This window comes from Pangasianodon hypophthalmus, chromosome 9 (assembly GCF_027358585.1).
Source record: "Pangasianodon hypophthalmus isolate fPanHyp1 chromosome 9, fPanHyp1.pri, whole genome shotgun sequence".
NCBI lineage: Eukaryota > Metazoa > Chordata > Actinopteri > Siluriformes > Pangasiidae > Pangasianodon > Pangasianodon hypophthalmus.
In genome coordinates this window covers 4,076,831-4,148,919 of record NC_069718.1, presented here as the reverse complement: position 1 = coordinate 4,148,919, position 72,089 = coordinate 4,076,831, and the positions used below count along the sequence as shown (strand labels likewise).

Sequence of the window (72,089 nt, the reverse complement as noted above, 5' to 3'; positions counted from 1 at the left end):
TTTCAGCTTCTATCCAAGAAAAATCTGACAACCTTGGGAGTGTGAAATACAGACAGGTGATTTTAATAATCTGCATGGGGCAGCTGTATAACCAAACTCTGCATACTTGCAAATTTCCCCATGTAAATATTGATGTAACCTTTGGACTTAAGTGCATTAGATAAGATTTGTGGGGGAAAAAGTAGATCTCTAATGGTTGAATGGATGGAGTTGAATAAGATTCAAGGTTTTTTTATTGACCGAGCCCGCCCCCATTTCCACCCTTGTACACAAAGTTCCGCCCCCAAAACTTATGGTGGTGCAACTAGAGTTAGCATGCTAACTAGATTAGCATGCTAATTAGTCCATTAGCGTGGACTGTCATAACATCACTTTCAAGGACACTCGGACGTTCAACTACTTGAAGTTACAACTGATAACATATAAACGTGCAAAATTCTCCTCATAATGTTTTGAGAGGATGTGAAGGGGTGCTGGGGCGTTTGTCTATAAAATAATGGACAAGAGGCTAATCCAAATACAAACAAACGTTCTGGACTGGAAGGCAGGTTTCCAAACTCGGGTTTTGTTTTTCTGCTACGTAATAAACTTGTTCTGAGACAATGGTGCTTCATATGGAAATCACCAAAGTGAAAATCTCCACATGCTCTTTGAACAGAACCATGGATGCCTCGAGTTCCTGCTGGCTTGTGTGAGTTTACCACCTTAAAAGTCCAGATTACACTGGGCATGGATAGAACAGGTGTGTACCACAGGTAATTTTAACAGCAGGCGTGGTACTCTTTGTCTTAAGATGAGCACAGTAAGTACTACCACTCTTCCCTCCTTCATCCACTTGTAGTCTTTAACTGAGCACAGTCTGTACCACACGTGGTTGATGTCAGAGATGTGGTAGTTAGACTCCACCTTGTCTGTGTAGTCTCACTTATCCAGCTTATCTGCCTTTCCTTTCTTGTGATCTATCAAACTGGGGTGAACTAGAACATGCTACAAGGATAACCAAACTGATTTTTATTGGAGAAAGCTTGTGCTTTAAGACTAATAAGCTGAAGATCCAGAGTTGAAACTTTAAAAACCATGAACCATACCCTCTGATCTACCCTGGTGGTGAAAGGTGAATTATGCATTGGTGTTATGACTTGCTTTTGTACTGGCCTACACAACTATGTCCCTGTGAGCAGATGAAATTAGTTGTCTTGGATGTCCCTAATTTGTAATATGAAATATTTAAGGTGGCACAGTTGGCCTGGATATGTGAGTCTCCACCTTGTTTATTTGGGTTTAATAATCACAAACTGCTTCTGACCCGTAGATCGATTCCACAATTCCATATGTCACATGTGTGCATGCTGAAAATAATGAACAACCTTCACCCCTCAACATATTTTCTCCTGTGTGTTAGGGCTCGTTTCAGTGTGCAGATAAGGCGTGGTTGAATTTTCCTACTGTATGACTCTTGTTAGTTTAAGATAAATCACACTCGTACAATTGTGTTTAATTATAGATCAGTTATTTATCTTTCATGTCAAACACTTATTTATTCAAGACATTTAATTCTCACACTTGCTCAGAATAATTCGATTATAGAAACACTATGGAAAACTGCGAGACGGAAGCATGGCATTAATGTGTATTATTTGATACCTTGTTTGACCGAGAGGTAAAGTTATCTCTGTTGCGACAGTGATTCTGTGGAAATAACAGAGAACAGAGCTTTCACATTGTTCTGTTGTGCTCTGGTAGAAAGACCTACCATATCGGACTAATGCTGATCAGAAATACTGGATCGATATTGGATCAGAATGTAGCGTACTCACAGTTACAACTTTTACACAACTTTTGTGATTAGTCAGTATGGTGTAGTTTATCATTAGAGCATTACAAGTCAATCAAATCATTAAGATGGTTGATAAAACGAGTGGTTATGGCGATAAAAACAGGCTTTACACCTACGTAACTCCACCTTTGCATATTGCACAATTTCATGAAGCTCAGTATCTAAAACTGCAGTCATGTGATCATGTTTTGTGCAAACATCCAGGTTCAAAGGGAAAAAAAAAACCTGGGAATTTATAGCTGCTGACATGAGAAACTAATACCGCCCAAATAGGATCGATTATTTTTAGAATAAATCTTACACTTGCTACATTTATAAAATGTCCTGACTGAATGCAGTGAAGTGAGACTGCTTTACTCGAGCTCTGTTCACATTTAACAGAACAAACAGTGCAGTATAAGGAGATTAGCCCTTTGGTCTAACACTTCAAACGCAATGTTTGCCTTTTCTCTCTCATTCCGTCACACACATTAAACATACTGCTCTGTATTTGTGAAGCCTACAGCGTTTTTTTTAATAACAGTAAACCACAGAGGTGTAGGGTTTCAGCAAAGAGAACACACGCAGGTAAAGAGCAGACAGACAAGTAAAAAAAAGAACAGACAGGTGGAGAGACCATCTAAACACGTACCTGCAATAAAAATTCATATTCATTCTTTATGGTTTCCACATCAAGTGTGTGTTAATAATCCTCTAGCTTTCATCAGGAGTTTTCTGACATCACTTAGCCATCAAGACACAATATGCTGCAGAATGGAAATGAATATTGAATGTTATCTTCCTAATAATGCACTCATTATGTCTATTACATGAGGACAAACTATTCTAGTTGGGTTTTTAACATAAGGGTTCTTTAGTAAGGGCAGTGGTTATGGATGTAAAACAGTGATACCTGTGCTTTGACTTAAAGCAGGGGCATCAAACTCAAACCCTGTGAAGGGTCATAATGCAAGGCTCTTCATTTTATTATCTATTCTATATTATCTTTATTATCTATTCTTTTGATTAACACCAATAACTGGCTCTGAAAGTACACGGCATGATTCTAGGAAAAAGAACGGCAAACAAACACTATTCAAATGTTTGCACTTATCAGGTGATAGCATTTATTATACTGTTTAAAGGTTTTAAAACTATTTTAAATCCAAATATCTAAAATATCTAATGTTAAGAAAGAGATTTAAGAAGAACTCAAATGAAAGTGTATTTATTTTTCAACAAATCTAGTCGGGTTTCTGAATCTGTTTTTTCAAATGCGGGTCTGACCTCAAACACAGCAGGCAGGTAGACAGTGGCGTGTGCAGAACATGGGCAGTCATCATGTTACTGATCTGCTGTGAATTCTAGGTACACTATATGGCCGAAGGTTTGTGAACCCCTGACCATCACACCCATATGTGATTCTTCCACAAAGCTGGAAGAACACAATTATATAGAGTGTGTTTGTATGCTGTAGCATTACAGTTTCCCTTCACTGGAACTAAGAGGCATAAACCTGTTCCAGCATGACAATGCCCCTGTGCACAAAGCGAGCTCCATGAAGACATGGTGTGTGAAGGTTGGAGTGGAAGAACTCGAGTGTCCTGCACAGAGCCCTGACCTCAACCCCACTGAACACCTTTGGGATGAACTGGAACACCGACTGAACCCCAGACCTCCTCGACATCCCAACATCAGCGCCTGACCTCACTAATGCTCTTGTAGCTGAATGAACACAAATCCCCACAGCCACGCTCCAACATCTAGTGGAAAGCTTCCCAGAAGAGTGGAGCTTATTATAACAGCAAACATGGAGTGAAAGGGATGTTCAACAAGCACATATGGGTGTGATGGTCAGGTGTCCACGAACTTTTATACCATATAGTGTATCGCTGGTCTAGTGTGAAAACGTTGTGTAGTAGTGTACTACAGGCTGTTTCATCATAATATTTTGCAATTTCACATGAGATGAATGAAATGAGGCAGTGGGCCATGTTTAGCCAGTGGCTCTTGAGTTTGATATCTGTATCTTAGAGTTTTGTGGGTGTGCCGTGACTGATGTGATGTGAACGTGCTTGGTAAGTTATCAGTTACTGGGATTTATGGAAATGCAAATTTTCAAAAATGTGAGTGGAATCTTTTTTTAGTTTTTAGTGTGGCCAAAAAGAGTTCTGCTATTTTTACAAGACAAAGAACCTTTTAGCTAAGAGTGTATAGTTCCAGATTTTATCCAACTTAGCTATCTTCTGCAAAAAAAAAAAAAAAAAAAAAAAAAAAAACAGAGTACATATTTATATTTGACTTGCCATTTGAGGAATATGAAAACAGCTCTGCTCTGCAAAACTGTAAATAATTGACTATAATCACGTGGTTGACGGTGAATGAGGCAAGCAGGTTCACCTTAGCGTCGTCCTTGACAATCCCATCCAGGTCACACTGTTAATGCATCACTGTTAAAGTATCACTGTTAACGTATCACTGATAATATATATATATATATTGTGCAGTAACTCAACAGACCTGTGTATACACTGACCGTGAGCCAAGCCGAGGCTTGTTGGAAACATTGCCATTTGTAGCACTGGATCTTACTGGATCTCTTGGTGTAAAATGAAATCTCTTATTGGCTGACACATGGCCATTTCACAGTAAGTTCCATAACTCCACTGAAGTTGAAGAACAATGGATAGTGTATATCCATAAGCGTATTTTTTTCATCAGTGTGCATTGGTGCATGTCGCCCAATGTTGCATGATTCTCATTGGAATCAATGACAAGCGGTCCAAAGTGGTGTAACAGAAAAGCATTAGGAGATCAGAAGTTTGAATGCTGACGATGCCACGACCATCTGTGGCTGGGAGTCCTGGGAGTCCCACAGCGACACTAACCAATCGTGGGTGTCTGTGAGCTCATGTATGCAGAAGAGGGCAGATAGCGCTTTCCCCAGTGTGTGTTACGCTGCACTGTGATGCAGCCTCCCCACATGCTAGCTGTTGTCTGATACAGAAGAACGTATTAGTTGGTGGGAATGGGCAAAATGACCAAATTTTGGAGTAAATGGGGTAAAAAGTTATTAAATACCTTTTTAATTTAATATCTTAAAAGGTCATAGTGGTAAACTACCAAGCTACCTAGCTATTTATATATAGCTACTCCTTGTGTACCACTTGCCAGCCTGCTATATTTAATACCTTATTTTTTGAAGAGATTCCTTTTCCTTGCTATTTATGTTTAGCTAATAGACTTAACTGTGAACACCATGTTGTAAGTATACTAGCTCTCTAGCATTTTGAATTACAAGGTCTTTTAATGACTGAAATATATTTTTCAATACATTTCAGTCTGGAACGGGAATTTGTGTGACTTTTGTGTAGGCGATGTTAGTAACCCTGGGAGTAATTTCAGCTAGTCTCTTTGCTCAATGCTCACCACACCGGCTGAACCACTTTCACCTGAACCATAGATCCGCCACTGTTCTGATGCACACCGCTAACAGCCACCCCTCCCCCCCATCCTTTAATAGTTTCCAATTTCCTTATTTGGTCATTGTTTCCTGATTGGTTGCTTTCTCCTGATTGTTTCCTCCTATTAGTCATTAGCTTGTGTTTTTACTGTCCGTGTTTGCGTGTTTGTCCTGCATTAGTTCTGTTTGTCCTAGGATCTATAGATCCTGGGTTTTGTGTACTGAGATCATCCTTGCCTCTTTGCCTGTTTATTGTATTTATAGGATTATAAAACATTCCCTGTTCAGCCTTCATTTAGCATTATGTGTCTTTTGTGATCCATATTAAGACAGGCATCGTCTATGACAGATGCATATCTATAGGATCTTTCCTATGTGTCTAAAGAGACATGTTGAAACTTAACACTAGACAAAATCTAGACGTCTCATTACCATCGACAAAGACGTCTTTTTCATGCCATTGTGCCCAATGGGCAGTGTTATTGTCAGCCTGTGTTCTGACCACACCCAGCTAGTACAATGACGAGTTTTAAAGGTTTTCCCTTAAACATGTCAGTCACACGCACATGCTTCCTCCCCTTCCTTCTCACAACGTAATAATATCTTAATCGTGACTTAATTGTTGCATTGCCTGATTGTTGTTACCTTACCTTGCTGACTCACAATACATTTTAACAATTGTAAAATAATTAAATGTTATCAAATAAACAATGGTTAAATATTATTAATTAATATTATTAGCATTCACATTAGTATTACTAATTAAGACACAATGAAGACAATCTGTGACACACTAATGATTTATCCGTTTCCCTTACAGAAAAGACACACACATTTCACATGTAGTGCATGTGTTTTTATCGTTCACTTTTTTTTTTTTTTTTACACACGATTCATATATTTTTCTAGATATATATATATGATGTTAACAGATTAACATTGTCATGGCTATTTGAATATTTAGTTAGCTTTGTTTGCTTGCTATACTATATGCTAAGCATACAAGAAAAAATCCAAAAAAAGTTTAATTTTTGTACTTCATAATGTGTTACTATGAAGTATAATAAACACGCTGGGGTTCTGCCTAGGGCAATATTTATACTGTAACCATTTATGTTACCATGACAACATCATACATGGTAAAGTATTTTATTTTAAACTCACTACAGCTATAATGTTTGGTACTTTGGTAGTTTGTGTGTGTGTGTGTGTGTGTGTGTGTGTGTTTATATAAAATACCATTCAGCCATAACATTAAAACCACCTGCCTAATATTGTGTAGGTTCTCATTGCCTCGTCGAGGCATGGACTCCACAAGAACTCTGAAGGTGTGCTGCGGTATCTGCCACCAGATCCTTTAAGTCCTGTAAGTTGTGAGGTGGGGCCTCCATGGATTGGACTTGTTTGTCCAGCACGTCCCACAGATGCTCAATCGGATTGAGATCTACTGAAATTGGAGGCCAAATCAACACCTTGAACTCTTTGTCATGCTCCTCAAACCATTCCTGAACAGTTTCTGCAGTGTGGCAGGTCGCATTATCCTGCTGAAAGAGGTCACTTCCATTAGGGAATACCGTTGCCATGAAGGGGTGTACTCAGTCTGCAACAATGTTTAGGTAGGTGGTACGTGTCAAAATAACATCCACATGAATGGCAGGACCCAAAGTTTCCCAGCAGAACATTGCCCAGAGCATCACACTGCCTCCACCTTCTTCCATTGCTCCATGGTCCAGTTCTGATGCTCACCTGTCCATTGTAGGCACTTTTGGCAGTGGACAGGGTCAGCATGGGCTCTCTGACAGGTCTGTGGCTACACAGCCCCATACACAGCAATCTGTGATGCACTGTGTGTTCTGACACCTTTCTGTCAGAGCCAGCTTTAACTTTTCAGCAATTTGTGCTACAGTAGCTCTTCTGTGGGATCAGACCAGACGGGCCTTCACTCCCCACGCACATCAGTGAGCCTTGGACACCTTGAACCCTTTCGCTGGTTCACCGGTTGTCCCTCTTTAGACCACTTTTGGTAGGTACTAACCACTACATACCAGGAACACCCCACAAGGCCTGCTGTTTTGGAGATGCGCTGATCCAGTCGTCTAGCCATCACAATTTGGCGCTTGTCAAAGTCACTGAGATCCTTATGCTTTCCCGTTTTTCCTGCTTCCAACACATCAAATGATTGTTCACTTTCTTCCTAATGTATCCCACCCCTGGACAGGTGCCATTGTAATGAGATGATCAATGCTATTCACTTCACTTGTCAGTGGTTTTAATGTTACAGCTGCTATATATATATATATATATATATATATACAGTCAGGTCCATAAATATTGGGACAGTGACACAGTTTTGGTAATTTTGCCTCTGTACACCACCACAGTGGATTTCAAATGAAGCAGTCAAGATGTGACTGAAGCGTAGACTTTCAGCTTTAATTCAAGGGGTTTAACAAAAATATTGCATTAACCGTTTAGGAATTACAGCCATTTTTTACAGAGTTCCTCCATTTTCACAGGCTCAAAACTAATATAATCATAAATATTAGGATTATTTTTATTACTTGGAGGTAAATCCTTTGCAGTCAATGACTACCTGAAGTCTGGACCCCATGGACATCACCAAATGCTGAGTTTCCTCCCTTGAGATGATTTGCCAGGTCTTTACTGCAGCCATCTTCAGTTGCTGCTTGTTTGTGGGTCATTCTGACTTCAGACTTGTCTTCAGTAAGTGAAAAGCAGCTCAGTTGGGTTGAGGTCAGGTGACTGACTCGGCCATTTAAGAACATTTAATTTCCAAGCTCTTGGGCTGCTTTCACAGTATGTTTTGGGTTGTTATCCACCTGCACTGTGAAGCACTGTCCTATCAGTTTTGCAGCATTTGACTGAATCTGAGCAGAAAGTATAGCTCTGTACACTTCAGAATTCATCCTGCTACTTCTATCAACAGTCACATTATCAATAAACCCCAGTGACCCAGTTCCATTGGCAGCCAAACATGCCCATGCCATAACACTGCCTCCACATGTTTGACGGATGATGTGGTATGCTTTGGATCATGAGCCCTTCCTTTCCTTCTCCATACTTTTCTCTTCCCATCATTCTGGTACAAGTTAATCTTGCATCAGAACTGGTCAGACTTTTTTTTAGAGGTTTTTTAGCAAAGTCTAATCTGGCCTTTGTGTTCTTGAGTGTTACCAGCGGTTTGCATCTTGAGGTAAACCGTCTGTATTTACATTCATGAAGGTGGCTCTTGATTGTAGACTTTGACAATGATAGGCCTACCTCCTCCAGAGTGTTCCTGACTTGGCTAGATGTTGTGAAGGGGTTGTTCTTCAATAAGAAAAGAATTCTGCAATCATCCACTTTAGTTGTTTTCTGTGGTCTTCCAGGCCTTTTGGTGTTGCTGAGCTCGCCAGTGCATTCCTTCTTTTTAAGAATGTACCAAATTGTTGATTTGGCCCTCCTAAAGTTTCTGCTATCTCTCTGATAGGTCTGTTTTGGTTTTTCAGCCTAATGATGGCCTCCTTCACTTGCATCAACACCTCTTTGGACGGCATATTGAGAGTTCCCATGAACAGCTACCAAATGCAAATTCAACACTTGGAATCAGCTCCAGACCTTTTATATATAATGAGGAAACAGGCCACAGCTGGCCATGAAACTGCTTATCAGTCAATTGTCCCATTACTTTTGAGCCTGTGAAAATGGAGGAACTCTGTAAAAAATGGCTGTAATTCCTAAACGGTTAATGCAATATTTTTGTTAAACCCCTTGATTTAAAGCTGAAAGTCTACACTTCAGTCACATCTTGACTGCTTCATTTGAAATCCACTGTGGTGGTGTACAGAGGCAAAATTACCAAAACTGTGTCACTGTCCCAATATTTATGGACCTGACTGTATATATATTTATAATTTATAAATTTATATCCTGAATTTATATATTTCTGTAAAGCTGCTTTGTGACAATGGCCATTGTTAAAAGCGCTATACAAATAAAATTGAATGGAATTGAATATTTTTAATCCCACCGCACCCCCAACCCCTTGTTAGGGTTTACATACAGCGATTTTTCCTAACACTAGTTGCCATAGTAACATTTTTCAGTTGCACAACTAGCGTTCCACTTTTGACAACAATCCAGTTTTCTTGCCGCTAAAATGAAACATTCTGGAGGGAGAGCGTTTGTATATAAAATTCACCGGTGTATATATGCTCATATCATATGAGATGAAGGAGAAGCAGCGTGTGCTATTTGCTACTGCGGCCATCTATCTGCAGCGAAAGCGCAAACGCCAGTTAGCTTAGCTTAGCTTATGGCCTTAGCACGTTTAAAACCACAGATCATGTGCGCTTTACTGATGTGAAGACAGTAGAGCGCACGTGATCCATGGCTTTAAATGCACTAAGGCCATAAGAAAAGAAGTTTAACTTTATGCAAATTTGGAGTGACTTGGTGCAGGGACTGCTACTGGTAGTCGTTGTACCAAGTCGTTCCAAATTTGCATAAAGTTAAACTTTTCTCAGTTTTTGTCACGTCGCTGGACACGCCCACATTTAGTCGCCAACGGTCGCTGTGTCTCCTTTCGCCGGAAGTCACCAGCTCTCACTGAAAGGGAATGGTCTCTCCGGTGGCTGTTATTACGGCTGGATTCTAAAATTGTGCCATTTTAGACACAAAGTGCACTAGATAGGGCATACAGGCCTGTTATATTATACCCTAGATAGGGTGCATATCCAAGCCATTCGGGATTCAACCTAATATTAGTAGTAGGGTTTTTTTTTTGTATATATATACATATATATATATATATATATATACTTTTTAAAGTGCTTTCATACATGTTATGTTTAGGCTTATACCTGTGTGTGTGTGTGTGTGTGTGTGTGTGTGTGTGTGTGTTTAACGTTAAACTAGTACCAAACATTATATCTGTAGTGAGTTTAAAATAAAATACTTAGCAAGGCATTTTTACTGTTTAGAGCCTGTTGGAATTCATTACATTTCTTTATCCTACTTTATTAGGATAATATTACTTTACAGATAGATAGATAGCAGTGAATATATGGGGGAAAATAAATATATATATATATATATATATATATATATATATATATGTGTATATATATATATATATATATATATATATATATATATATATATATTATATTTATTACCTGCAGCTATCACACCATGGTGAATTTTTACATACAAAACAATTTTACTCTTCTTTTAAATAAAAAAAAAAAAAACAAGCTTGAGTTTAAGTATAAAGACTTAAATAAAATTATTATTATTATTATTATTATTATTATTATTTAAATATATATACATATTCATTTGATTATTTATTTCTTTTATTTATTTAATATGATATTGATAAAATAACATAAACACACACAGAACTAAGAGCATTTTTTTAATAAATTAAAATACACACCGTTTGCTCTCTGACTGATTGTACCTGCTGTGACTGAGGGTGAATCCCAAACGGAGATCTAGTGCACTAGGCAGGCTGTAGAGCTCGGCTAGTTCGTGCCCTGTGTAGTGCGCGTGTGGAGGGAGCGTGTGGAGGGAGCGTGTGGTGAGGAGGGATGGAGCCATGAGGCTTGTGAGGGAAGTTAACGGAGCTGCCTGAGACGCCCAGCATCGGGGCGGGTCACGCTATAAAAACTAGCGGATCTGGGCAAGTGCACTTAGTCTGGACTGCATTTCCATCTTATTAAACTCAAACACACGCACACACACACACACACACACATCCACCGCTGCAGATATGAGCAAAATCCTGGTAGGCATCTTCACCGTGGCGCTGTGTTTCACACTGGGTAAGTGGAGCAGAAATATTTATATATTTATAAATACACACTTTATATTTTATTCTAGAAACAGCTTCCTGTTCCTCCATATTTTATATTTATTACCTGCAGCTATCACACCGTGGTGAATTTTTACATACAAAACTATTTTACTCTTCTTTTAAAAAAAAAAAAAAAACAAGCTTGAGTATAATAAACTTATTATTATTATTATTATTATTATTATTATTTAAAGGATAAAAGTTATGAGGCATTTTCCCCTTTCTTTGGTTTGTTTGTTTGTTTTTTTGAGCTTGTTTTAATTGTCTGCATTTATTTTAAGAATATGAATATAAATAAATCATTTATTATTATTATTATTATTATTATTATTATTATTGTGTAATTTTAAAGGTTAAAGGTTATGAGGCATTTTCCCCTTTTTTTTTTTTTTTTTCAAGCTTGTTTTAATTTTTTTTTTTTTTGGTATTTATCTTAAGAATATGAAAATAAATATATAATTGATAATTTATATTATTATTATTGTTATTATTATTAAAACTTTTAATGATTATGAGGCAATACCCTTTTTTCTTTTTTTTTAGCTTGATATTTATAGATTTTATTATCTTTAGGAAAGTATTCCATGGCATTATTATTATTATTATTATTATTATTATTATTATTATTATTCTTATTCTTTTACCTGGGTTACTTCTTCTGTTATACTTCAGTGGTGTTACTTTTGTTAAATCTCTGAATGTGACAGAAAGAGGATAAATATTTTCCTTAGAAATGAATATAAAGGTCAAGCATTCTCGCATGTTTTGTTGTGTTGTGCTGAGGCTTGCTGTGTAAAGGAGTAGGTGAGCTAGACTACACCCTGCACGGAGTGGTATTAAGTAGCCTACATGAAAGCCCTTGTCCCGTTAGTCACTGTGGGTGTGTTGGATTTGTGGCTTGTATAATAGCAGAGGATAGCTCAGCTCTGAGTGCAGTTAAATCCAGCCTCTCCCTCTACTGTGTGTGTGAATATCACATCGCCTCCTAATTTCATCTTGAGTGTCGGTCCTGTTAGACCTGTTTTCTTTTAACGGATCTCAGCTCCCAGAGAAAAATAACACCGTTTATCCAAGACATGTTTACGCCAAAGCTGAGATCATGAAGGTGGCCACAGAGAACCTCTAACACAGTTTACACCAAATATGATGTCCATGAGACCAAACCAGTTAAATATGAGATGCTTTAGACCAGATCTAAGCTTCGTTAGACAACATACTAAATCAAGCGCATATGAGAATGACTTGACCATTATAAGACCAATAGACCAAATGTAAAAGTCATATTTTGACCTAATATGAGACATGTTATACAAAATACGAAGCCCATATGAGCGCATCTAGAAACCATTCTATCAAATATCGCAGCAGATCGAAGATATAAGATTAATTTGCCAAAACAGACAAATATGAGACCAAATACACCACATATAAAACCACCACATATATAAAATACACTAAATATTAGACAGTGTGCCAAATAATGGATCAAATAAGACTAATTACACCAGATATGAGACCAAATCTAAGAGTGAACCAAATATAAGATTGATTTGACAAAACAGACCAAATATGAGACCAAATACACAAATTATAAGACCATGTGAGACAGACTGAACCAAATATGAGATGAGTGTTTGCTTGTGAGAAGTGCACTCTATTATTATTATTATTATTATTGTTATTATTATTATGAAACAACGGAGCCAAAAACGGAGCTCAACTGCCCCAAATCTCAAGTTGCTCTGTCAAACACTTAAGAATGACAGGCATGAGGCTGAGGCGCACCCAAATCCTTGCAAATTACAGCTTCTGCATGACTGAACTTGCTCCGGTTGTCCCACTCACACAAACGGCTGCTCTGCAGCCTCACGAGCACTCCCTCTTATTTCATGTGTTTATCTCACTGTGCCTTCCCTTCTAGTGCAGCATGAAGTGATTATAAAATAGCTTACTTGGTTTTACAAAAATGTCTCATTGTTAGAAATATAATGCACTACAGAGGGCACAGAGTCCGTATTTAACCTCAGTATGTGTGTAGGGAGTGTGTAGTGAAATGTTTGGGATGAGGGTCTCCTGGTGGTGAGATGGTGTAAGAACAACTTCAGAAAATTGACAGAAATAAAAAGAAATCTGTGTAGTCAAAATGTTTTTCACTTTATATTACACTCTAATGAGCTTTCTGCTGATGTAGGCCTTTAGACACAAAATTTATTATTATTATTAGTAGTAGTATTTACAGTGAGCTCCACAGGCATCTTTACGGCACCCTGGTGAGAAAGATGAAGTTACACTGCACGCCCAGCAGAGGGCAGCATTGCTGTATATGCAAACAGCTAGCTCAAGGGTGTGTATGTGTGTGTGTGTGTGTGTGGGCGAGCATTTGTGTACTCATCAGAGGATTTCTATAATACTCTGATGTTAACTGTAACACCGGCTGACGTGTCATTCTTGTAAAGCTCCATTCGTTGCCACATTTGGGTCCTAATGCAATAGTTTAATCACTACGGCTCCAGTAGTCTGGGAATAGCATGACTAACATGCAATTTGGTGTCTAGCCTTCATTCTTTAGCAATAATAGCTGAACTATTAGCACAACCTGCTACTACACTTCTCATTAAATATAGCTATGCAATAGCAGACGTTTCTCACCAAGGCGATGCCCCCTCCACTGTCTGTCTTCCTGTGTTGCTCAACCCCTACACTCTCCTCACTGGTCTTCCTTAAACATCAAATCCTCTTGTAATCCTAAAATTACCTTTCCTCTCCTTTTCTACTTGTCTACTTGTAAATCTGCTAGGGTGTTTGACTGGTGAAGTGAACAAAGTAAAGTTCCAGGTGGTTACATTTCTGGACAAGAGAAGCTGTAGGATCTCTTTTGTATACAAAGAGAAAGAGGCCGTCCAGGGCCCTAATGAGTGACTGTACAATAAAATGGCCGTCCAGGGCCCTAATGAGTGACTGTACAATAAAATGGCCGTCCAGGGCCCTAATGAGTGACTGTACAATAAAATGGCCGACCAGGGCCCTAATGAGTGACTGTACAATAAAATGGCCGTCCAGGGCCCTAATGAGTGACTGTACAATAAAATGGCCGTCCAGGGCCCTAATGAGTGACTGTATAATAAAATGGCCGACCAGAGCCCTAATGAGTGACTGTACAATAAAATGGCCGTCCAGGCCCTAATGAGTGACTGTACAATAAAATGGCCGACCAGAGCCCTAATGAGTGACTGTACAATAAAATGGCCGTCCAGGCCCTAATGAGTGACTGTACAATAAAATGGCCGTCCAGGCCCTAATGAGTGACTGTATAATAAAATGGCCGACCAGAGCCCTAATGAGTGACTGTACAATAAAATGGCCGTCCAGGCCCTAATGAGTGACTGTATAATAAAATGGCCGACCAGGGCCCTAATGAGTGACTGTACAATAAAATGGCCGACCAGGGCCCTAATGAGTGACTGTACAATAAAATGGCCGTCCAGGCCCTAATGAGTGACTGTACAATAAAATGGCCGTCCAGGGCCCTAATGAGTGACTGTACAATAAAATGGCCGTCCAGGGCCCTAATGAGTGACTGTACAATAAAATGGCCGTCCAGGGCCCTAATGAGTGACTGTACAATAAAATGGCCGACCAGGGCCCTAATGAGTGACTGTACAATAAAATGGCCGTCCAGGCCCTAATGAGTGACTGTACAATAAAATGGCCGTCCAGGGCCCTAATGAGTGACTGTACAATAAAATGGCCGACCAGGGCCCTAATGAGTGACTGTACAATAAAATGGCCGACCAGGGCCCTAATGAGTGACTGTACAATAAAATGGCCGTCCAGGCCCTAATGAGTGACTGTACAATAAAATGGCCGTCCAGGGCCCTAATGAGTGACTGTACAATAAAATGGCCGTCCAGGGCCCTAATGAGTGACTGTACAATAAAATGGCCGTCCAGGGCCCTAATGAGTGACTGTATAATCGTCCTTTTGCTCCTTTCCAGTGTATTCAATAGAACAGGAGTCAATGGAAATACACACACTCACACACACACACACACACACACACACACGCGTGGGTGCTTTCCCATTTCCCTTAGAAGGATTCTGTAGGCTTGTGGTCTGGACAGAGTCCGTTTGATTCATTTTAGCCCTGACAGAAATGGGATACATGTTACAGGAGTCAAGAAATGAAAAATGTACTAATGTATGTCAGTGTGTCACACTCTCAGCTTTCAGCAAATCTCTCGACTCTTCTCCTCTCTGACAACTGTGAACTTTACACTGCTAGGAATGCCAATTCTTTAGCGAAGTCATTTCCCCAGGTGTGTCTTTAAAAAGCAGGTTGGCTCAAGTTCCAGTGTGTGTGTGTGTGTGTGTGTGTGTGTGTGTGTGTGTGTGTGTGTGAGCACGCACCAAGATTAAGTATCAGATTTCTAATCTAAAGATGGAAAAAAACACAGGTGTGTGATTTGAGAGAATGACTCCTTTAAATGAATCAAGTGAATTACATGAACTAACTGAATAGGTGTGTTGAACAAGAAAGAAAGAAAGAAAGACCTGAATCACTAAAGTGACTCCTGACGTCTTTCAGTGTAGTTTTGTTAGTTTTTGTACAAATAGTTTAATTCTTCTTGAATGACTCTTTTAAATGAATCGTCTGAAATGATTCATAGGCACAAATATGAGTCGATCAAAAGTTTTGATGAAGTTGCTCAGGTGAGTGAGTAATTTGAGTAAATTAAAAGGAGGTTTTAAATGAGTTGATTCCTTCTAAACAAAAGTTAAAGAATGAGGTTTCTGCATGTTGTCTATGTGGTGTTCATTTAACATCTGGCATAGAACAAATTGTGGTAAATAAAACAATTCAAAACTCCAGAATTCGATTCACCTAAACAGGTATTTCAAATGACTCAAATCATTAAATTGAAATAATGATGACAAATCTGTTTGTTCTTTTAAATGAGTCAGGTGAATCAATTTAGGAGTGTGAGTGAATCAAAAATTTTAACAAGTGATCAAAATTCGTGCACAAATCAGCTCTTTTTAATAAAGCAAATGAACTGAAAGGAACTCAGGGCAGTGAATCAAACCATAGTTTAGTTAACTTATCTTTCTGAATCAAATAAATCAAATCTCAGAGTTTTATTTAAATGTGAAGTTTGAAAGAATTGAGTCAAAGACAAAGTGACTCAAGTCCAGAGAATTACAGTTTCAGCTGTTTGTGATGATTTTAGATTTTAATCAAAGATTTCCTTTTTGATAAATTATACGTTTCATAATATGTGATTAAATCTACGTCACATGATCGAGTCAGCGACATTAAAAAAAGCCTGTACTGTACTGTAGGCTGGGATTTTTTTTGGGTCATGTTTGTCCACATGCTTCTGTGCATCACTTCATGAGACTGAATGATGTGCTGATGTAATTGTGTGCCGTGAAAACACAACAGTAATCCCTACAGTGTTTGACCACAAACACACTCCTCATTGCTTAGGCAGTTCAGCCTCGTGACTCCATGCCCTGCTGAGTCACACCAGCACAGGGAGTTTCCCACAATGCAATTAGGTTATGTTACTATTCTAGAAATGCTATTTCTATCGCAAGGGGTAATCACTTCCAATCATGAATAGCCATTAAAAACCGCTACAGTTTGGTATTTCAAATATTCAGAGTATTTATGGGGCTTTGGACATATGATCAAGGCTACAATGCTGCATCATAAGACTGAAATTATCACGCTATAAACATGTCTTGGAAAGCGCATATCACATGCTAATCATTGCTAAGTGCTGTCTGATTAGCATGTTTTATTTTGTGCGTTTTTTCAGGTATCATGACTGACCTTTCATGCTGACTAGCATGACTATAATGTTATGTCGTGATAACATGTTTCTGAAAAATTAGCATGTGATAGCATGCTCTTCTAATTCCTTGAAAGATACATTAAAACATTTTAAAAGATACAATTAACCTTAACGGAAATTAACGTTTCTTATCTTTTACATTCACAAAGCTTATTAATGCTGAAAGATTCTTGGCTAAAAGACATCTGTCATCTGCTCTTGCTGATTTATTGTCTATGAGTCAGCCTCATCTTGTTCTCCAACAGGTGTGTCTCTAAAGCAAAGTGGAACAGGTTCCACTGTGTGTGTGTGTGTGTGTTTGTGTGTGTGTGTGTGTGTGTGTTTGGTGGGTAAATACCACGAGTGTGTGAGTGTATGAAAAGCCAAAGTTCTGCCACGTCTCTTATTTATGTTTATCGTCAATCACATTGACGGGTCAAATATTCAAATGAATCAGTGATGTTTAAGAGATAATTTGTACCGTACAAATCATTCTTCTGAACGACTCGTTTAATGGAATCGACTCAAATGAATCAATTCATAATTAACAGATGAAACAGAGGATTTTTTTTCATTCATTTACTGATCAAAACGAGCGTATTCTTGATAAACCATAAACTGTCTCCTGTGTCCTTGAGGTGATTCGATTCTAACTTCTAATACACACACAGCTCTGAGTGATGAATCACATGAACTCACAAAGTGAGTTGATTCAGTAACTCTAGCTTTTCTTCTAGCTTTTTCTTTGAAAGAAATGAATCACTGAAGTTTAAGACACAATGAGAGACTCTTAAACGAATCACTTCATTTTAAACGACTGTTTTAAGTGAATCAGTGAATCGGTTTGGAAGCACAAATGCTCAGAGTTGCTCAGAGTCAAACATGAAGAGTATTTATTTGCTTAATTTGGTTGATTAAATGAACAGAATCATTTAGGTGAATTGTAATTCCTGCTACTGGTATGAGACAGTGGTGGGACATTCTTGTATATATTTTTATTTACTTTTATTTTGTTTTTTGGGTTTTTTTTTCGAGTCGAGTGAACCGACAAATGAATCAAACATGGCTTGCGGTGGTGAATCAAATGAGAATTGGTCAAGTGACTCAAACCAGTTCGTTAAAAGAAACAAATCACTAAAATAAAGTCATTAATAAAAATAAAGTAATTAATTTGAGATAGTGATGATAAATGAGACAGTTGTGTTTGAATGAGTAAGTGAGTCAGGCGAATCGAATCACAGCCCCAAATGCAAATGAATCTCAAAATTTTGCAATCAAGTGAATCAAATGTTCTGTGTTCACTTCTCCTAAATGGGTTGTTTGAGAGAGACAAGGCATTAGAGGGAGTCAGATGAATCAATTAGAAGATACAGATTCAAGCGAATGAAATGTTTTTAATAAAGTTACACAAGGTGGTGAATCTAATGTTCAGAGCCCATTCACTTGAATGATGGTTTAAACGAAATGAATCACTGAGTCACTGTGTAATGATTTGTCAATTGTGAACGACTCTTTAAAGATAGTCGGGTGAATTGATTCACAAGGACGAGTGAACTGAAAGAAATTAGCGAACCAGTGCGTCAGAGTGAAAAGAGCAAATTCAATATTATGCGAATGTTTATGGAGGAAATACATTTGATTTTCTTTCTTATTTTAAACACTGCCATAATACCACTTGAACAAGTAAGCTTGTATTCAGAGTCTACACAGTTAAAACAGCACACTCGACTAGACGTACAGGTTTCTAGAAACTTCATCTGGAATGTGAGAAGAAGCCTACACCCTGCATGTTTGGCATCATCTAACAACTGTGTTTCTACATTAAAATGGAATTTAAAGCCAAAGCTAGTCATTTACTACAGCTAGCAATACATACGCGGAAATAATGGAGGAAACAGCAGGTAGAAGCGCTACTGAAAACTGTAGCTGCTCTGTTTCAGAGGAAATTAGCTTAAAGTTCCCACAAAACATGTCATTTTAAACTAGTGTTTTTTTCTTCTTAAACACAACACCCATGCCCTGTCACAAATAGCTAGCTGGTTAGCTAACTGCTATGACACTAGCTCAATATACTAGCTCACATTTGTCTAGGTTTGACACAAAATATTAGGATTCTGAAGCTGTGATGTGCAACTCTTAAATAATTTTTTTTTTTTAAACAAGTCTGTCAAGTGATTTGGATGAATCAGTTTGGAAACGCAAAAGCAAATTAATCTCTGGTTTTCGCAGAACTGACTCAAGATAGGGAATCAAATATACATGATTTAGTCAAACGTACAAAATAAATGAATCCCACTAATAATGAGATTCTCAAACAATTTGGTTCTTTTTAAAAGAGTCCTTTAAATGAGTCAAATGAGTCGGTTTGGAGGTGCAAAAAGGCAAATGAATCTGAAGTTGTAGCAAAGTTACTCAGAGTGGTGAATCAGATTGCATGATTCAGTTTATGCAAACGATTCAAATAAATGAAATCACTCTAGTAATGAGACTCTCAAACGAATCAGTTCTTTTTAAACAAGCCCTTTAAGTGAGTCAGCTGAATCAATTTAGAAGCACAAAGGAAAATGTATCTGAAGTTTATGCAAAGTTACTCAGGATGGTGAATCAAGTGGGAATAAAATAAATGAATCACTCTAGTAATGACAGATCCTTAAAGATTCAGTTCTTTTTGAATAACTGCTTTAAGTGAGTCGGGTGAATCAAGTTGAGAGCACAAATTCAAACAAATCTAAAGTGTTAGTAAAGTGAATCAGATTCACAAATGTCCAAAATAAATGAATCACGCTATTAATGAGAGATTCTCAAACAAGTGTTTTTAACGGTGAATCAGTTCAGAAGGACAAATGCAATGAATGGATCGTTTGCTTAGAGAGGTGTTAAGCACACACACACACACATACACACATACACACACGCACAAAAAAACCCTGCAGCTGTAATGAATGTAATCTGTTATCTAACATGCGGAGCGTTAACAGGAGCAGAGTTTCAGGGTGGACGGGTTTGTGTCAGGTCATGGAAATTCACTAGGCAGCATGACACGAAACTGCAAACAGAACCGGTGGCTACTGAAATTCCCGACATGTTGTTAGAGGGAGCGGTGAAGTTTGAATAGAGTGTAATCAGCATTGCATAACAACTTGGATGAATTCATTAAAGTCATACAGGTTAGGGGCAAAGTTAGTGTTGTTTCCTTTGTATAATTGGTGGCCCATTTGATTCTGAATGTCGATTTCATGATAAATTATGTCACAGCACACTTTTCTGAGATACCATGTTCTGTTTTCTTTTGGGGTTTTTTTTGTTTGTTTTTTGTTTTTAGAAATGCCTTTGTGATAGTTTTGTCACCCATATTTTTAAACTAAAAAAAAAAAAATCCATAAAATCACTCTTTACCCAAAATGCATAGTGTATTTCCTGCAGCACACACACACACACACACACACACACACACATATATATATATATATATATATATATATATATATATATATATATATATATATATATATATATATATATATATATATTTCTTGAAAAAATAAATCTAAAATGGCACAACAAAAATAATTTAGAGATGTAAACAATTCATGAATCACTCTCATTCTTTTTAAATGACTCCTTTAAATGATTCGGGTGAAATGCAACAGACACTATAGTTTTTAATCTGAAGCCACAAGAGCCAACAACAAAAAAAAATGTAAAAATATATTGAACAGTTATTAAAGAAAACTCTTTTCCTGAAAAACAGGCAATCCTTGACTGATCCGATTCATTTCGAACAACTCTTTTAAGTGAGTCGAGTGAATCAGTTTGGAAGCACCATTAGATACATTGTGAAGACTGAACACATAATTACACAGTTAGACAGTTATCTTCTACTCTTCTGATCCACACGCTGAAGCAGTGAATGAACCTTGTTGCACTTGTTCTCATCACAAGATACCATCTCTAGGCTGACATCTCTCTCTCTCTCTCTCTCTCTCTCTCTCTCTCCCTCAGGCTACACCCTGCAGTGCTATAAATGTGAAATAGGATTCTGGGATCTGTGTTTCACCAGCAAAACGACATGTGCAGCCAACCAGCAATGTTTCATTGGAAGGGGGAAGACAGGTAACAGCACCTCCAGTCTTCTGGATCACTTCTCTCTCTATCTCTCTCTCTCTCACACACACACACACACACACACACACACTCTCTCTCTCTCTCTCTCTCTCTCTCTTCAAACTTCAAGTCCATTTTCATCATCGCCAAACCAGGCTGCATGATTACTCGTGTTTTATCATTATCACAATGTTTCCATGATAAAGAGCTGCAAAAACAAGATCACTATCCCAAAAAAATGAATAAAGAAATTATTAATAGAAATAATAGTGCTGTTCAGGTGCTTTATCCACACTGGAGACTAAACACACAGCTAGCATTGGCTGAAAAGGCATAAAAAAAAAGATCAGTGTTCTTAGACTACACAGTCCACTTTATTAGGAACACCTGTACACCTGCACATTCATGCAGTTATCTAATCAGCCAATCACGTGGCAGCAGCACAATGCATAAAATCCTGCAGATACAGATCAAGAGCTTCAGTGAATGTTCACATCAAACATCAGAATGAAGAAACAGTGTGATCTCTGTGACTTTGACTGTGGCACGGTTGTTGGTGCCAGATGGGCTGGTTTGAGTATTTCAGAACCTGCTGATCTCCTGGGATTTTCACACACAACAGTCTGTAGAGTTTACACAGAATGGTGCGAAAAACAAAAAACATGTTGTGAGTGGAGAGTCTGCAGGCTGAACCACGTTGGTGATGAGAGAGATCAGAGGAGAATGATCAGACTGGTCTGAGCTGACGGGAAGTCTATAGTAACTCATATAATCACTCTTTACAACCGTGGTGAGCAGAAAAGCATCACAGAGCGCACAACACATCAAACCTGGAGGTGGATGAAGCTCAGCAGCAGATCACATCAGGTTCCTCTCCTGCCAGCCAAGAACAGGAATCTGTAGGATCTGTAGGAATCTTCAACTGTAGGGTGTACAAGCTGTTATACAGTAGAGAAGAGAAAGTCGCTTTGGCCTGAAGATTTGTTGGCAGAGCATAAATAAAAAATATTCCTGTATAACAGTATCAGTAACAACAACAACAGCAGTAAAAATAAAAAAAAAAAAGCTGTAATAACTGTTAAAAGAACATCTGTAATAACAACAACAGCTTGATTAACAACATTAATAACAGCTGTAACAACAGTGATAGCAAAACTAGTAATGAGGATAATGTAAAAACAACATAAAAATAATGTAATAAAATAAAATTGACAAAAGCAGTAATAACAATAGCATCTCTAATAATGACATTAATAAAAGCAGCAAGAACAGTAACATCTGTAATAACCACATTAATAAAAATCAATAATAATAATAACATCTGTAATAACCACATTAATAAAAATCAATAATAACAATAACATCTGTAATAACCACATTAATAAAAATCAATAATAACAGTAACATCTGTAATAACCACATTAATAAAAATCAATAATAACAGTAACATCTGTAATAACCACATTAATAAAAATCAATAATAACAGTAACATCTGTAATAACCACATTAATAAAAATCAGTAATAACAGTAACATCTGTAATAACCACATTAATAAAAATCAATAATAACAGTAACATCTGTAATAACCACATTAATAAAAATCAATAATGACAGTAACATCTGTAATAACAACATTAATAAAAATCAATAATAACAGTAACATCTGTAATAACAACATTAATAAAAATCAATAATAACAGTAACATCTGTAATAACCACATTAACAAAAGCAGCAAGAACAGCAACAGCTGTAACTGCAACATAAGCTAAACATTAATAACATCTGGAATAACACCGTTAACAGAAGCCATATAATGTTTGTGATTTAGATTTTTTTATTTAAAATAAAAAAAATTATTATTGATTTTTAAATAGTTTTTAAATAATGATAATTATTTTCTCTCTCTCTCTGTCTCTCTCTCTCTCTATCAGCGGGTGTGATTAAGGTGCGCATGAGCGGATGTCTGGACATAGCCGAATGCAATAAGACGACAGATGTTTCTTTTCCCTCTGGCTCCAACACCAGCATCTACCAAATGACCAAAACCTGCTGCGACACCGACCTGTGCAACACCGCCGCACCGCTCGCTAACACACACACACTCACCTTCGCCATCGCCTCACTCGCCTCACTGCTCCTCACCAAGGTGCTGGTGTGAGGGGGTGTCTCTCACACACACACACACACACACACAGATAAATAAACCCTGTGCTTATCCACACACACAATCAGTCACGTTTGTGAATTTCTGTACATATTAATTCACACACACACACACACACAGATAAATAAACCCAGTGCTTATCCACACACACAATCAGTCACATTTGTGAATTCCTGTACATATTAATTCTCTCTCTCACACACACACACACACACACACACACACACAGGATGTCGCGTTTCCTTTTCGATCAGTTGTGATATTTAATCCTGTTTCGGGGTTTTTTTTCCTCTGTTTTATTTTAATTCCAGCTACAAAATGTAAAACTTTCATGCGATCACATCATTGTGTTGCTTGTTCACTTTATGTCTTGAGGAGATGAATCATAGCCTTCCATTATTTTTCTCTTGGTTTACCTCTTTTTACTTTTTTTGTAAAGAAATATATCGATAAGGTGTCACTATTGACACACTGAATCTTTATTATCTCTCATTAAGGGTACAAGATGTTGAGTAAGATGAGAATGTCTGTTATTGTCAATCATTTACCTTTTTTTCCCTTATTTTTTTTCAATTTAATATACCTTTTGTGTTTTGTCCTTTTTTAATTTTGATTCCCAGAAGAATTAATGAGCAATTTTGCAAAAGGTACAAAAGATATTTTTCTAAAGAAAATGCATCCATGCGCCAAAATTCAGCTATGAACTATTTTTTAAATTTTTTTTTAATATTGATGTTTTTTTATTCTGATCAATTGTTATCATAAATTTACTCATTTTTCAATATGCTAGATGTTCAAACTTGCCAAAAATGCCAAAAACCCAGTTGTTTTAAATTCATTTAAATTACCTTCTCATATATTTGCCACTTGTTCCACTTGATTTGAAATGCCAAACCTGTGTGAGTGTTTACACACTCATCCTTACACAAATTCTTTGTATCCTAAAAAAAAGGGATTTTTTTTTTTTTGGTGAACTGGAAACACATTAAGGTATAAAATGTAAGAAGTAAAATCTGTCTGGAAATGTGTATTGGGGCTAAAAAAGAGTGAAGTGCTTGAGATGATGTTGGCTGTGTGCTTTCTGATCAGGTGCTGGATGCAGTTGATGTTCTCCAGCTGTCATGAGGATGATTACAAATAAATCAAAATTGGTCAAAAAGTCTTTGTCACGTCACATGAAACTCATTCATACCAGAATGATCATCCAGTGATGGGTTAAAATATAAGAATATTGTTTTCCTGTCTCAAATACAACCAACAAAGACGAACTCGAGTCCAACGGCATGAACGAGGATTCCTCCATCACCAAATCCAGTCCTACTAGTTACAGTGGAAATAAAAAGTTTACACACCCCTGTTAAAGTGGCAGATTTTGTTGTGGAAAAAATGAAACCAAATAAATCATGTCAGAACTTTTTCCAAACTCAGTGTGAAATTACAACGTATAAAAATTGAAGTGAAAAACAATCAGAAACATTTTAGGAAAAAATAGGAAAAATTAAAAAAGTTACAATAATGTGGTTGCATAAGTGTGCACACCCTTTTATAACAGGGGGTGTGGCTGTGTTCAGAATGAACCAATCACATTCAATCTCATGTTCAAAAGTAATTATCATACAGCTGTCTTCAATGAAATTATTCTTATTGATTCTTGATTAGCCCCAAATAAAGATCAGCTGTTTCTGTAGGATTTTCTTCACATCTTCTTGGTTTCATCTGACTGCTGAAGCCAAAGAGCTTACAAAGCCTGTACAGGATCTCAGAGTAGAAAGATATCGCTCAGGAGAGGGGTATAAAAGAATTTCCAAAACAGTAGATGTACCATTGAACACCATGAAGGCCATCATCAACAAGTGGAGAAAATGGAGCACCACAGTGACATCACCAAGAACAGGACGTCCCTCCAAAATTTATAAAAAGACAAGGCAAAAGCTTACCAGGGAGGCTGCCAAGAGACCTACAGCAACATTAAAGGAGCTTCAATATCTGAAAAGTACTGACTACTCTCTGCATGTGACAGCAATCTCTCATATTCTTCACATGTCTGGGCTGTGGGGTAGGCGGCTAGACGGAAGTCCTTTCTCACAAGAAACATCCAAGATCAACTAAATCACCTCAAACCATGTGGCAAAATGTGTTATGGTCTGATGAGACCAATTCCAAAAGTTATAATAATTCCATAATTCCAAAAGATATGTTTGGCACATCACCAAAAGAACACCATCCCCACGGTGAAGCATGGTGGTGGCAGCATCTCCAGCTTTTCTCCAGCCAGAACTGGGGCTTTTTTCAAGGTGGAGGGAATCATGAGTAGCTACAAATACCAATCAGTTTTAGTGCAAAACCTTCAGGAGTCTGCTAGTAAGCTGAAGATGAAAAGGAATTTCCCCTTTAGCATGACAATGACCCAAAGCTTGCATCCAAATCAACAAATGAATGGCTTAAACAAAAGAAGATTGATGTTTTTGATGACCTAGCCAGAGCACAGACCTGAATCCAGCTAAAAATCTGTGGAGTGACCTGAAGCGAGCTGTGCACAGGAGATGCTCTTACCATTTGATGGATTTAGAATGTTTTTGCAAGACAGAGTGAGAAAATATTGCCATGTCATGACATGCCATGCTGATAGACTCAGCGTGAAGTAATAAAATCAAAAGATACAAAAGATACACGCTTATGCAGCCAGGTTATTGTAAGCTTTTTATTTTTCCTTTTTTTCCATAAAAAAATGTTTCTGATTGTTTTCCACTTTATTTGTATATCTTGCAATTTTACACTGAGGGTAGAAAAAGTTCTGACATGATTTATCTTAGGTTCATTCTTTTACATCACAAAAACCTGCCATTTTAACAGGGGTGTGTAAACTTTTTATAACCACTGTACTATATATTAAAATGTACTTATAAACAGGAAGGAAGTAATTAAAGAAAAACTGTTTCAGACATTTGACCTTGCTGTGACCTTGATACTGTTTGGATCAGTTCCAATTCAGCCACCCATTCTTGAGATATCGTGCAGACGAGAATCTCGGATAAAAAGAGCCTTAATCAAAGACAAATTTATTAATTTTATACTACTTTTTAAAAATACGTATCATAGTGGATGCCTTTGTTATACAGTTCTGTTGAATATTACATTATTTTATCAAATCGGTTCTCTCCCCTAGTCCAAAAACATTAAATATCTATCGTGTTTCTACTCTTAAGTCTTTTTCAGACTGGATTAGTTTAAATGACGAAGCCGTTATATATGCAGGTGAGCGTGTGTGCAAACGTTACTGCATGTTTTACCTTCTCTATAATGAAGAGTGGGAAAAGTTTTTTCTACAGTATAAAGACAGTGAAAGAAGAGCTTACTCTTTTCTCCTGAAACTGAGTACTGAGTGTAAAAACACAGATGATATATAGATGATGTTTAAAAGGACATGTGAGAGAAGCAGCGTTTAGGTAACTTATTGAGTTCCCAGCACAGTTACAGCCTACAAGACATGTGATGGTCATGTGACCTACAGTACTAATAATCAAACCCTTACAATAAAGCTCAAAACAATCAGTGTGTATTAAAATGAGGTGTGTATAGTACACGTGGAGTTTTGAGTGTGATGAGCGCGTGTACATCGTGAAGATACACTCAACCGCTTTGTGAATCAATCAAAGTTATTACAGATGTTCCAGATGCATTATCCACAGCCATTTTTTTAAATAGTACCTCCATTTTCACAGGCTTAAAAGTAATTGGACACTCGACTGATAAACAGTTGCATGGCCAGGTGTGACCTGTTTCCTCTTTATTTCATGACAAATTAAGGAGATAAAAGGTCTTGAGAGTTGATTCCAAGTGTTGAATTTGCATTTGGTAGCTGTTCATGGAAACTCTCACTATGTGGTCCAAAGAGGTGTTGATGCAAGTGAAGGAGGCCATCATTAGGCTTTAAAAACAAAACAGACCTATCAGAGAGATAGCAGAAACTTTAGGAGGGCCAAATCAACAAATAGGTTCATTCTTAAAAAGAAGGAATGCAAGCTCAGCAATACCAAAGGTCCTGGAAGACCACGGAAAACAGCTAAAATGGATGATCACAGAATTCTTTCCTTGTTGAAGAAAAACCCCTTCACAACATCTAGCCAATCAAGAACACTCTGGAGGAGGTAGGCCTATCATTATCAAAGTCTACAATCAAGAGACACCTTCATGAACGTAAATACAGACTGTTTACTGTAACACTCAAGAACAGAAAGACTAAAAAAAAACTCTAAAAAAGCCTGAGCAGTTCTGATGTAAGATTAACTTGTACCAGAATGATGGGAAGAGAAAAGTATGGAGAAGGAAAGGAAGGGCTCATGATCCAAAGCACATCTGCACATCCACATCTGTCAAACATGTGGAGGCAGTGTTATGGCATGGGCATGTATGGCTGCCAATGGAACTGGGTCACTGGGGTTTATTGATGATGTGACTGCTGACAGAAGTAGCAGGATGAATTCTGAAGTGTATAGAGCTATACTTTCTGCTCAGATTCAGTCAAATGCTGCAAAACTGATAGGACAGAGCTTCACTGTACAGATGGATAATGATCCAAAACGTACAGCAAAAGCAACCCAAGGAGTTGGAAATTAAATGTTCTTAAATGTCAGCATTTGGTGATGTCCATGTGTTCCAGACTTCTGGCAGTCATTGCAGCCAAGTATTAAAAATAATCCTAATATTTACGATTATTTTAGTTTGTACAATTACTTTTGAGCCTGTGAAAATTGAGGGATTCTGTAAAAAAAATGGTTATAATTCCTAAACAGTTAATGCAATATTTTTGTTAAACCCCATGAATTAAAGCTGAAAGTCTACACTTCGATCACATCATTTCAAATCCATTGTGGTGGTGTACAGAGGCAAAATTCTGAAAATTGTGTCACTGTCCAAGTACTTATGGACCTGACTGTATTTCGACCACGACCAGGAAGGCTGCTTTAAAACCGACTGATTGATTGTTGATAATGTGTCATACTTTCCTGGTGCATTATATAAACAGTGACCATGCTTACTTCTCCAACCTGCTTGAGTTCGGAAGTATTCTCTAGTTCATTACCTGTAAATAAGCTTTTAAAGAAATTCCTAAATAAATAGTTTACATTTTTGAACCAAACCAACCAGCCTCAAGATGACTAACAACCTTAGTTTACCTTAAAACATTTTCCCCAAAGTTTAAAAAAGGAAACATGAAAAAAAGGCAAAGGTGTGCTTACATTCCTCATGAAATGTCTTGAAAGGTCTTACCATGATTTCCTCTTGAAACAGGAAGTCAGAGTGACGGCATGTTGAAATGCTTCACTGATGCTTTACATATCGGCCAACAGCGTTCGAGATGCCACAGTCCTCATCTAAACAAACCTGATTTTATCTTAGTGAGCTAGCTAAACATGGAGAATAGTCCAACAAGAGCCCTTTCTTCAGCTGTGTGTGATTTCTCTCCGCCGCCTTTACACACACCTTCCACTTTAACCAGGATTATATTCCAGATACTGAGTGTTTTTGGAGTTATGGCATAAATGTTGAGGTCGAGCGTCAGCAGTGCTGATGGTCTCGGAGAGCTGCAGGATCATCACCAGGAAACATCTGATGTGTCTGAGTGGTAGATAAAATGATATTATTGAATCTTACAGATGGAGAAGATGGTGTATAAAAATGGAATAACATCTCCATCAGTCTGAGATAGCAACATTCCAGTGATACCACTGATTATTTTTATTTTTTTATCCAATAAGAATGTAATATAAAGACTAATATCCCTATAATAATATATTGAAAGTTTTCATGTAAAAAGAAATATGCCTGACTTAATTGGTGTGAAACCCCTAAATTAGTCCTGGTGCTTGCACTAGCCATTAGAAGTCATGTTATTATTTAAATGGAGCCAGGCTGTGTGCAATTAAATTGTCATGTGAGCTCAATATAAATACATCAAGACAATCCCATAGTTTGTTAGGGAACACAACTAACAAAAATACCAAAGAGGCATCAAAACAAGTCTGGGAAAAAGCTCTGAAAAAGTATCATTTAGAGTTTGGTTATAAAAAAAAATCTGAAACTTAGACAATTCTGAGCAAAATTAAATCCATTATTAAATAAGTAGAACTCAATGCCAGTGGCATAGATGGGGATGCCTCCACCGCCAACAAGTCTAGTCCTTCTTTATTAAAATACACTTCACACAGGAAGGAAGCTATTGAAGAAAAACTATTTCAGACATTTGACCTTGCTGTGACCTTGATCCTGTTTGTATCAGTTCCAAAATCTAATCAGTTCATTCCCTGGTTACAATGGTAATTCCAAATAAATCCTACAAACATTCAACCACTCGCTCTTGAGATATCACACTAGCGAGAATCTTGGACGGATGGCAGAAATGATAAGTAACCAAGAGACCAAGGTAATGCTCAACATGATGCTACCACCACCATGCTTTACTGTGGAGATGGTGTTCTTAGGGTGATGATCAGTGTTGGGTTTCTGCCAAACATGATACTTTATTTAAGGCCGAAAGGTTTCATTTTGGTCTCGTCATATCCAGACAACCTTTTCCCACATGTTTGCTGAGTCTCCAACACACAAGCCTTTTGGAAAACTCCAAATAAGATTCAATATCGAGTGTCCAGGCTGTGACCAGCTTCTCCCAGCTGAGCTGTGGATCTCTGCAGAGTTCCCTTCACCCTAGTGTTGATTTATTCTCTATAACAGCAGCTCTAACAGTAGTGCAACTGCAAATCACAGGTTTATATTAATGCTCTCATTCTAATACATTATCGTTTCTATAGTAACAGCTCATTCACAGGGACGTGTACGGTCGCTCCACATAAACGGATTTTGAAATGTGTAATTATTAATATGGTGAAGTTTTCTGTAAGGAGATGTTTATTTAACATTTATGGAAGGAGTCTCCAGTGATAGAGCTATGCAACAGTCATAAGTAAAGCTGTACGTTTTCTCTGTCTTCAGGACAGGAGTTTTTGCGCTTAGCGGTTTTGTAAGTGTGAACAGGAACTTGTTTTGCAGATGTTCTACAACATTAGAATAATTAAATATTAACTATAAATGTATAAAAATTACAATGTGTCTTTTTTTAATTATTAAAAAAATTGTAATCCCTAGCAAATTGCTGTGGTGTAAGAGGAATAAAACACTTCAGGACATGCTTTTTTGAGAAAATAATTAATTTAGAAGTGGTAACAGTAACTCCACTCCATCACTCAATATTTTAAAATAACAGCAACACACACAGTGGTTTATTTCTTGAAAGAAGCAAAATTATCTGTCAGTAAGACACCTTCAAGCTTGAAATCAGAAAACAGTTGTGTCGAAATAGGTATAATAAATTTATCATAATGAGAAACATTAGATATTTTTGATACATACTTTCCCCTGACAGGCACTTTTTGCTGTGAGAAATTTAAGACCAAATTCAATTCAATTCAATTTTATTTGTATAGCACTTTTAACAAAGGACATTGTCACAAAGCAGCTTTACAGAAATAAATGGATTCAAAAAATATATTGTAAATATGTGAATTTATCCCTAATGAGTCAGCCAGAGGTGACGGTGGTGAGGAAAAACTCGCTGAGATGATATGAGGAAGAAACCTTGAGAGGAACCAGACTCAAAAGGGACCCCATCCTCATCTGGGTGCAATGGATAGTGCGATTATAAATAAATCTCTTCTATAATGGTGTACTACAATAGTGCAAATGTGCAACCAGTAAATTCATCACAGTTTTTGCAGGAAGTCCGGTTTGTTAAAATCTATCCACTGTCCACTGATGGAGTCCTGAGTACGAAGGTGCTCGTAGCAACCGCAGCCCCAAAGCCACTACAGCAATCACAGTCCCAAGCCATTACAGTACAGTACAGTACAGCTCCCCATATGTGATCCCCAAGCCATCTCCACAGGTGGCACCATCCCCAGCAATCCAAACAGTTCTTCAGACCGTCCATATGGGGCCCCAGCAGCAGCGAGCGATCTCAACCGATGAGAACTCCAACCAGAAGTAGGGCATCAGGATGGGTCAGGCAGCGAGGAGGAGCAGAAGGGGTCAGGATCACTGGCATCTCAGAAGTAGCATGTGTAGCTCAACAGAGAGAGAGTGGGAGAGAGACGGAGAGATTGTTAGCAAAGCTTTTGTCCTCTAATGGTTAAGCACAATGTAATTTGCATGCTGAGTGCAAGCAGGGACTCCAGCAAGACTAGCTATGACAACATAACTAAAAGGGAGAACCAGAAGCTAACACAGACATGAGGAGACCCTGGGACATAAGGGAACCAGCCACTCTCCAGCATCCAAACATCCCAGTGCACCACAACACTCTATGCCTGTGAAACCCTCCAGACCTGCCCTTGTACCTAAGAAACTATTCACAAAAGGCTTGACTAAACAAATATGTTTTCAGAATAGGCTTAAACACTGAGACTGCGTCTGAGCCCCGAGCACTAAGTGGAAGGCTGTTCCATAACTGTGGGGCTTTGTGAGAGAAAGCTCTACCCCCTGCTGTAGCACACACTATTCGAGGTACCACCAGTTGATTCTAAGCATTCAGCTGCCTGGTCAAGTTCTTTCTTCTTTGGGAGATTGCTGATAAAACTCTGTGCAGTTGTTGACGTGAAAGTACATTTGACGCAGTAGGATGGCAAGGTGCATATATTATGATTAAGACACATTTTAATTGAGATGAGATAATGATCTGAGATAGCTTCAGACTGCAGAAATGAGATTATATTTTCTATATTTAATCCGAATGTTAGTATTAAATCAAGAGTGTTACCACCATTATGAGTGGATCCTATTACATTCTGATTAACCCACACTGAATCAAGACTGGACACAACTGCTGTTCTCAGAGAGTCTTCTGGATTATCAAAATGAATATTAAAGTCTCCAACAATTAGTGCTTTGTCTTTGAAACAACCAGGTTAGAGAAGAAATCCGCAAATTCACATAGGATTTCCGAATATGACCCTGGGGGTCTGTAAATAATAATTACTGGAATCACCGGGGTAGACTTATTTTTAGTGGCTACGTATGTTATGTTAGTATAAAGAACTTCAAACGCGTTGAATTTATGACTAGGTTTTTGTGTGATGCCTAGATTATCACCTAGATCTCACACCATTATACTTTACAGTTTGGAGGGTGTGTCAGGAGGAGGAATTTACCAAACAAACAAATGAAAAAAAAACAAGAAAAGATGCTCTGTCTTGTCACAACCACTTATTAATGTAATTTGACTCCTCGGTTATCCAGTTCTGCCTTGCTGTCGTGTAAATACGTAACAATTTACACACAGGCCACAAATAACGATAAAACCCACACCCATGGAAACAATCATGGCCATCTGTTATAACAACAACAGAAACTGATACACACCTAATGAGTTTTATCAGGGTCAGGGTTTCTACAGTCCTGCTCATATCAAGCACACACACACACACACACACACATACACACACACACTCTTGATGTCATCACTTACACTTAGAGCAATATTATCAGTGTTATCTGTAGATTTCAGCCCTCAGATCCTGTTGTACAGGAGCTTTAATGGAACGTGATGTTCTGCTCACACACTCAATTACATTTGTCAGTGGTGCCTTAAGAACAGGAACAGTTTGTACAAAAGAATTAAATACACACAATGATCTTCAGACAACATGTGTGATGTCTGATGTCTGATATACTGAAGCGCTGAAGATAATGGGAGTCACTCATCCCGTGTTTACACTAGCAAACGACAGTGTGACAGCTGACCTTACGTTTTTACGTACGTGTATCACGCAAAGTCGCGATTTCAGCAACAAACGACATTTCACTTTAGATTTTCTTAATTCTATGCAAATTAGGTCTCAGTAAAGTAACAAATCCTAACAACTGTCTCAACTGATTCCTCCGATTAATCACATGTGGTCCGCCGTTTCTTCAGTTCCCCTCTCACAACTTTAGTTCCTACCTGCGGTTAGTTTACTGTTTGATGCAAGAAAAACCTCTAACCCTGGTTTCATCTAATCCTGTCATATGTGACCTCTCATTAAATGTGTACAGAGACATTCTGAGGAAAAAATAAAGCTTGGAAGGAAGTAGCAGAGATCGTTGGTGCCTCTGGTAAGCGTATGTAGCTAGTGCAGTTAGCTTGTGCAGCTAATCTAATCTCCACGTAACAAAAACAAACAACTGATTTTCACACTGATTAGTGTGTTATTTACTTTGTGTTTAACTAGTTAGCTTTAGAAGATATACATATATAGCTACTACTGTTTCCCATTGGAATAAAATAAAAAACAACAACACTGGACAGGCCACGCCCACAATCAACAATCACTACACGCCCACGCAGGTTCAGTCACCACATCCTGTAGTGGAAATTATAAAAATTAAATCTAAAATAAATGTCCTGTGCTAGCTCAAGTCTATTCACTAAACATATCTCTACTAGTTGAAAAATAAAAAATATAAAAATGTATATAACCATTTATAATTATGAGAAAGACTGGAACTTTCCATTCCGGTCCTGAAGGGACGGATTCAGGCACATTTTGGTGATTTAAGCTGATTATTAAACACACTTCAGGACAGAAATTCTCCGGACTGTATCACCTGAAGGTGAATGGCCAAAAAACTCTGACCTAACTCTAATCCATGAAGTTCGTTAGAAAAACGTCCTTGTCATAAAGACTTGCTGAGTCATAATTATAATAACGTGTAATAAAGTCATAACAAGAAAATCATTCTTGTTGCTATGACTATTGTCACCAAAACTGTGAAAATTGACAAGTTTAAGTATCCTAAACAGTTCTGTTTAGGCTGAGAGGCAGATTAGAGCTGGTAAGTTTATACGAAATACAACTATATCACTTTTATTCATTGTACTATATAAAAATTGTATCAATCTTCATTTATTTACCTTTACTTATAATTTCATGCATTTCAGAGGAAAGGTAAAAGTGCTTTTTTTTTTTTTTTTTTGAGAACAAAACTTATTTCGTTAAACATACGTGAATGAAATACGTGCTAAACCAGGAAGTGTCCTTCAAAGATCTTGTGTTTTAGTGCAAAGGAATTTTGTTAAGTGGTTTGCATGTCTAAGTGTCATCACTTTTGCTTACTCACTATAGCTGAACACAGTTACACTATTGTTCACTCCATAACACAGCCAGCTCGCAAGGGCTAAATAGCAGCTTAGAAGAGTAGCTAGCAAGTCAGGTGTATTAGCTAGCTAAATTTTACCCACAGAATGACTTCTGGATTACAAACACAACCTGTAAATCACTCCTTGTTCAACAGTTTGGTCCATCATGTTCAACAACAACAAACGAAAATCATCTCGGTTACGGGATTGTCCACATTTGGAAGGACGTTACACTGATTTTCTGAGCCCTCCGTTTAGATTAATAAACACCTGTGTGTAGTTCAAGAGAAGTGTCCTGGAGGACTGGTAGAGGAGACGGATGCAGATTTAGTTTATAATAACTGAAAACACACTAAACAGGTTGTGTGTTTGTGTGTGGAAATCAGAAATGTGGCCCAGAAGACTCTGTATTTTCCTTTAATTGTTCTCAGAGTGACATAACAGTCTAAAGTGAACATACTTTATCTCCAATTAGAGATACATGAGTTTATTAAAAGCACTTAATAACACAAAAATGTGAAAACGTCCCTGAATGAATCCAGGGCCCTGAACCCAGTGTCCAGTCAGGGTGTGTGTGTGTGTGTGTGTGTGTGCTCCGCCCGGTTTCATGCATCATGCCTCATCACCTGACCCGGCCTGCTGAACCACATTTCTGTCCTTCATACATCACCTTTAATGAAAACACAGTGTGTGTGTGTGTGTGTGTGTGTGTGTGTGTGTGTGTGTGTGTGTGTGCGCAGGCCTCTTCCTCTGCCCATCAGTATAAATATCCCCGGACGTCAAACGGCTGTCCATTGTGAGGAACGCCGCTGAGGACACATCTCACAGGACACACAAGGACACATCGTCTACAGTGCATTGAGTGAGTGAGTGAGTGTGTGTGTGTGTGTTACGCTCCAAGTGCCAGAATGAAGTGTGTGCTGTTGGGAATCATCGCAGTGTTCGGACTCTTCGCTCTTGGTGAGTCCACGCACATATTTATATTTTTACATATTACAAATAAAATTTTACTTTAAAAATAAATAATCAAAGGGAAGTTTATTGATAACGATGAAGAAGTAACATAATAAAAATAATAAAAAGTAATAATATGTCAAAGCTAGAAATAGTATACACAAATAAAAAATGTTCTTGTTTTTATTTTACTTTTTTTTTTATTTATTTTAGCTTTCATTTGTTATATCTTATTTGCTGCCAAGATTAGTTTCATGAATGTATAAAAGCAGAATAAAATGGAACATTTTGTGACAATTTTTAAATAAAGATAACAGTTAATAATAAAAGTGATGTTTTAAACCACATAAAAGGAACAATATTGATTTTTTTTTCTTAATTTGATGATTTAAAATGGATCCCTTTACCACAAACCAACATCAAAGGAACAAAAGTCTCTCTGTGTGTTTGTGTGTGTGTGTGTGTGTGTGTTTGGGGGTGGGGGGGGGGGGGGTGTGTTTGTGTGTTTGTCTGTCTGTCTGTCTCTGTGTGTGAGTGTTTGTGTGTTTGTGTGTGGGGGGTGTGTTTGTGTGTGTTTGTGTGTGTTTGTGTGTGGGGGGTGTGTTTGTGTGTGTTTGTGTGTGTGTGTGTGTGTGTGTGTGTGTGTTTGGGGGTGGGGGGTGTGGTGTGTATGTTTGTGTGTGTGTGTGTCTGTCTGTCTGTCTTTGTGTTTGAGTGTTTGTGTGTGTGTGCGTGTGTATGTGTGTGTGTGAACTGAGCGAGTTTCAACAATGCAGCTATTATACTACATTATACATACACATAAGCTATAAAGATGGTAGATGGTATCTTAATAATGAACAAAAGAAAAATAAAAGAATGAGTATATAGGAAATAATAATAATAATAATAATAATAATAATAATATACTAAATTAAATAATATCATTTAACAGCTTAATAGGAAGAGCATACTTAAGAAGAATATTTTAAATAATCTCTCTCTCTCTCTCTCTCTCTCTCTCTCTCTCTAGCGGAGTCTCTGACCTGTAATAAGTGTTCAGTGAGTCTGATTGGAATCTGTCTGAACCCCTCGTCCATGACCTGCACCACCAACACGTCTGTGTGCACCACAGCAAGAGCCAGTGAGTCTCACTCACCGATTCATCACCATTCCCACTCCTTCTCTCCCACATTTCCTCTGAAACACTTCCTCTGTTTCACTCGAGTTCTTACAGACCGGTTAGAAATGTACTGTTGGATGGAAATCTGGCGTAGTTAAACACTTATATGAGTCACGGCACACGTGTGAAATCTAACTGCATGGCCTGAACAATCAGGCGAATCTCAGAACACACAGGCTGATGCTGTAAACTTTCCTACTGTGAAATTGCACTCGAAGTCGAATTTACAACCAGGAACCTTATGGATGATACGTGAATTTACATTTAGATTGTTTTTAATATATCAATATTTCAATACATCAAGCTAAATATATGAGGATTTAGCAAACCACTGAGTTTTAAATCTTTACATGCAAAAGAAGGTTGAAAAGTTAAAACCTTATTGTTGTCTCACTTGTTTTTAATTTTGGTCGTATTTCACTTCTTTCACTAGCATGGTAGTGCTAACGCTAGCATTTAGGAAATAGTTTTAGTAAAAGTTGTAATTGTTGTATTTTTTGGAAGAGAGCCATGCTGTCTCTAAGCTTTCGTCTTCTCGTTTCTCCTCCTCAGGTTTCTCAGGCATCGCTGGCTTCCTGGGCTTTAACTATCAGGGCTGTGTAGAGTCGTATCTGTGTAACACGACCATCTCCAACTCCATCCTGGGTGCGAATTACTCCATCTCTCAGTCCTGCTGTAGCACAGACAACTGCAACCCCGTCCAGCTGAACGGCGCCTCCTACGTCCAGCTTTCCCTCACTGCGGTCCTGAGCTCCGCCCTGCTCGCCTGCGTCTGGGGCCAGTCCGTCTACTGACCACTGAAATCCGACTCATTTATAACATCATTACTCTTACTGAGATAACAGAGCCGTTGCAAACAAATGGTGTTTTAATTGATATTTTGAGTATTTTGTAATATTTAATGCAACTGTACCACTGTATTAAACTGTTGTTAAGATAATAAATCAACTTACACTGTCGACAGAATAATGGGTTTCTAATCTATAGGCAACAAAAAATGGGAGAATTTTTTGAAATGGAAAAATAGGAACAAAAGGAAACGTTCTACTGACTTAAAGTTTACATGCATATTTTTTACAGGTCTTGCTGAAGGGAAAATACTGTGATGAAGTGAACGGATATGTTTCGAAATTCACTTCTGAAGTATGAAAGCTGTGTTTTGAACGCAACTGTACTAGTTTATTCTTTATAATGAAACTACGTTATAAGCTATATTACCTCATTGCTACTGTACTATTTTTAAGTTTCCAATAAACCGTGTATGAAGAACTAAGCTCATGTCTTGGGTACTTTTTGAAAATGAAACACAGCCAACAGTCATTGTTTCTGCCATTGGCAATCTCAACCATTCTATAATAGATCAGTTTTACTGGGATGTAGAAGATTTTCATATCCACTTTCATATATACTGTCTTGGCTGGCTCACCAGTTATTAGATGTTAGTATAAAATCTACATCTTTTAAGTAAATAAACTAAAAAACACTCTTTTGGTGCAACTTGTTAATCAGCGCCACATCCCTGGACGCTAATGACAAGTTAGCTTCAGTCTCGTCAGAGTGATATCCACAATGGGAAGCTCATTTTCTCCCAATTTCCCCTACAATTTGTAGTTGAGGGTGTGGTCTGGACTCACAAAACGCAACTTCAGATGCTAACAGCGTGATATTTCTTCACTTTAGTGTGACGTAGGAAACTCTTGTGTCCACAATGGAAAGATGAAACTTGTCTTTTAACCTCCTGGCTGGCTCGCCAACTATTAAATGTTGCTATAAAATCTACATATTTAAATATATACAGTGGCAAAGAGGTGCAGCATGTAGCTGCTGCCTCCCAACTCCAGGGTCTTGGTTTAATCTTGAGCTCGGGTTACTGTGTATATGGAGTTTTGTATGTTCTCAATGTGTTCACGTGGATTTCCTCTGGGTTCTCTCCAGTTTCCTCACACTGTCTAAAAACATACTAGTTCACCAATTATTGGATGATGGTATAAACCCCAAGGCTGAAAGACCAAGCCTGAAGCTCTGTCTTCTTTCTAGTAAGCTTAATATAAATTCCTATCTTTCTCTCCATTTCTACCTAAGAGTGTGTATAGGGACAGTCTGCTCGCTTACAGACAGCATTCTCTCCACTTTTTTCATCTCCACAATCACTCTTGGTGTCTTTTAGTTTCGGGGCGTGGTCTGCACTCACAAAATCACTGTCGCAACCTCAGATGTTAACAGCGTTTAGCATTTTTTCATTTGAGAATGCTGGAGAAAAATCTTATCCACAATGGAAAGATGAATATTGGTCTTAACGTCCAGGCTGGGAGGAAGGTGAGGTTCTTGGACATGAACGTTTACATGTGAGTGGTTCCGTTTTTTCCTCCATGTAACAAAGTCAAAGCAACACAAAAACATTGATATCTTCTAGCCCTGCTGTTCTGCTGCTTAGCACCGTTTTCTTCCTCTGATGCAGGTTGTCTGTTTAGATTTTATAGCATTTTATAACTGTCACATTTGGATTAAAATCTTGGCGATGACGATACTGATGGAAATAAAACCCAGGTAGTTATTTAAATAAGTCACTAATAAAAAAATCAGCAGTCTTCAGTTGTCTTCTCACCTTCATCTGGTCCAAAACCCAGCTGCTCTGCTCGAGACCAGCACCACCAAGAGGAACACAGCTCTCCTGTCTTGGCCTCCATCCACTGGCTGCCAGTCAACTACAGAACCGAGTTCAAGGTTTTGTGATTTCTTTATAAATCTCTGCATGGCTTGGATCTGAGTTAAATCTCCAATCTCCTTTGTCTTCAAGCTATCTCCAGAGCTTTGAGATCATCTAATCAGCTACTTTTAACCTTTCCTCCGACTCAGAAGAAGTTCAGAAGTGACGGGTCTTTTCAATCACAGATCCAAGATTGTAGAACTTTTTCATGAAGGCATTCCTTTTAAATCTTCCTTCTAAATCTAATTTAAAAACATATTTATTTTCCCAAGCATTTAAAGATCTGTAGTATCAGCTCTTCTGGTTTTGTCCTGTATTTTTATCCATGGTTTTGTCTTTTAATATTTTACTTCTTTTTTTTTTTTTTTGATTTACTGCTGTAGTTTTATTATTTCTTATCCTTTTATTTATTTTTTAAATCTTATTTCCTTCGTGTTTCATTTCATCGTTTAGATTTAGCTGAGATGATGTGCAGCACTTTGGCCTACACTTGTCTTTTAAATGTGTTATATAAATAAAGATGACTTCACCCTGTATATTTTTTTGGTTGTTCTGCTTTTTATTAAAAGTTTAAATGATTATCTTTCATCATAAATAATAAGGATGTTAATGGGGGAGGGGGGAATTCAGCTGGAAACTGTCAGGGTAAGACCTGAAAGTTTAGCATTACTTGTCAGATAATCACTCTCTTTGTGGAAAAGACTCGAAAAGAAAGCTGGTTAAACTGCATTACTTCTCATTTTTTTAAAAAAAAAAGACAAAACTGTGGTTTGTCTGATCCATCAGCTACCAGATATGGCCTGTTGTTTTACTGCTGAATGTCAAGAGCACAATAGTTTTGTCACATATTTCCTCCTCGGGCCGAGTGCTGCAGACAGAAGCTCTCAGCACGCAGAGAAGAAGAAGAAGAAGAAGAAGAAGAAGAAGAAGAACCACTCACAGCACAACGGCACATTCTCCCATGTTGTCATGTGTTTGTTACGTTGCCACATGTGTTTGGTTTTGATTCACGTCTTGTCATTGATTGTATCCCTGGTGTGTCCTGATTACTCTCACCTGTTTTCAGTTTCCCCCTTTAATAGTTTCTGTATTTAAACCCTCGTGTTTCGTTGTTCGGGGTGAAGTATCGTTCAGTGTTTACCTTCCTGACCTTTGCGAGCCGTTCTGTTCCGTGTTGTGATACTCCAGTCCTTGATCTAATTCTGTTTCCTGGTTTGTGTATTTGGATATTCCCTGACCTTGCTGTTCACGGATCACCTGACCTCTGCCTGTGTAATGTTCATGATTTCGATTCACGTGTTGGATTTGTTTGCTTGCTCTTCTAATAAAACTGCAACTGCATCCGTGTCAGAATCTCCCACATGAAGTTTAACCCATGAGCAGGATTCTTCAGCTGCCATGCAGAATTTTTTTATATAAAAAGCTTGGTTTTAAATACGTCCATATGTGCTATGTGCTACTTGCAATTCAATTTTATTTGTATAGCGCTTTTAACAATGGACGTTGTCACAAAGCAGCTTTACAGAAATATATAAATTCAGGATGTAAATTTTAAATGTATAAATTTATCCCTAATGAGCGAGCCAGAGGCGACGGTGGTGAGGAAATGAAATGATATGAGGAAGAAACCTTGAGAGGAACCAGACTCGGAAGGAAACCCAACCTCAGCTGGGTGACGCCGGATAGTGCGAGACGTAAGGTTGTGTCTGGGTGAAGAGTCGTTCCTTCTGATCAGATATGAGATGTTGTTTTGACGTTGCAGCTATTAAATCTTTTGTAATTTCCAGCTCCATAAGGTGTACCTGAGATTAATTCAGATGAAATTCTGAGCCAATGAAGAAGTACAGTAGATTAATGAACACTTACAGAATATAGCACTTTGTTCTCAAATGCTGTTTGGTTTTATAAATTTTCTCATTAATCTCAATAAATGATATAAACTCAACATGTTTTTAAGCTTTAATAAAGCTGTCGTTTGGTCATATCTGCTTTTCAATCGCTTCTGTTTTGGTGAATGTATTCTCTATGAGCTAAGATGTTCATGATTGTTTTTAAACTATATACTTTACCTTACAAGTAACATTATAGTCATACTTAAATATGTTAATACATACATGTTTCTGTGTAATCACACACACACACACACACACAGGATGTCACATTTCCTTTTCGATCAGTTGTGATATTTAATCCTGTTTCGGGTTTTTTTTCCTCTGTTTTATTTTAATTCCAGCTACAAAATGTAAAACTTTCATGCGATCACATCATTGTGTTGCTTGTTCACTTTATGTCTTGAGGAGATGAATCATAGCCTTCCATTATTTTTCTCTTGGTTTACCTCTTTTTACTTTTTTTGTAAAGAAATATATCGATAAGATGTCACTATTGACACACTGAATCTTTATTATCTCTCATTAAGGGTTAAACTACAAGATGTTGAGTAAGATGAGAATGTCTGTTATTGTCAATCATTTACGTTTTTTCCCTTATTTTTTTCAATTTAATATACCTTTTTTTGTTTTGTCCTTTTTTAATTTTGATTCCCAGAAAAATTACTAAGCAATTTTGCAAAAGGTACAAAAGATATTTTTCTAAAGAAAATGCATCCATGTGCCAAAATTCAGCTATGAACTATTTTTTTAAAAATTTTAATATTGATGTTTTTTTATTCTGATAAATTATCATAAATTTACTAATTTTTCAATATGCTAGATGTTTAACGTAGGCACAACGTGCACACATTTTGCCTCAACAACAAAAATTGCAGCATGGTTATTACATTTTCCCAATTAGTAAATGACCCTGATGAGACACGAATTGCGCACGTCTCGTACATGTCTTACAAATTATCATAAGCTGTAGGCTTACCTTCAGCACCGGTTACACTGGAAGGTTCACATTATTAAGTATGTTGCCTGTAGCAGATTAATATGTGTAATACTTCATAATAATGTTATCTGACGTGAGCTACAGTATTAGCTTTCTGTTGCACCAAACCATTTGTAATGTGCCAAAATGGCTAAACACCATAAGACCAGTGAATATCAAGGCATTTGTACACTTTTATTCAGGTAGAACATCCTCAGCTAAAGGTTTCTTTCTCATATGATGCCTCAAATCTACTCTCTTCTGTCTGTATGTGAATAAAACATGAAACATTAATTGGATACGGCTGCCTGTGTTGCATATTCATCCCAGATGATTATTGGCTGCAGGATAGAGACTGTAAAGATAGGCCTATCTGTTTTTTTTTAATATTACACCAAAACTTTGAGAAATAACAAAGGACACCATGGGAGAATAAAGTACTTCTCAGTAATGATGTGTATGTGCTTAACTCATTTTTGACCTCATGTGGCTCGGTAGTCCTCAAGTAAACATGAAAACAAGTAAACAAGCTGGGTTATCCAGATGCCGAGGTATCGTGTGTGTGTGTGTGTGTGTGTGTGTGTGTGGGTGTGTGTGTGGGTGTGTGTGGATGGAGTTTAGTCATCCTGTCCCATTTTCTGTTGAAGCTTACATCCTCTCATGCCTAGAAGTAAGATCCGCAAAAAGGTTAGTCCAGTTTTTAGCTAGTTTAGAGTTTATATATGAGCTCTCTCATATGTTAGGTCACTCGTGTATTATCAAGCCACTTGCTATCAAATTAAGCAGAAACCAAAGAAGAGAAAAAGCCTTCAACTTTTGATCACTATAACCAGCAGATGAACTGATTAGACAGGGTCGAGATCACAGCAAGGTCAAATGTCTGAAAATGTTTTTCTTCAATCGCTTCCTTCCTGTTTGTCATAGAAAGTTGTTACTTACATGTTCATGTTCAGGAACACAATGCCCTACCTAACACAATTACTGGTTAGGTAGGATTTCTGCTGTCAATCTGTCTGCAAGTCCATCAGTAGAGAAGTCTTGTTAGTGTAATATCTCAAAAATAAGGATTTGTATGGACTTATCCTTGCTACCACCAGATGAACAGATAACATTTTGCCATTGATCCAAACTGTGTATTTGGGCACATTTTACATTTTATTTTAGAGAGTTTAATATGGACGCACAGCCTTGTAATAACACAAATGACTCACTAATAATGTGAGCTCATTTGTTTAACATTTCTGTGATATGTTAGCTCCGAGTACTGACAGGAAACGGGGCGGGCGCGGCAGGACTAAACAAAAGCTAGTTGAAAGGTGGAAACGTGGACGTGTAATTTGTCTCTGTTTCTTTTCTCATACATAAGACCATTTTTACTTCACATCGCAAGAGACTTTTGTACCTGACTGTGTGTGTTTTTATACACAGTGTAAGAGTGTGGTTTTCTACTCAGCATGGAGCATGACTCACCATCTCGACTCAGTCTTTTACACAGACGTGTGGTTTGGCCTGGTACATCAGAACATGCAATTATGGAGAGAAAAAGAAGGGAAAAATATGTTACCATGGAAGGAGAGGATTAAGAGCAATGAGAGTTGCTCAGACTGAGTCACGTGTGTATCTTGAGGCTATTTATCAGGCTATTTATTTAGTGTGATGGGGAATAAAACATTAAGTCAGCTAATCTCAGGCAATGGGAACTCAACGGTAACTCAGATGGCTTTCTAATAAAACCCAAACCACATGACTGAATGCTGTTCAGCCACCTTTATATCTGTACATGGGTAAAAAAACACAAGGTACAAATATTACTACTAATAATAATATCATTAGAAGGTGACAAAAGAAATGAGAAATGAGAATGAGAAAAGTGAAAATGGAAAAAGCAAAAAAAAATCATGAGAGAAAGAGAGAGAGAGAGAGAGAGAGAAGGAAAAAGAGAAGCCACACTGGCACGCAACCTGGAAAACACACACCAAGAACAGTGTGTCTCTGTACTAGACTTTTCCACCACGCCCTGTGAGGAACCACACTCGGGCTACTCGGCATAAATACAGGGTAAACACAGAGCGTAAACACACAGAGTAAACACTCGGCATAAACACTCGGCATAAACACTGAACATAAACACAGAGTAAACGCTTGGCATAAATACAGAGTAAACACCGAGTGTAAACACACAGAGTAAACGCTTGGCATAAATACAGAGTAAACACCGAGTGTAAACACACAGAGTAAACACTGGGCATAAATATTCAACATAAACACAGAGTAAAAACTCAGCATAAACACTCGGCATAAACACTGAACATAAACACAAAGTAAACACTCAGCATAAACACTGAGTAAACACTCGGCATAAACACTGAGTAAACACTCGGCATAAACACTGAGTAAACACTCGGCATAAACACTGAGTAAACACTCGGCATAAACACTGAACATAAACACAAAGTAAACACTCGGCATAAACACTGAGTAAACACTCGGCATAAACACTGAACATAAACACAAAGTAAACACTCGGCATAAACACTGAGTAAACACTCGGTATAAACACTGAGTAAACACTCGGTATAAACACTGAGCAAACACTCGGCATAAACACTGAACATAAACACAAAGTAAACACTCGGCATAAACACTGAGTAAACACTCGGCATAAACACTGAACATAAACACAAAGTAAACACTCGGCATAAACACTGAGTAAACACTCGGCATAAACACTGAGTAAACACTCGGCATAAACACTGAACATAAACACAAAGTAAACACTCGGCATAAACACTGAACATAAACACAAAGTAAACACTCGGCATAAACACAGAGTAAACACTCAACATAAACACAAAGTAAACACTCGGCATAAACACTGAGTAAACACTTGGCATAAACACCAAACATAAATATGGAGTAAACAATCAGCATAAACACTCGACATAAACACAGAGTAAACACTCCGCATAAACACTGAACATAAACACAGAGTAAACACTCAGCATAAACACACAGAGTACACGCTGTGTAAAACACCTGGAATAAAACACTCTGCATAAATACTCGGCATTAACACTCTGTGTTTTTCATACTGAGGCTGTAATTAACAGCACAGCAGTGTATTAATACGAGTCAATGGCGCCGTCTAGTGTCTGTTATGGTGTAGTACATTATAGACCTTAAAGCTGAACTGAGTGGTCTGAATACACCCTATTCACTATATAGTCCACATAACACCATCATCAGTCCACTGTGGGTGTGTCCCAAACCACATCCTATTCACTATATAGTCCACATAACACCATCATCAGTCCACTGTGGGCGTGTCCCAAACCACATCCTATTCACTATATAGTCCACATAACACCATCATCAGTCCACTGTGGGCGTGTCCCAAACCGCATCCTATTCACTATATAGTCCACATAACACCATCATCAGCCCACTGTGGGCGTGTCCCAAACCGCGTCCTATTCACTATACACTCACCATCCACTTTATTAGAGACACCTGTACACCTGCACATTCATGCAGTTATCTAATCAGCCAATCACGTGGCAGCAGCACAATGCAAAATATCCTGCAGATACAGATCAAGAGCTTCAGTGAATGTTCACATCAAACATCAGAATGAAGAAACAGTGTGATCTCTGTGACTTTGACTGTGACATGGTTGTTGGTACCAGATGGGCTGGTTTGAGTATTTCAGAACCTGCTGATCTCCTGGGATTTTCACACACAACAGTCTCTAGAGTTTACACAGAATGGTGCGAAAAACAAAAAACACATTGTGAGCGGAGAGTCTGCAGGCTGAACCACGTTGGTGATGAGAGAGATCAGAGGAGAATGATCAGACTGGTCTGAGCTGACGGGAAGTCTATAGTAACTCATATAATCACTCTTTACAACCGTGGTGCGCAGAAAAGCATCACAGAGCGCACAACACATCAAACCTGGAGGTGGATGAGCTATAAAAGCAGAAGATCACATCAGGTTCCTCTTCTGTCAGCCAGGAACAGGAATCTGAGGCTATCATGGTCACATGATCCAACAGTTTCTGAAAAACTCAAACCAGTCGATCTGGAACCAACAACCAGGCCACAGTTAATGTCACAGAAATCACACATTTTCCCCATTCTGATGTTTGAAGTGAACATTAACTGAAGCTCTTGACCTGTATCTGCATGATATTATGTATTGTGCTGCTGCCACATGATTGGCTGATTGGGTAACTGCATAAATGAGCAGGTGTACAGGTATTCCTATTAAAGTGGATGGTGAGTGTATAGTCTAAGTAACTAATTATCACCAGTCCACTGTGGGCGTGTCCCAAACCACACACAAGTGTAATCTGTTGTAATGTTTATCAGGTTAAATATAGATTCTCCACAAGGGGGCGCCATTAACACTAAATTACCTGCGTCTCAAAGCAAAGAATAATTAGTAAAAACACTACATAAAAACATTTAAATGATTTAGGATCGTGTTTGTGGACTAATAATCATGTCTGTAAATCAGAGCTACATTCTCACTGATATTATCAAGTCCAGGACAATTGTTAGTGCAGAGACGCAAAACTAGCATTTAGATACACACTGGTGAAAAGTTTGCTCTGTGATCACGTGTCATGTCCTTTTTTTTTCTTAACAAAATCAACACATTTTATTGCTTTAACTTTGCTTTGGCTCTTATTAGCAGTAAGGATCTTATATGCATTAGCAGTGCACACACACTATGTATATTTTTTTCCCACAAGGGGCGCCATTAACAGTAAATTACTTGCGTCTCAAAGCAAAGAGTAATTAGTAAAAACACGACATAAAATATTTAAATAATTTAGTGTAATGTATAAAATCATGCAGGTACGGGATGGGCCAGCAGCTCAGTTTCAGGTTTCAGAGGGTGGCAGGATTGTTGGTGCCAGAGGGGCTGGTTTGAGTATTTCTGTAACTGTTGATCTCCTGGGATTTTCACACACAACAGTCTCTAGAGTTTACACAGAATGGTGCAATAAAGAAAAAACTGAACAACAGCTGAAGACCACATCGGGTTCCACTTCTGTCAGCCAAGAACAGAAAGCTGAGGCTGCAGTGGGCGCAGGCTCACCAACACTGGACAGAAGAAGACTGGAAATATGTAGCCTGATCTGATGAATCTCGATTTCTGCTGAGGAACACAGATGGTAGGGTCAGAAATTTGGCACCAACAGCATGAATCCATGGACCCAACCTGCCTCGTGTCAACAGTCCAGGCTGGTGGAGGTGGTGTGATGGTGTGGGGAATGTTTTCTTGACACACTTTGGGCTGTTAATAATCATACTAATAATAAAGATATTAACTGTTAAAAATAGTTTGAGGTCATTTTAAAATTCCCTAGGGTTTGAAATAAAAGCATGCTTATTTCAATTAAAATAGCATTAAATTGATCAAAAATACAGTCTAGATATTGTTAATGTTGTAAAGGACTATTATAGCTGGAAATTGATGAGTTCTAATGGAATATCTACACAGGCGTAAAGAGGGTTATTTTCAGCAGCCATCACTCCTGTGTTTCAACTGCACATTTGAGAGCTAATCCAGGTTTATCATGTTAAAAAGCTAGCTGAAAATAGAAAACCCTTTTAAAATAAAACCATTGTGCTGATTAAAAAAGCAATAAAAGTGGCCTTCTGTAGGCTAGTTGAGTATCTGGAGCATCAGCATATGTGGGTTCGATTATAGACTCAAAACGGCCAGGAAAAAAAAACTATCATCTGAAACTTGTCAGTCTATTCTTGTTCTAAAAGGGCGGTCACGCTAGACTTTCAGCATGCGAAACTTCTTTGGAGACCACTGTGAATATGAGCAGCAACCGGATATGACATCACACACCAAGGCGTTGGGGTTTTTTTTATCCACACATCATGACGTGCTTGCACTGCTATTGCTGTGACAGTGACGAAAGCGTCTGCAAAGCAGAAGGCTGTGAGTTCACCCTATCCTCTAGTCATGGAATGAGCATGGAGAGTTTCACCCTTTAATCCAAGAGCCTCAGCTGGATGAGGACTTTCACCAGGAGTACTTTCGGGTCAGGGAACAGGTCCTGCAGAACAGCTAGCAATACGTTTACAGTGAGTAAACATTTAATATTACTTTGTTTTTGCGTTAAAATTAATTATTTTATGATATATGATAGATATCAGGGTTGTAATGATGATGGCTGCAGCTTGTAGCTAATAAACATCTTCTAATATTGACAGAAAGTGTTTGCACTTGGTTATTGTAAGTAATATCTCCATTTGGGACCAGATTCATTTACCAGGACGATTGCATTGTGATTTGTTACTAATTTTCATTATTTCATTGTGAAATCTTGAGTATCTTGCTGTAGTGTACTTAGGTTTATGATGAAACATTGACAAGTTACTGGATAGTAGTTTCTAAATACATTATTATTCTTTAAAACACATGCCTTATGCAATTCTAAGTTTCTGGCAACTGGTGACTCTTGCCACACCATCTCCAAAAGCTTCAAGGTGGGCAAATCCACTGTAGTTGGAATAGGGCCATCTATGGCTACAGCCGTTTGGGGCAGTTTGGAAGGAGCGTAACTGTCGGTGCCTTAGGAGTCAGATTGGAGGGCGATTGCTGAGGGATTTGGTAATCGATGGGCCTTTCCAAACTGCTTGGGGGCACGTTACCATGAAAGATCCTGTTCATTCTGGGTCCCTTTATTACTAAAAGGGACAATTCTCTATTGTTCTTCTGGCAATGGTGGACGCCAGTTACCTTTTTAGAGTGGGAGACATTGGTGCCTATGGCAAGAGCAGTGATGGTGGCACATTGTCTGCCTCTGCATTTGGAAGAGCTCTCAGAGATGGAACACTTGATCTCCCCGATGAACTGTCCCTCCCTAATGGTGAGCTCCTCGGTCTGGAACCATTTGTGTTTGTCAGAGATGAAGCATTTCCTCTCGGACAACATTTTCTGTGTCTTTACCCAGGAAGAGCCATCCCTGTTGACCAGAGGATCTTCAACTTCCACCTGTCACATGCCAGGAGGACTGTGGAGAATGTGTTTGGCATCATGGCATCTCAGTTTCGTGTGAACCACAGAGTGATGGAGCCCATGTAATGCAGAGAAGATGCATTATCGAATAGATGGGGTGATCCGAATTCTCCTTCCGCCAGTGTTTGTGCTGACTCAGGTGCTGCACTGAACTCTTTTCAGAGCCAGTCAATTATTCCACTGTATATGTGTGTGTATTAAGTGCACATACACATACATGAGGTGTGCTTTAGACGACCATAATAAAGAAATATTGACATGCAAATCATTCTCTTTCAGCAACATGAATGTAAAATACGTTGCCACATTTGCTGACTGTCAGTGATTATTCCGTAGACAGCGTGATTGTGAGATCTGTAGCAGTAATGTCAAGCATTAAAGTGAAAAGAATGTCATTTTCAGTCATTTATACACTCTCATTTACTCAGTCTCCTTTCTTTGGTGGAATACAGAAGGACAGATGTTAAACAAAATGTTAACTTTAGTCTCCACTCACTTTCACTGCTTGTTTTTTCATACAGTGAAAATGTATAATGACTGAAGCTGTTAGTTACTAACATTTTCTTTTTTTACAGCAGATATCATTTTACATCAGATATGTTACTCCTGATGGATGTTACCAGCTGTCTGTAGCAACGAAGACATCAAGAAGGTGTACTCTACAATGGTATGTTTACAGCAGGGATCTCCAAAAAAAAAAAAAAAGACAGTCAAATGGCTTGTACATTGTTGCCAGTGATGCTCAATCTTCTTTATTATTTTGGTAATAGATTTTCAAAAGAGAATGTTGAAGTACATTCTAGGCAACAAGACAAAGTTGTGAATCTGGAGAACACAAAAAACATTCGGTTTCCAATTTTATTGTTTGTATCAATTTCATGAACATTTTCTGTGACCCCCAAAAAGAAAAATTCCCACAGTAACAGCAGATGAAGAAGAGAACAATGATAAATACAAACAGTCAGTAAAACTTTTTGTAAACCACATCTTTGAGGAATAGTTCACCCAAAAATGAAAATTCTCTCATAGTTTACTCTTACTGTTACCCTCGTACCATCTGGGACATGAGGGCGAGTAAATTATGACAGAATTTTAATGTTTTTGGGTGAACTATTCCTTTAATGAATTAAAACTCATTCATCAGTTGCATTATCTTTATTTGTAGTGAACTCCTGGTTTCCCTGGGAAGACGTGAAAATGCTGGTGGAATACAGTTAAGGAAGCTACTTACATCATCTTTTCTTTTTTCTTTTCCAATGGATAATATTTCATTCTCAAATTCATCCATGGCACCTGATTTTCTTTGCATTTTTTAGATGCCTGTTGCCTGGCAGGGATTTTGAGCAAACAAGGCTATCACACCATTTTGCTATCACACCATTTTGCTATCACAACATTCTGCCATGCCAAACCCTGTGGATGGCGCTTGACTGGAGCCAATTTCCTCCTGCAACAGGACAACGACCCAAAGCACATCTCCAACCTATGCAAGAAGCAGTCAGCTGGTATTCTCTCTGTAATGGACTGGCCTGCGCAGTCACCAGATCTCAACCCTTTTGAGCCGTTGTGGGAGCCTCTATGGTTCGTGAAAAACTACCCATCAAGCCAAGCCAACTTGTGGGAAGTGCTTCAGGACGCATGGGGTGAAATTTCCTCAGATTACAGCTAGAATGCCAAAGGTCTGCAAGGTGTTGAGTGCTGCAAAGGGCAGATTCTTTGACGAAAGCAAAATTTGAAGGACAAATTTTTTTACTCATTATTTCGAACCTTGTCAATATATTGACTGCATTTTCAGTGCATTTTACAGCCCATATGATGAATAAAGGTATGAGTTTCCATGGAAAATGTGAAATTTTCTGGGTGACCCCTCCAAACTTTTGACCAGTAGTGTGTGTAATATGTATATGTATACGTAATATGTGTGTGTAGTATGTATATATGTGTGTATATACACACACATACATATATATATATATATATATATATATATATATATATATATATATATATATATATGTGTGTGTGTGTGTGTGTGTGTGTGTGTGTGTGTGTGTGTGTTTTCAAGATTTTATTTGTCACATACAATGAAAACCTGGCCTACTCCTCTTTCGGCTGTGAAATGAATAAAAAAAAGAAAACAGAAAAATATACACACACACACATATATATATATATATATATATATATATATATATATATATATATATATATATATATATATATATATATACACTATAACAAACAAACTTTTGTATAACAAACTTTCTGTAAAGCGACTAAAAACAGTCTTTTTTAAATGAACAGTCAGTCGATTTTCTCAGCCTTGCACTGGGCTGCGTTTAACTCCGGACCTTTCCAATATGGCGGGCGCGCTGACGTGTCGCGGAAGCTAGCAAAAGCGGCTAATCTGCTTTGCGGTCACTCAGGGAAACGGAGCTGAGCGCTGAAGGGAAGTGGGCTGAGTCTGGCGGGCTCGAGTCTAAAAACTCTCTCAGATAAAGTGTAATATTTTAAAGGAGTCGCTGGCTGTGCAGTGCTGCGCCTTTTCCTTCACTCTCCCGCACATCCTGTCCTTGCGTTTCCTTGGAGTTTTCAGCGGAGTTCTGTAACGTTATTTCGGACCGGAAGTCGGATCGGATCGGTGACGAAAATTTGACATTTTTGACACAAAACTGCATTTTTTAGTATTTTAAAGTATCCAGATTTGGATTTTGGAGTTTGTTTTGGTGTTAAAGATTAAATCTAAACTAAAATGAGCGAGGGAAATCAGCCGGAAATTGAGCTGTTTGTGAAGGTGAGTTGGCGGATTATGGAGGAAAAACTACTGAAACTCATCATCATCATTATTATTATACTATTTTTCTTCATAGAACGGTTAACTCACACTCAGTGAGGCTGATTTAAGATCTTTATAGTGAGGGAACAGCAATATGAGCTCAGATTTTCCACATTTACTGATAAAGTTTATAAGATATGTACGATAAAGTTATTATAATAATCTGCACTACTGCAGTGACGCTGTTTTTATTCTAATTCCCCTGCTTTAAAACTTTAATTTAATAATTGCACGTTCTCTAAATGTATTTTATCAGGATCGACCTGATAATAAAACTTTATCTGGCAAAACAGATTGTTTAAAAGCGTCACTGTATAAACTCCTACCTGATAAACGTTATATGATAACAGTGCAAGGTGTAACCGCGTTCCAAAATGGCCGCCTAGTGACTATCTAGTGCCCTAGGTGTACGTTATGTCGTAACGGTGCGTAGTGCACTAATATAGGGAGCACGCAGGTTTTAGTATGCGGCCTCGCTTTTACCGTTTTAAAGGACAAAATGGAGTTTGAATTTTTAAAAAAGTTCCTAACGGACGTTTTTTTTTTTTTTTTTTTTTAAAGCCGCCGCCATTTTAGAAACTTTAACCCTGAGCTGTAGTATTTTTGTGTTGTTTTATTGGTGTAAACTAACTTAATCAAAACAGAGGGGCGTTGTCCCCTGAGAGAAAGAGAGAAAGAGTGAGAGAGAGAGAGAGTGAGAGAGGAAACTGTTTTCAGGGCCCTGAGGGAAATCTGTGTATTTTCCCAGGCTGAGGTAAAGAGGCACATTAATAAAGCGGTCATTGTGTGGAGGAAAGTGTGTATTTTGTCCTTCTTTCCCTTCAGAATGAAAGCAGGTATTGTTCAACACCCAACTTCTTGCAGTTTTCTCCCATTTCCGCACACAGACCTGTTGACTCAGCGCCACTCAGACCTGCTCTAGCTAAAAATATCACAACACCTGAAGATGTTTTCATCACACACACCACAACACGTATAATTTAACATTATGTATTTAGCATGTCTCATTAGAGAATAATCACTGACCAAAAACACGGCTGCTTGCACACACTACAAGCTAGCTAAGGTCGCATCAATGTCAGCGAAGTTCAGTGTCGCTAACTCATTGCGTGGGAAAGTACCTAACGCGTGCTCAGCTAGGCCACTGGAAGTCGCCAGATGACATCAGATACCGAGCGTATTCGTTGAACGGTTGTGATCGTCTGTATATCAAAACGTGTTACATGAAAAAGGAAGATGTTCTGAAAACACTTACAACAGTATAGAGTTTTATCAGAAAAGAAAAAAACTAGATTATAACTTATTTCTTATGGAACGAAGCCATCTTTGGTCACGGCACCACAAACCAACTATCTGTTTTTAAAAAATTCTATAATTTCTGTCAGAATCGCAGACAAAATGAAGCTGTTGTTGCGAGGAGTTGGGAAATAGTCACGAAGGAAACAGTTACGGATGAAATAACTCGCTTTTATTACTATAAATATACCAAGGAAAGAGTATAAAATAAAGAACAAGGAAGTGTGCAGATGAACAAACAATAGTGATCAGTGTTTGGACGTTGGGAACGATGGAGACCAGTGATTGGTCAGTGGGAACAATACTAACCAGTGATTGGTCGTTTCGAACAATGGTGACCAGTGATTGGCCGTTGGGAACAGTGGTGCCTAATGATTGGTCGTTGCAAACAATGGTGATCAGTAATTAGTTTAAAAAGTTGCACAAACTAGCAAATAAGATGGCAGCACTGTTTAAAAGGCTAGTTAATTCGTGAGCTAGCTAGTTAACCAGCTAGTCGGACTCCATACAGAGTCTGAAGCAAAGCGAGTCTGTTTTTGTCCTCATTAGGTTACCTCAGACTAATAAACATTTCAGTTTCTTCCTAAACTAGATAGAAAGCTTTTGCAAGATGAACATTAGCTTTCTGCCATAGCTAGCTAGAAGAATAAAGCAGATAGCATCAAAGAACATAATACAGCCATTATATAGACACACACACACAAAACAAAGCAAACGTGTAAAGGTTAATACACTGACCATCTGTTCAGCAGTGATGCTGTGAGGAAATAAGGATGTTTGTTTTGCTCTGTATCAAATTCCCCATTGTTATACCGGAACATTATGGAGTCAAATGGTGGAGGGCTTTAATAGTGAGAGGAAAAAAAGAAAACAGATATGAGGCCTCCATAAGTTGCACAAATATATATATAAATATTAAAAAAAAAAAATACAGAACACGTTTTGTGACACGTACAATGTGAAACACCTTTTGTATTTTAACTGTGCTTATTATTTTCAGCTTTCTCAGATTAGTAATACATATTCGATTGTGATGTGAGTGACCTGAGCTAAACTGAATTGTGTGTGTGTGTGTGTGTGTGTGTGTGTGTGTGTGTGTATAGGCGGGCAGTGATGGACAGAGCATTGGGAACTGTCCTTTCTCTCAGAGGCTCTTCATGGTGCTGTGGCTTAAAGGAGTGACATTTAATGTGACCACCGTCGACATGAAGAGGTGTGTGTGTGTGTGTGTTTCACTACTTTCTTCACTTCTGCTTTCACTTAATACGCATCATAATGTCTTCTGCTTATACAGTTGAGGTCAAAAGTTTACATCACCCTTTCAGAATCTGCAAAATGTTTATTATAATAATAATAGGGATCATACAAAATGCATGTTATTGTTTATTTTCCTTCTGACTGATGCTCCAGAAGGAAAAAACATTCATTAAGAGCCGGGGGGTGAAAACTTTTGAACAGAATGAAGATGTGTACATTTTTCTTATTTTGCCTAAATATCGTATTTTTTCATTTAGTACTGCCCTTCAGAGCCTACAGAAGATAGTTACATGTTTCTAAGAAGACAAAATAAGTTAAATTTACCCTGATCTTGAAATTCAAAAAGTTTTCACCCCCCGGCTCTTAATGCATGTTTTTCCTTCTGGAGCATCAGTGAGCGTTTGAACCTTCTGTAATAGTTGCATATGAGTCCCTCAGTCGTCCTCAGTGTGAAAAGATGGATCTCAAAATCATACAGTCATTGTTGGAAAGGGTTCAAATACACAAAAAATGCTGGAAAACCAAAGAATTTGTGGGACCTGAAGGATTTTTCAGAAGAACAGCAGGCAGTTTAACTGTTCAGGACAAACAAGGGACTCTTGAACAACTATCACTAAACAAAAAAACACAGCTGTGGATCATTCAGGTAACAACACAGTATTAAGAATCAAGGGGATGTAAACTTTTGAACGGGGTCATTTTTATAAATTCAACTATTATTTTCTCTTGTGGACTTTATGAAAACATCTTTTATGTGAAATATCTTATTCAGGTCAGCACTAAATAAACAATAACATGCATTTTGTATGATCCCTCTTATTTTGGTAAAATAATAAACATTTTGCAGATTCTGAAAGGGGGATGTAAACTTTTGACCTCAACAGTACCTGTTTATTTAATGCCATATTGGTGATGTTTTTACACACACTGTAAAACATCTTCAGTTCTGTACTAAAAAGATGAAATGTCTAAATAAAATTCAGGAAGCCGGATATCCTGAAGGACCTGGCTCCAGGAGCCCAGCCCCCTTTCCTGCTCTACGGACGGGAAGTGAAAACGGACACCAACAAGATTGAGGAGTTTCTCGAGGAACACCTCTGCCCTCCTAAGTACGCACTCATTCATCTACTCTTTTTACTTTTTATCTATTTATACACATTTACACTCTCGGTAAAAAAAAAAAATGCCGTTATTTATCACTGTGTCTGTTTATTATTACAGTCATGTACTGTATATTTATATTGTATTAAAAAAAGTATGTTTCAGTTTATCTCACCACCCATATGTTCATTTATTAATGGTAATTTCAGTATTAACACCATCTCATTAATACTGGTGGAATGATGGATGGATGGAGGGAGAATGGAAGGCTAGATGGATGGGTGGATGATTGGATGGAGGAATGAATGGATGGATGGTTGGGTAGATGATTGTGTGCGTGGATGGATCTATTGATTATTGGTGGATTAATGAATGGATTAATGGATGGATGGAGAATTGGGAATAGATGGAGGGTCTAATGAAAGGATAGATAGTTGGAAGGATATATGGATGGATGCATTTGTGGATGAATGTGTGGATGGATGGATGGATTACGGATGGAAGGGTGTATAAATGGATGGATGAATTGTTGAATGGATGGATGGTTTGTTAGGTAAATAAATGGATAGATGGTTGGATGGGTAAGTGATTGGATGGATGAATGGGATGATGGTTGGATGGATGAACTGGATGATGGATTGGTGGTTGGATGGATGGATGATTTAGATGAATGGATGGGTGGTTGGGTAAGTGGTTGGATGGGTGGAGAAATGGATGGATGGATGAATGATTGATGGTTGGTTGATCTATTCCTAACCTTTGTTGGTCCTTCTCTGGTTGCTGCCTCCAAACACAAACACACACACACACACACACACACACACACACACTGTAGGTATCCTCGTCTGGCTGCTCGTAACCCTGAGTCCAACACTGCTGGCATGGACGTCTTCTCTAAATTCTCCGCCTACATCAAGAACTCCAACCCTGCCATGAACGACAGTGAGTCCTGTTAATGATAATAATAATAATAATAATGATGATAATAAATTAAATAACTAATTGTGTGTGTGTGTGTGTGCGCGTGTGTGTGTGTGTGTAGACCTGGAGAAAGGCCTGCTGAAGGCTCTGACGAAGCTGGATGAATACCTCAGCTCTCCTCTACCCGACGAGATTGACGAGAACAGCGCTGATGATGTCACCACATCATCCCGCCCCTTCCTGGACGGACAGGAACTCACACTGGCCGACTGCAACCTTCTGCCCAAGTTACACATCGTCAAGGTGACGCATCATAGCTAATGAAGCTAACACATGAACTGTCTAATATAGCTAACATAGCTAACACTTTATGTCTCTCTCTCTCTCTCTCTCTTAGGTGGTGTGTCAGAAGTTTCGGGATTTCACCATCCCTCGCTCTCTGGTGTCGCTATGGCGATACCTGGATTCTGCGTACGCGCGTGAGGAATTCTCCTCCACGTGTCCGAGTGACGCCGAGATCCACATCGCCTACTCGTCTGTCGTTAAAGCTCTCAAATAAACACACACACAGTTTTGTATATAAACACACACACACACACACACACACACACACAGGGTTTCTTATTGGTTTGCATTTCAGTAGCTGTTAAAGGGACGGTTCAAAATTTGCATATTCGCGTATGTTTTCTGAACATTACATCAATCGTAGACCAAGTAATTTTAATTTTAAGGATTATGCTTTTGAAGTGAAAAATATGAGCAAGTCATCTACATCCGTTCAAAAACTACCTTATTTCCTGGATTATAGGTCACTCGAGATTAGAAGCCACGCCCCCTAAGTTTGAGTGTCTTTACGTAACGGTTTATTTAAACAAAGCTCGTAACGTTGTGCTTTTGACATCGGAAATCGAACATCCGCTCACGAGTTTACTGTTGCTAGGCAACTGTGAAACATATACACCAAGCACGAGCTAGCTAATGACTGAAAATAACAATTTAGCTAGCTAGCTAGCACAAAGCTGTGGATTCTTTTATTTATTATATTTTTCATGTACTTTAACCTCACGAGCCTTGGGAGAGGGCGTGGCTCTTTTTTCTGGGGAGAAAGAAAAAAAAAAAAAAGGAAGAATTCTTAGTGTCATTTTACGAAAATTCAAACTATACAGCTAGCTCAAGCTCTTATATAGCTAGCTCTTTACCAAACCGAACGAAGTATTTGGACAGTTTGCTGAACCGTCCCTTTAACAAGCAGCTCACGGAGGACATTTTGCACTAGCGAGACATTTCAAACTTATTAGGGAGCATGCTAATCTTTCGATACACACCCTCTTCTCCTTTCTTCTTTTTTTTCTGCTCTGTTTTCTCACACGCTTCTGTTTTCATTCACAACAACGTGTCAACTGTTGTGTCGGCTCATTACCTCTATTTTTATAATTGTTTTTTTTTTTTTTGGGTTTGTCTCATGTTCCCACGCTTAGCTGAGCACACACACACACACACCCCTTAATTTTTCCAAATGACAGTCCACAAGGGGTGGAGCTTAAGTTCAATTTAACCAGCCAATCACAAACTCAATCATGTGACATCACCACTAGTCTGTAATTCACACTGCAAAATTCTGACTTTAATTGCAGAGCATGATTGTCAGCTAGCTTACCGTTAACGCTAAAGGCGGCAGGCTAGCTTAGCTTATCTTTCGCTAGATAAATGACAGCAAGCCGGCTGAATGGACTGACTGAGGAGTGGCTGAGAGGAGTGTGTGAGCTGTTACTCTCAGGATGTCGTTGGCTCACACTCGTTCTCTGTTCCTCTTTCAGAAACGAAACCCCCTGCATCCGTTTGCTCGGCGTGTCGTAGCGATGAAGCAAGCGTGCAGTTAGCCTGACTAATATTGCACCTTTAAACCCACACGAGCTGTTTCTCAAACGACGTATTTCAGTGCATTAGTGAAGAGAAGGAACGAGGAATGAAGTGTGAACCACTTTGTGTGCTCATGGAGAAAAGGGGCGGAGCTATCAGTGCACTGTGATTGCAAATTTTTTTGGGGGGTAAACAACACACACACACACACACATTCACACACGGTGTTGTGTTCTGGAGACACAATAGTGCGAGGTGTCGCATTTCTCTTCTATACAGCACAGGATTTGAGACGAAGCCCGTGTGAAACGTGTGAGTTTATGTTTCATGTGCAGGTAGAGGACTCGCTGAGGTAGTGGCTGTTGATCTGGTGAACCACTGTGCTGTTTTTGGCTTACACACACACACACACACACACACACACACACGTACACGTGACTTGAAATTGGCGCTCACACGTTAGCGGAGTATTAAACTGCATGTTGCTGCTCAGAGACCATCGCAGTGCAACCAGCAACGGACGTGCATGTTTGAGCCAACACACACACACACACACACACACACACACACACACACCTGCCATCTTTTCAACACCATGGATGGCTTGGAAGCAGAATAACACGCACGAAGCTGCACGTTCGATGCTAACTTGCTGCTACCTGAGAGCGATTTGTCCCGCCCAGTTTGTTTACCTTGCTGGAAAGATGTGTTCTAGAGAGCATTCGATTGAACGAGTGCACAAAGAATCATCAAGAACTCAAATATCTACAAAATATGTTTATTTTAATGATTTTATCTTTTTATATTTATCGTCTTGTTTGTGTCTACAGCGCCAAGAAACTCGCACAAAAACATCGGATTCTGATTTCACGGGAACTTTGACGTTCTAGAAACTATTTTTTATATTTTACAATCATAACATTTTGATATTCACATGAAGGATTGTTGGTCGTACAGCTGATTGTCAACACATCCCGTGCTGGAGCTGTGTAATTTTATAAGAAACGTTATTTGTAAAGACGTGACGCTGTCAGAGACTGATGATTGCTTCTTAATTGTTGGTGTGTTACGGTTTCTGAAGTAAGACCAGATGCAGGTTTCCTGTAGAACAGAGAAGTTCGATTGTCCGTGAGAGCGAGAGGAAAAGCCCCTCCTCCTACCCCTCGGTCTGAAACCTCGCTGTCCTTTTCTTCTTCCTCCTCCTCTCTCCGTCTTCTCACTCTTCCTCCTGCGCTGCTGTTTCCTTCCTCTTTCTGCTGAACTCCGGGTGTGTACGAGCTGATAGCGCCGCTGATTTACAGCCATGATGCAGTTGCACTAACTGGCTAGAGGATAATCAAATAGCGATGTGTGTTGTCTTTTGTATCCTTTTTATAAAATACGCAAATACACAAGCCTTAATAAAGAACCTAAAGGATGTGATGGATTTATTTATTATCAAATAATAAAAAGTGAATCGAGGCAGAGTGCTAAGGAGCAGGAATGATGCATGGATAGATCAATGGGTTAAAACATTTTGGAGTAATATATACATTTTTTTCTGTAAACTCAGCTCCAGTGGTGTAGCATAACAATAAGCGATATAATAATTTCTGTTTTTCTCGTGACTGTACACCGATCAGCCATGACATTAAAACCACCTGCCTCGTCGAGGCATGGACTCCACTAGATCCCTGAAGGTGTGCTGTGGTATCTGGCACCAAGACGTCAGCAGCAGATCCTTTAAGTCAGTGGTTCTCAACCTTTTTTTTTCAGTGGGCCGCACTATGTCCAAGTTCAAGTCTCACGGGCCGCATTTACATCATTTACATACGACGTCACAAATGCAAACTAACCAGATATTAAGGTTTCTAAATGCTTACAATTAGATTTATTATTATTATTATTATTAGAGAGTATAATTCTACTTATCATTAATGGGACACCTGATGTTTGCATGTGTTCTTTCATTAGTATTTTCCTCACATCTTTTTTTCTCCTCTAATGACAAATTTGTCCATTTTGATTAATTGATCGTTAACTGATGACTGCGTTAAATCTGCCAGAGCGCGCGCTTGTAATTGTGTGCGTTAACTGTGTAACTGCGTCAGTTGATACTTGCGTCAGTACTGCGCATGTCTGAAAACAATACATGATCACTAAAATTATTTTATATTACATAAAAATTATTGTTCAAACTTTTATTTGTTTAATACATTTAAGAAATATATATGAATTGTAAAACTATAAGTTTTTTTTTAACGTGGTCAGCGTCGCATGACGCTTTTGCGTTTGTGACGGGTCGCATGCGGGCCGCGGGTTGAGAACCACTGCTTTAAGTCCTGTAAGTTGTGAGATGCGGCCTCCATGGATCGGACTTGTTTGTCCAGCACGTCCCACAGATGCTCAATCGGATTGAGATCTACTGAAATTGGAGGCCAAATCAACACCTTGAACTCTTGGTCATGTTCCTCAAACCATTCCTGAACAGTTTCTGCAGTGTGTCAGGGAACATTATCCTGCTGAAAGAGGTCACTTCCATTAGGGAACACTGTTGCCATGAAGGGGGTGTAACTCGGTCTGCAATGATGTTTAGGCAGGTGGTACGTGTCAACGTAACATCCACATGAATGCCAGGACCCAAAGTTTCCCAGCAATGTATCAGTGAGCCTTGGGCGTCCATGACCCTGTCAATGGTTCACCGGTTGTCCTTCCTTGGACCACTTTTGGTAAGTACTAACCACTGCATACCAGGAACATCCCACAAGACCTGCTGCTCTGGAGAAGCTCTGACCCAGTCGTCTAGCCATCACAATTTGGCGCTTGTCAAAGTCTCTCTAATCCTTACGCTTGCCCATTTTTCCTGTTTCCAACACATCAACTTCAAGAACTGACTGTTCACTTGCTTGTCTAATATATCTCACTCCTTAACAGGTGCCATTGTAACAAGATAATCAGTGTTATTCACGTCACCTGTTAGGGCTGATTGGTGTATACTGTCACGCTGATACGTCATGCTCATCCCACCCCAGGTATAAAATATCAGAACTCAAGAACCTGACAGAATAATTTTAATATTTTCTTGAATCAGAACAAGTATTACCAAAGCAAACAACTTAGCTAGCTAACATGTAGCTATTGAGTCTTTTTATACACACATTGTAAAATCACTGTGACCATGGAAACGAGGCAGAACCATCCATTTCACTCAGATGTGTTGGTAAATTACTAGAAAAGACTCTTTATGAATTAAATTACACTGAAATTACGTTTAACATCAACCTGCTAGTCACCTTTCCACAGTTTACACCTTACATCAACATTACGTCACAGCTCATGTACTCTCACTTACAGTTCGCTGACCTTTAGAGTTCCAGAATCAGAACATGTTAGGAGTCTAGGACATGATTGTACTTTAATGTTCTGGAATTGGAACCAGGTATTTATTTGTTTATTAGTTCCAGAATTAGAGCATGCTAGGGGTAATACACTATCACCAGTCATTATTCTAGAATCAGAATAGGTGTCATCATGTTCTAGAAAGTTCCTGTTAGTTACAGAAGGTTTGTACTGTTAAAGCTGTGTGTGAGAGAGAGAGAGAGGGAGAGAGAGAGAGAGAGAGAGAGAAAAATGCAGCTGTGCTCTCAGGTTTAGTGTCGAGATATATATATATATATATGTAGAGTGTGTGTGTGTGTGTGTGTGTGGTGAGTGAGAAAATAACTATGACTCATTTCAGCTATAGATCAGTGTGTGTGTGTGTGTGTGTGTGTGTGTGTGTCACTTTAGGTGCAACAGATGAGAATTTTACAAGTGAACCATTCAATGAGTAGTATGCAAATAGCCTGGACTGCTCTGTGTGTGTGTGTGTGTGTGTGTGTGTGTGTCACACATCAGAAGTGATGAGTGAACCATTCAGAGATTATTGGGTAAAGTGTCTGTGATGTTGTAGCAGATATGATTAGGTAAACAGAGAAGTGTGTGGGTGTGGGTGTGTGTGGTTTCACACTGAGGCCAGCAGGACAGCGAGCGCCGTGCCGCCGAGGCTCAGTGCCGTTCGGCTCCAGCAGGGGGCGCCGGGCGGGGCCGCAGCGTTACACAGGTCAGTGTCGCAGCATTGTGTGTTGTAGCTGAAGACGAGTCCTGCGGTGCGTTTCTCTCCTCTAATACCACACTTGGACGCTGCGGCACAGCTCTTCTCCTTCAGCACAAAACGCACCGAGTCTGAGGACAGAGAACAACAAGCAACTTCACACTCATGTCCTGACATCCAGGAGAAGACCAGACAAAAAATATCTCCACGTGGCCTTTTCCTTTTAATGCTTCAGTTTTATGTTGTTATCATACCTCCACTGTAACCTGCACCAAATCCAACAACACACACGTCCTATAATTCCTTCTGCATGATGTGTAAATTAAAAATGTATCATTTCACTTTATCTAATGTTAGCTAACTACAACTTGGTGTTAGCTAGCAAGCAGTTAGCTAACATGAACATAGCTAGCAAACTAGCATTTACAGAAACACCACCCAAGCTGGCCGTAGCTGGTTTAGGTGCTCGCCCAGGCTGGTGTAGGTACTGTTAAGCTCTGAGATAAAACCAACCTGACCTGCAAGCACAAGCCTCACCAACTAGATTGAAGCTCTACTACTGTAAAACCATCAAACCTGACCAGTTACAACCAGTCTGACCAGCTAGAACCAGCTTGCAACTGTCCAAATCCTCTTTAAAAGGGTAGAATTAGTCTGGCCAGCTAGAACCAGTCTGCATATTTCCAAAATCCTCTCTAAGGCCATCAAACCTGACCAGCTAGAACCAAGCGTTTAAAATCCCTTTAAAACCATCAATCCTGGAACCAGTCCAGTGACCAAAGCTCCTCTAAAATTATGAAACCTGGATAGTTAGAATCCAGTCTGACCAGCAATCACCAGCCCCGACCAGCTAGATCCAGTCTGACCCAGTCTGACCAGCAAGAACCAGCCCCGACCAGCTAGATCCAGTCTGACCCAGTCTGACCAGCAAGAACCAGCCCCGACCAGCTAGATCCAGTCTGACCAGCCAGGCTGTTCAACCTGACCAGTTGGTACCAGCAAGTACAAGTTCAAAGCAACTTGTAAATATTTAACATAAATAATTCCACCATATTTTCTGGTTTATCGAATCCGTACAGCAGTGAATCTGCAGGAGTCCATCAGGGGGATGTTCTTGGTCCAGACTTGTTCTCATTTGACTGATGAGTTATTCTCAGTATGGCTGTAACACTGACATGGTAGTGTGTGTGGTGCTGGTATGAGTGGATCACTGGTGTGTGTGAGTGAGTGTGTGTGTGTGTGTGTGTGTGTGTGTGTGTGTGTGTGTCCTCACCCTTTACGGCTGTGGCGGTGCTGTACAGGCAGCGCTCACCTGCAGCACATTTCTTCGGAAACCCCTGGCATTCGAGTGGAGAGATGGTTGGAAACACACACTCGTAACAGGTGAGACACACCGCTGAGGGGCAGACAGAGAGGGAGGTGATGATGAGATGGTACACACACACACACACACACACACACACACACACACTCCTATGATTTAACCTCTGTTAAGCCCTGTTATGGACAGGGGGAAAAACAAATGTGAGCGAAATGAAGAAATGGAAATGATTCAGCCATAATGGTTATACTAACATAATTTACGTAACAACTAGATCAATTATTAGATATTAATCATAAAAAATAGTCATATGATTTTTTTTTTTTTTTTTACATTACATGGAATAAGTGGACTAGCTGGTATTGTGGTTAATGCTAGTCAGCTAGGTAGGCAGTGATGATCATCTAGCTAACCTAGTTACATTAGCTAGGTAGGTAATTAGCATGAACTGAAACACCAGGTGCTTCTCAATACTGTAATTAAAATTGTCTCCATCCTCAATAGATTCCTCAATTCTGTGTCTTTTGGCCCAGTAACCAGAAACTAATTAAAGTCTATCATCTTTAAGAAGAGACGGCTTCCAGAGCAAGGACACATGCTTTGTACAAAAAAGCCTTTTTTTTGTAGCACAAGACGTAAGCATATGGTAAAATTCCAAATAAATAAATAAATCATAACAAGAAATATTAATACAAAATTAACTATATTAAGTAAAGTTGAGGCTGCAAAAAATCCAGAATATTTTAATAATAGATTATTCTCACAAATTAACCAAAAAAATACTAATCTTATACGTGGCTTTAAATGAGAATGACTGAAACAACTATCATACTTTTAATAACAATGTAAAAGCGAACATCTTAACACTTAACATATTGTTAAATTGCTCTTTATTGTCATAATTACTGAATGAAAAATGACTTCTTTTTACAGCAGCCCTGTTTTTTTTTTTTTTTTTTTTTTTCTGGAACCAAAAAAAAATTGATCAATAAATAAAGTCTGATGTAGACCACGCCCACTTCCTGTTTAAACAGGAATACAAACAGAGCATGTACAGATATTTGGAGCATTAGACACATACAGATAAAGACAGTGGCTTTATGTTACACCCCGAGATTAGATTATGTTCCTAAACCAAGAGCGCCATCCAGAGCTGAGATTAAATATTGGCCCCTAGTGACCAACTTAGTAGAGAAATGATGAACATTACCATCTCACCATGTATAATAATATAAACTCTAAAGCTGGGTATGAAATTTAGTGACTAGTTTAGAAAGGTTCTTTGGTCTGCAGTCTGCAGGATGGATCATTCCCTGTGGAGGTGGAGGTGAGAAACTGGACGTGGGGATATGAGGATAGATCAGCATGACAATAATTCAATCTGAAGAGGTGAATAAGTAGTTCAGTTATGTACAGAAATGCTCTTTGTCCTCAGTCATGCTGTTCTGCTTATTCAGTTTCTACCCACCACATTTCAGTCACGCTGGACCAGTTATCAGATTCCTCATCCTCAAACAACAAGCAGCCAGTGTGCAGCAGATCTTACAGAGCTACACGGCTGAGGTGTCGTTCGTGAAAGAGTCGGCTCTTTGAGTCAAATGCACGTATCAAATCGTGTGCAAGAAACAAGTCCTGTGGAAAAGAGTCACCTGTGGAAATAAATGAATTGTGTAAAAAAAAAAAATGTGTGACTTTTCTGTAAGGTCTACTGGATATGAGTGTTGTTTTAAAATATTGCATTGTAATTTAATTGAATCAAAATGATTTTATGAAAAAAACTTTTCAAATGTCTGAGCTGTTCGTGAACGGTGAGTTTGACTCTCAGCTTGACACTGAGGATCCGTCTGCGTATTTTATAGAAAATGCAATGTATATTTTATAAGAAATGCAATAAAAAGTAACGCTGTTTGGTTTATTGAATGATAGAGTAAGACTTAAAGAAAAATTTTTAAAAACTTTTTTTAAAAATGGTTTCTGGGAGCCGAAAGAGTCGACTCCACTCGGAGTCAAATGATCTGACTCACTGAGTCAAAAGAGCTTCATTCTCATCAGCTCACTACACTGAGAAGTTAATGTCAGAGCATTAGCACAGAGGTTATCCTTAAATGCTTCATTACACCGATTTATTGCCTGAACACATCCCCACCAACACATTAATACTCTTTTATAGGGAATACGTGTTAATTATAAACATGACGCATCCAAGCAAAGAGACTTTCAGTAACTTTTATTAGCTCATAAAGTGTTTTGTTGCTCCTGATGATTATTTCATTGTGATTTCTTTGACTTTGCAGTTAATGGTGAGGAAGAAAGATCATTTCCATTTTTTCTTGGTTTATTGTGTGTGTATATAGATAGATAGATATACAGTACTGTGCAAAAGTCTTGGCACCCTATTTTTTTTAGTACAAACTTTGTTATAGATGTTTATTTTCTGACTTCTACATTATTGATTCAGTACAAAAACGTTTTAGATTCCAAACATTAGTTTTCCAGCACAAAATGAAATGCTACAGAAAAATGTTTGTATGTCAGTAAAGAAAGCAGCAGATTCCATAAGAGACACTTTTCAGATAAAAACATAATGAAGGCTGCTGGGTTTCGCTGCAGAAATAAGAAGCGAGTCGACAGTCAAAGTCTCCAGAAGAACTGTGGCTGCTTCTGCAAGATGCTCAGTAACACTTCCAGCTCATTTCCTTATAAAACTGCACACACTGCACCTCAGATACTGCTTTATTTTTTAAAGTGAAGGATCGTCACACCAAATATTGACTTTGTTTCATTTATTACTGTTTACTGCTCTTTATAGTATTTTTTTAATGTAGAAACATTTAATTTCATTATTTTTGAAGGCATCTTTGCTCTACAGCATTTCTTTGCATGTGCCTAAGACTTTTGCACAGAACTGTATGTATGTATGTATATATATATATAGCTACATATTTGTGTCCAATTTGTAATAAATTTGTTAAATAATGCAGTTAGAAATGAAGAATGAATATTTTTCAACATTATTTGCAAAATCCTGATAATCAGATGACAGGAACTGAAACCACTGAGAACTCTGGGTTTTGTCATTTTCTGGCATTTTTTTAAAATTAGTTTTCTGGTCTTTTTTTCTCACAGTTTTCTCCAATAAACTCTGTCAGCTTGTTACGTAACTACTGCGGCACATGAACTGTCAAACTGCCACATTTTATGCTGTAAAAACTGCACTGCGTGGTTACACAATTGCACTTTTTGACCATATATTATACAGTTTAGAAGGGAATTATTTATAATCGCACTATCGGGTGTCACCCAGATGAGGATGGGTTTCCTTTTGAGTCTGGTTCCTGTCAAGATTTCTTCCTCATGATGTCTCAGGGAGTTTTTCCTCACCACCTTCACCTCCGGCTCTCTCATTAGGGATAAATTTATAAATTCAAAATATATATCCTGAATTTATATATTTCTGTAAAGCTGCTTTGTGACAATGTCCATTGTTAAAAGTGCTATACAAATTATAATATAAAACTGAATTGAATTAATAAAAAATAGTTTGTTTTTGCTCCACACCGGTGTAAAATCCCAGAAATCTCCATTCTCACGCCCTGTGTGAGAGAACCAGCAGTGTGGAGACACAAACACAGTGTTACTGCGTATCTAGGTGTGAAAGTAGAAACACACAGTCAATATTTTACAGCTTGTTATGAAAGAAGGGTGTGAAATCGGGCACATGGTTCATTTTCCCTGTAAGAGGGGCGTCGGTGAGTTTAAATGACCTCAGATCTGCGTTGTAGGATGCTGTTGATGGACTTGCTGAACAGATGTTCACTTCATGTCAGCTTACGTGTAAATGCACCATGTATGAAAGTGATCTGACTTCCAGCTGAAGTCGAATAACGTGATTCTTCTCAAAGAACACTCCAGAAGTAATGACTGGTGGAGGCTGAAATCTCATATTTATCAAGAGCTCAACAATGAAACTATTGATTAATGCGTTATATCATGAGGTCTCACTGATGGCATAATAGGAATGATGTGGGGCAAGCTATTTCACACACACACACACACACACACACACACACACACACTTGAAGACAGATCAGCAGCTTCATTCATCATTTCTAATTTTTTTTTAAGTCTGGAAGGATCTACTGGCTTCATGCCATCGTTCCTCTGAATACGAAACACCAGAAAAGCGCCAAACCTTTTAACCATAAAACACTAAACTTACAGTTCTGTCATCTGTCCTTTGATGTGATTTGTACGTAGATTGGACAGTGTGTGTGTGTGATTTTGATTTGATGTGTGATTTGATTTGGTCTGTCTACTCTTAGCATGATGGAGTAAATAATCCACCTTGCTCATGTTCATTGCACCTGTAACTGCTCTTCACACTCACTGCTGATGTCGTATTATGGATTGGTGAGATAGAAATCAGCACCAGCCTCACTTCACGCTTCTCGCTTCGTCACACCGTTCTGCGTGGGTTTCTTACGACCTGTTGGTGGTGCTGTTGCTCTCGGTTTCACACAATTGTTTACAGCAAATAATCTGATAAAAGAAACTTTAAACTGGTGTCTTTTTATCATTGAAAGACAGTGGGAGGGGCTTAGCTAGCACACTAGCACATTTATATCAGACCACACCCCTGTAATAATCTTATAGTTTCAGAAACACCTTCGCAATACTGCGATTCGCAATGGAGTTCGCAAGTTCTTTCATCTTCCACTTCTCTTTGCATTTTTCTGGCCCGGAAATTAGCCCCGCCCCATTTTTGTTCAAATTACACACCCTTCAGAAGTGATATACAAAATGTTCAAGTTTCACAATAAATTCATTTGGAAACAAACCTCCCTCTATCGATCTTGGATATTTGGGCGAAGTGTGAAACGTTCCTCGCTCTAAACTCATTAAACTGCTTTGCTGCGCTTTAAAGGGCTGAAAATAAACTAACGTGTAAAGTGTCACCTCTTATCCTTTCTACATCACACCACCCGGTCGCTCATTATTTTCCTATAACAGCACCACACACAGTGGTTTATTCCACATTTACTTTCATTACAGTCCTAAATGAAAGGTGTTGGCGGTGATTTAGTGCTAATGGAGCAGAGTGTTGTGGAGGTCGTACCTGTGGAAGACAGAAGACTCAGCAGGACGAGGGAGAGCAGTGCTGTGGAGCTGGACATGATGAGCACGTCAAAATCTCTTCTCACTTACCTTTACTACTCTGTTTATCCTTCTCTCCTTGTTTCTGTTCTGTATTGCTCCTGAAAATCTGATCTCCTTCACGATCGAAACTTAAACTCAGTATTCATCAACTTCTCTCTCTCTCTCTCTCTCTCTCTCTCTCTGTCTCTCTCCACTTTTTTCAACATCTGAGTGTTTTCTCCTCCTGCAGATCCCGAGTTCTCTCCGGAGAAGGCTGTGTATAGTGTGTGTGTGTGTGTGTGTGTGTGTGTGTGTGTGTGTGGGATATTGAATTAATGTTGTGAATGTGGACTTTGTTGTTCTTACACTGGGAACATCTCCTGCCTTCACCATTGTGCTGTGGATTTACTGTTTAATTCATAAGAGCAGGAGGATAATTAAAACAGCACATGGCTTTAATATCAATTCAATTAAAATGTATCTGTATAGCGCTTTTAATAATGGATATAAATTGTCACAAAGCGGCTTTACAGAAATTCAGCATATAGATTTTAAACTTATAAATTTATGAATTTATCCCTAATGAGTAACTGGGGCTAGGGCTGGCGACCATATAACTCCTGTTTTGAAGACATTACACTGGCTCCCTGTTAAATACCGTGTAGGTTTTAAAATCTTAATGCTTACATGCAAGGCTCTGCGTGGTCTCGCTCCACAGTATCTGGCAGATCTTTTAACACCTTATACGCCAATTCACAATCTACGATCTTCTCAGCACGGTCTCATAGTTGTTCCCAAAACTATGATCCAGGGGTGACAGGGCCTTTTCCAACGTATGCTCCAAAACTCTGGAATTCTCTCCCAATTGACATTAGGGATGCTAATTCTTTAGCTGTTTTTAAAACTTTTCTCAAAACATTCTTTTTCAGGAATGCTTTTATTTGATCAGTTTTTTACTGTATTGTTTTGTGACTTATTTCTTGTTGAATTTATAGCATATTGTCTTATATTGTTGTGTTTTCCTTTATGTAAGCTTTCATGGAAAGCGCCTTGAGAAAGCAACTTTTAAAGGCGCTATATAAAATAAATGTATTATTATTATTATTATTATTATTATTATTATTAATGATGGTGGTGAGGAAAAACTTCCTGAGACAGTATGAGGAAGAAACCTTGACAGGAACCAGACTCAGAAGGAAACCCATCCTCATCTGGGTGCTAATAGATAGTACGATTATAAATAATTCCCTTCTACAGTAATATAATATCAGTCCTGATTATAATCTCATATACAGTTAAACACACGCTGTGCTGTTAAAGAAAAATAATCAATAAGCAAAGTCCTCCTGAAGTACTTTCGTACTCATTAAAGGACTACATGTCATATGTTTTATCTGTTTATTGTTACATTTTATGTTGAGGAACATCTGTGAAGTAAGTTAGTTCCTGTTTGCACTTATGTTATAGCAGCTATACACAGTCGTTCCCTCACCAGCATCTCGTTATTCTCTCTCTGTTTAAGTTAATAAGACAAAAACGCAGCTTGTCATGTGACTGAGAAACCGCAAAGAAGCGTAAACTCCTCTGTCCTGAAGATGTCGGAGAACGTAAAGTTACAGCTTTACCTCTGACACTGGAGACTCCTTCCATAAATGTTAAATAAACGTCTCCACATCAGTGATTATTCTGAATCCGTTTCTGTTACTATAGAAACGATAACGTATCAATACCAGCGCATTAATACAAACCTGTGATCTGCAGCTACACTACTGTCAGAGCTGCTGTTATAGAGAATTAATCAACACCTTCTGACCAATCACAATCCAATTTAGAAAGAAAGAAAGAAAGAAAGGATTAAGAGATGAGAAAGACTTTCAGAGAACGAAAAGAAAGAAGACTGGTGGAATGCAGGGAGGAAAGAAAGATGGAGGGATGAAAAAGCAAAAGAAACAAGGAACGAAGGGTAGAATGAAAGGAGGAAAGAAAGTCAGAAGGAAAGAATGAAGAATAGAAACATATAAGTCACTAAAAATTAAGCAAAACTGATAAAAGACAAAGTGATAAAAAGACAGAAAGAAAGGGATGGATGGATGGATGGATGGATGGAAAGAAACAGAGGTGTGTGTGTGTGTGTGTGTGTGTGTGTGTGTGTGTGTGTGTGTGTGTCCCCGTTAGGGGGCAGTAGTGATGCCATGGAGCCATAACAAAACCCTGCACCATCTGTCACCTCAACTGATGTGTTCATTACTTTCCACAATACAGACAGTGTGGCCTTGTTCACCCACACACACATACACACACATACACACACACACACACGCACACACACACACACAACAGATTAACAGCAGTTGTTTACAGCTTGACCCTGTTTTGTCTGTAGTTTGTGGCATAAAACTGTAGTTCAACACTATTTTTATTTAATTTTATTTTAAGTATTACAAATTGGAAAACACACACACACACACACACACACACAATACATTCCAGTTTCAGAGGGGAAAAAAAAACAACATAATTTCGGCTTACGAATCGGTTCGTTCGATAGATTCACTCTAAGGAATCGATTCATCTCGACGTTAAGAAAGTGAGTGAGTATAGATGAACCGATGCTTAATGAACCGATTCACAAGCAAAAGTCAATGTTTTCCATTCATCCTCACACACTTTTGTATAGATATATATTTTAAAATAATTCAAAGTAATACTTAAGTAGCTTATATTTTGTTTAATAGTAGATTAAAATTTTATTTCGCCTCCTCAGATTATGGACGTAAACTAATACTACTGATCATAAACACAGAAACGACAGGCTAGCACGTTTCCATGGAAACGGATCATACCACTGCGCCTTTGGGATGGGGGGAGCATGGGACGTGTTCCACACTCTTTATAAAGTATTTAAAAAAAGAAAAAAAGAACAAACAAGGGCTGGGAAAGAGTTATTACTGTTTCATGACATTTTATTCAACATATCAGGATGTTATTGTTTTATTAATATTATAATTCTCGCACTGCTAACATTGGGCCCTGTTGGACTCGGCTAATCTGGTGTACATTATTTAGATGGTAAATAAAGTAAAAGTGTGTAAATGTAAACATTACGTGTAATTTTTTTGAATAAATATTTATTTATT

The 72,089-nt window shown here is 38.4% G+C and overlaps 4 protein-coding genes and 1 long non-coding RNA gene across 6 annotated transcripts; 4 read left to right on the top strand and 1 right to left on the bottom strand.

Annotated features, from left to right (window-relative positions):
• The first annotated feature begins 10,950 nt into the window (after positions 1-10,950).
• spaca4l (sperm acrosome associated 4 like) lies at positions 10,951-24,406 on the top strand. Its single transcript, XM_034307539.2, has 3 exons — positions 10,951-11,107; positions 20,979-21,089; positions 23,015-24,406. Exons 1-3 carry the CDS (start codon positions 11,056-11,058, stop codon positions 23,239-23,241), a joined length of 390 nt encoding a protein of 129 aa, XP_034163430.1. The 5' UTR covers positions 10,951-11,055; the 3' UTR covers positions 23,242-24,406.
• Positions 24,407-35,192: 10,786 nt separating this feature from the next.
• On the top strand, positions 35,193-37,803 carry lye (lymphocyte antigen-6, epidermis). Its single transcript, XM_034307538.2, has 3 exons — positions 35,193-35,374; positions 36,381-36,491; positions 37,083-37,803. Exons 1-3 carry the CDS (start codon positions 35,323-35,325, stop codon positions 37,322-37,324), a joined length of 405 nt encoding a protein of 134 aa, XP_034163429.1. The 5' UTR covers positions 35,193-35,322; the 3' UTR covers positions 37,325-37,803.
• Positions 37,804-48,038: 10,235 nt separating this feature from the next.
• Positions 48,039-51,003, top strand: LOC128318931 (uncharacterized). Of its 2 annotated transcripts, none has more exons than XR_008302353.1 (4): positions 48,039-48,215; positions 49,731-49,819; positions 50,318-50,365; positions 50,469-51,003. It is a non-coding gene; the product is annotated as an uncharacterized LOC128318931 (long non-coding RNA). The 2 variants fall into 2 exon arrangements; XR_008302352.1 differs by having other exon boundaries at positions 49,728-49,819.
• Positions 51,004-51,564: 561 nt separating this feature from the next.
• clic1 (chloride intracellular channel 1) lies at positions 51,565-57,662 on the top strand. The gene is made up of 6 exons (XM_026909904.3): positions 51,565-51,946; positions 54,388-54,497; positions 55,525-55,650; positions 56,478-56,584; positions 56,685-56,866; positions 56,961-57,662. Exons 1-6 carry the CDS (start codon positions 51,905-51,907, stop codon positions 57,120-57,122), a joined length of 729 nt encoding a protein of 242 aa, XP_026765705.1. The 5' UTR covers positions 51,565-51,904; the 3' UTR covers positions 57,123-57,662.
• Positions 57,663-61,456: 3,794 nt separating this feature from the next.
• Positions 61,457-69,248, bottom strand: LOC113523845 (lymphocyte antigen 6B-like). Its single transcript, XM_026909906.3, has 3 exons — positions 68,933-69,248; positions 63,769-63,891; positions 61,457-62,626 (listed from the first exon to the last, which is right to left on the bottom strand). The coding sequence occupies exons 1-3, from the start codon at positions 68,988-68,990 to the stop codon at positions 62,406-62,408; spliced, it is 402 nt and encodes a 133-aa protein (XP_026765707.1). The 5' UTR covers positions 68,991-69,248; the 3' UTR covers positions 61,457-62,405.
• Between the last annotated feature and the right edge of the window lie 2,841 nt (positions 69,249-72,089).

What these genes read in the sequence shown, in the direction of transcription:
- spaca4l (XM_034307539.2), top strand. Translation starts at nt 11,056, where the DNA reads ATGAGCAAAATCCTGGTAGGCATCTTCACCGTGGCGCTGTGTTTCACA. An exon ending in GGCGCTGTGTTTCACACTGG is followed by an intron (nt 11,108 to 20,978) that starts GTAAGTGGAGCA and finishes TCTCTCCCTCAG; the next exon opens with GCTACACCCTGCAGTGCTAT. An exon ending in CATTGGAAGGGGGAAGACAG is followed by an intron (nt 21,090 to 23,014) that starts GTAACAGCACCT and finishes TCTCTCTATCAG; the next exon opens with CGGGTGTGATTAAGGTGCGC.
- lye (XM_034307538.2), top strand. Translation starts at nt 35,323, where the DNA reads ATGAAGTGTGTGCTGTTGGGAATCATCGCAGTGTTCGGACTCTTCGCT. An exon ending in GTTCGGACTCTTCGCTCTTG is followed by an intron (nt 35,375 to 36,380) that starts GTGAGTCCACGC and finishes CTCTCTCTCTAG; the next exon opens with CGGAGTCTCTGACCTGTAAT. An exon ending in GTGCACCACAGCAAGAGCCA is followed by an intron (nt 36,492 to 37,082) that starts GTGAGTCTCACT and finishes TCTCCTCCTCAG; the next exon opens with GTTTCTCAGGCATCGCTGGC.
- clic1 (XM_026909904.3), top strand. Translation starts at nt 51,905, where the DNA reads ATGAGCGAGGGAAATCAGCCGGAAATTGAGCTGTTTGTGAAG. An exon ending in AAATTGAGCTGTTTGTGAAG is followed by an intron (nt 51,947 to 54,387) that starts GTGAGTTGGCGG and finishes GTGTGTGTATAG; the next exon opens with GCGGGCAGTGATGGACAGAG. An exon ending in CCAAGTTACACATCGTCAAG is followed by an intron (nt 56,867 to 56,960) that starts GTGACGCATCAT and finishes TCTCTCTCTTAG; the next exon opens with GTGGTGTGTCAGAAGTTTCG.
- LOC113523845 (XM_026909906.3), bottom strand. Translation starts at nt 68,990, where the DNA reads ATGTCCAGCTCCACAGCACTGCTCTCCCTCGTCCTGCTGAGTCTTCTG. An exon ending in GAGTCTTCTGTCTTCCACAG is followed by an intron (nt 63,892 to 68,932) that starts GTACGACCTCCA and finishes TCTGCCCCTCAG; the next exon opens with CGGTGTGTCTCACCTGTTAC. An exon ending in CACCGCCACAGCCGTAAAGG is followed by an intron (nt 62,627 to 63,768) that starts GTGAGGACACAC and finishes CTCTGTCCTCAG; the next exon opens with ACTCGGTGCGTTTTGTGCTG.